The sequence below is a fragment of the Salvia miltiorrhiza genome, chromosome 4, assembly GCF_028751815.1.
Source record: "Salvia miltiorrhiza cultivar Shanhuang (shh) chromosome 4, IMPLAD_Smil_shh, whole genome shotgun sequence".
NCBI classification, from domain to species: domain Eukaryota; kingdom Viridiplantae; phylum Streptophyta; class Magnoliopsida; order Lamiales; family Lamiaceae; genus Salvia; species Salvia miltiorrhiza.
The window spans coordinates 42,437,320-42,509,408 of NC_080390.1; the positions used below are offsets into that span (position 1 = coordinate 42,437,320).

The 72,089-nt window shown below is 36.8% G+C and overlaps 5 protein-coding genes across 5 annotated transcripts; 3 read left to right on the forward strand and 2 right to left on the reverse strand.

Annotated features, from left to right (window-relative positions):
- The first annotated feature begins 25,408 nt into the window (after nucleotides 1-25,408).
- LOC131021805 (protein SOSEKI 2) lies at nucleotides 25,409-27,621 on the forward strand. Its single transcript, XM_057951094.1, has 5 exons — nucleotides 25,409-25,889; nucleotides 25,981-26,050; nucleotides 26,119-26,231; nucleotides 26,335-27,016; nucleotides 27,301-27,621. Exons 1-5 carry the CDS (start codon nucleotides 25,700-25,702, stop codon nucleotides 27,422-27,424), a joined length of 1,179 nt encoding a protein of 392 aa, XP_057807077.1. The 5' UTR covers nucleotides 25,409-25,699; the 3' UTR covers nucleotides 27,425-27,621.
- A 9,074-nt stretch (nucleotides 27,622-36,695) lies between these two features.
- Nucleotides 36,696-38,155, forward strand: LOC131023464 (uncharacterized). Its single transcript, XM_057953004.1, has 2 exons — nucleotides 36,696-37,511; nucleotides 37,601-38,155. The coding sequence occupies exons 1-2, from the start codon at nucleotides 36,696-36,698 to the stop codon at nucleotides 38,153-38,155; spliced, it is 1,371 nt and encodes a 456-aa protein (XP_057808987.1).
- A 4,026-nt stretch (nucleotides 38,156-42,181) lies between these two features.
- LOC131021806 (major pollen allergen Lol p 11-like) lies at nucleotides 42,182-43,939 on the forward strand. The gene is made up of 2 exons (XM_057951095.1): nucleotides 42,182-42,468; nucleotides 43,397-43,939. The coding sequence occupies exons 1-2, from the start codon at nucleotides 42,318-42,320 to the stop codon at nucleotides 43,723-43,725; spliced, it is 480 nt and encodes a 159-aa protein (XP_057807078.1). The 5' UTR covers nucleotides 42,182-42,317; the 3' UTR covers nucleotides 43,726-43,939.
- A 604-nt stretch (nucleotides 43,940-44,543) lies between these two features.
- LOC131023465 (uncharacterized) lies at nucleotides 44,544-46,163 on the reverse strand. Its single transcript, XM_057953005.1, has 3 exons — nucleotides 46,103-46,163; nucleotides 44,846-45,751; nucleotides 44,544-44,746 (listed from the first exon to the last, which is right to left on the reverse strand). Exons 1-3 carry the CDS (start codon nucleotides 46,161-46,163, stop codon nucleotides 44,544-44,546), a joined length of 1,170 nt encoding a protein of 389 aa, XP_057808988.1.
- Nucleotides 46,164-53,261: 7,098 nt separating this feature from the next.
- On the reverse strand, nucleotides 53,262-57,658 carry LOC131021807 (acyl-coenzyme A oxidase 2, peroxisomal). Its single transcript, XM_057951096.1, has 7 exons — nucleotides 56,979-57,658; nucleotides 55,926-56,041; nucleotides 54,696-55,576; nucleotides 54,123-54,302; nucleotides 53,878-54,044; nucleotides 53,671-53,794; nucleotides 53,262-53,587 (listed from the first exon to the last, which is right to left on the reverse strand). The coding sequence occupies exons 1-7, from the start codon at nucleotides 57,437-57,439 to the stop codon at nucleotides 53,426-53,428; spliced, it is 2,091 nt and encodes a 696-aa protein (XP_057807079.1). The 5' UTR covers nucleotides 57,440-57,658; the 3' UTR covers nucleotides 53,262-53,425.
- Between the last annotated feature and the right edge of the window lie 14,431 nt (nucleotides 57,659-72,089).

A 72,089-nucleotide genomic window follows, 5' to 3' on the forward strand; every position in this document is an offset into this window, starting at 1 on the left:
TGGCGTGCTCAATATGGTCAAGTAAGTCGACCAGATGAAGAGTGGATGTCAGGTGTGCAAATGGTGGATTTGTGGGATTGGGCTTTCGCCGAACTTTGGTTCGAGGAACAAAAAAAGATGGAAAGACAGAGGTTTTCAGGCTTGTCGGCAGATTGAGGAAGCCCTCTAGCAAGCTTCACCCGTCAGTTCCTTCAGGTGGTGGCATACTGAAAACTGCACCAGTATGTGAAGCTCACCTTGATATGGTACGAGTGACTTCAGGTTTGCCTGTTGTTCCATACGAACCAACCATTGGGTTTAAATTGCTCAAGAATATCTTTGGCGAGACAGATACTCTTGAATGACCGGCGACTTCGCTATAACAGGGGACGGCGGCGGCGGCAGAGGTCATCTGTGTGAGAATGAGAGAGAGCGAGACAATGACGAGAACAAGAGAGAGTGAATGAAGGAGAGAGAGAGAGATGCACATACACGTGTCTTCTATAATTTGTTTTTTATTTTATTTTTTGTTCCACATGTACTTCCAACATGGCGCTTGGCCGGACACATCAAATACCGGTCGCCGGATTATTTTTGCGGGCCACAAATAAGGAAAAAATGAAACGATGGGTATTGTTTTGTAAATATGCTTAGGGTGGGATGTATTTGAGAAAACGTCCAAACGATGGGCCATAAACTGATATTTACCCTTAATTTTTTATACAATAATGAGGAGTTAGGAATGAGGTGGATTTAATTAATAATTTTATTTTATTTCTAATAATTAAATAATGTCATTTTATTTAATGATCGGATTTGTCGTCAATTTTAACTTGCCACATGTCAGCATCAATTTAGATATATGAATTGTGAGAAATTTCAAACAAAAGTAAAATATATGTATTTCAAAAAAAAATTTATTAAATTATATAAAAAAATATATATAAATGGTGCGGAAATCAAAACTTTTTATTCACTGAGATTACTTCTACCAAATTTGTAAATTCTTCTAGTGGTATTTTTTTTTATAAAAAAATTACTTTTTAATTTATTATAATTTATAATTTCTACATAGAAAATAAATGAAGTTACACCATCACACAAATCAAAACTTAAATCTAGCAATATCACGACTGACGAGATAGCTTTTTATAAATTGTAGTACATAATTTGGTATTAATTTGAGTTTGATGAGTGCTCATGCCTTCCGAACAATGGAAAACGGAAGACTAATAAAATTACAGATTAAACATTTCTCAAAAATCGAATTGAACCTTTAGAAATATAGAATTCCAGTACATGTTAATTTCTGGAAAATATACTTGCAGCAGTGGCATGAATTATCCGCTCTTTAAAAATATACGAAACGAATGCATATTAGTTATCTATCAAGGGTCATATTTTCCATTTCTTTAATTTATTATCTTGTCAAATGGTTGTTGAGAATTTCTTTATGTGTCGATTCAATGCACAAAATTTAAATTATATTCGTTCATCATTGAGAAATAGAGACAACTGAAGGAAAGTAACTACTCGTGGAACATGAGGCTTTAATGAATGTAGTTGAGGATCGACTTTAGATCATATAGTTTAACTATATAAGCAAAATAGATATAAATCTATATATATATAAAAGCTCAACCAGCAACATAAATAGTAAGTTATATTTTCCCGCCAAAATCACTTTACTAATTTTAGAATTAATTTTTTTTATTGTAATTTTTAGAAACTATATAGATAATTTTCTATATTATATATATATATATATATATATATATATATATATATATAGGGGAGGCCTAAAATAAGAGTATTTCTTAAGATATAAAATAAGAATAATTTTCAGCCCTTAGATCATCAAGATCTACGGTTGATTCATAATCCTGTTGGATAGATTTATGGTCCTGAGTTCGAATCCCAAAGATAGCAAAATATTATTTTTCACAATTCATACCTTTATACAGCGAATTCATACGTGTTCTACATAAAAGTCATACATTAAAAATTGCTCTTATTTCTTATTTTAAGATGTGCTCTCACGGTAGCCCACCCATATATATATATATATATATATATATATATATATATAGAAGCACAACCACTTTCAAAAATAGTAATTTATATTTTCCAACCAAAAATCACCTTACTATTTGTGGATATAATTTTTTATTTCTAATTTTTTTTATTCATTTTGTCTACTCTAGATTATATAGATATTTTTTTGTTATAATTTTTTTCTATTGATATAATTTATCACATTTTCATAGTTTTTTCAAAATAAAATGTATGCAATTTCATTAAATTTAAATGATGTGCTAATACAAAATTAAACTCTTCAATCTACTATATTTTTTATTTTTAAAGAAAAAATGATAATGGTTCTCCTATTAATGATTTTCCATTAAGTCATTTTCATAGTTTCTAGGTTGTATTATTATTTTATCTAAATACAAAATTTAAAATTAAACTATATATTCACTAAAAATAAAAAAGTGCATTAAATATAATATATTACCATTCACATACACACGCGCGCGCACAAACACACACACACACACACACACACACATATATATATATATATATATATATATATATTAGTACTGTATATATTTCAGTATAAATTTTGTATAAGTTATTTTTAATATAATGTGTATATATTATATCATCTTTAATTTTGACATGTATGGTTTTGATTTGGACGAAATTAAAATTCAGTGTATTTATGTCACAACTTTATATACTTGAAAAAAATACCAAAATTCACTAATAATTTGTGGATTTACAGTCAATTAACGCCTCAAAAAAATATGTTGTGAAATCCAAATCAGTAAAAAGTAATTAAAAGTTCCAAAAACCCTTTCAAGACTAATAGAAAATTTGAAAGAAAAATATCTATATATTTTGGTGGAAATTTGAAATAGATAATAATAATCATTAGATAAAAAGGTTTTGTCAAGATCTTAGTCAATTATTTGATAAGCCTCAAACTATAAAATGGTTTCATCTTCATTTTAATGCTGCTATCCTTATTACATCTATTTTATATAAAAATATAAATAATTTATAGAATTTTATTTTCTAAATATAATATTCTAAAAATATAATTTTTTTACTATTTTAATTAAATAGGTATCACCGTGCATCGCACGGGAATAATACTAGTTGTAGTATATAAAAGTATAAGAAAGGTCCAAAAACATATTCCACCCCCCCCCCCAAAAAAAAACGCTACATCATATTGAAGCAATTAATCTCCTAAGGTTAGACCCAAAAATAGGTCTAAGAGCATCCGCAGCACGCCTCTGAGACCGAGCCGGCAGACGAGGTACACCGCACGGGTGTAAGCGAAGTGCCGGGCACATTTGGGGGAGGAGTGGAGCACGTCCAATTTTTATTTTATTTTTTTAAATGAAAAATCATTTTTTTTTTCTTAAAAATTTGACCGTTTGTGATTTTTTTTTTAAATTTTGTACCGTTTGGGGGAGGGATAGGGTTAACGGATAGATTGTAGGCTTTTTTTTTTTTTCAATTTCCTTCCATATACCTCTATATATACTTCTCTTTTCTCCATTAAATTTACACAAGTACATTCCTCAAATTTCATTCACTTCTCCCTCAAATTTTCTCACTTCTTAAATGAAAATGAAAATTTTAGCGCCTCTTATAAAGCCAATGCACTGTGAGGGGTAGGCGCTAAGGTGGGGACCACCAATTAGCACCTCCCACTGGAGATCCTCTAAAGCTCTAAATCAAAAATCATTGCCCACTGTAAGACAATTTTCAATCCTTTGTACCTTGTTAAATGAATTCATAGTTGAGTTCAAATTCTTAAGAATTAAAATTTCATTTTGTTGGTCCCAAACAAGTAAATATTAATATATGAGGGTGAAAAATACTCGAAGGGCTTCTACTTCAATAGTCACGAGGTCAAAAACTCTGCATTGTCTTGTAAGTTGTTTTGAAAGTGATTTTGGGAGACGCCCTGATGTTGACCCTGTTTTAAAGGCAACTCTGAAGACGCGTTTGATTGTGGCTTTGTCATTATAATTCATGAGGAACTTTGGAAAATTATTGTCATATGTATCTTCTAGAAGGCCATACCAGTAAAAGTAGGTGTCGATGAATTTAAACTTGATAGATTTCCATATATTATTAAGATATCTAAACACCCATTTATCGCGACATGGTTCAAAATTCCAAGGACAACCTTATTCTTTCTTCTTGTGTCGTGCCTTTTATATCTACAATCCAATCTCATCTCTGCCTTGTGTGCAGCTCTTCGTTGGTCATTCATTGTTCCACGATTCTTTCTTTAGCTAACTTGCTCTTTCTTGCAACTTCTTCTTCAGCTGTAGTCTTAATGTTGTAGCTTGCTCCTGATACCATAGAGCCAAGAGGGCTTCATCTTCCGCAACAGAAATGGAAGCGCCGACCATGAGGGCGTCAGTAATATGGTCTGGCTTAGCTGTTGAGCAGTGAGCTGACTCTTCTTTCTCCGACAACTTTTTCCTCTTCATCTTCATCCATATGCTCTTTTGTATTTGGGATGTCCACTTTTTCAATAGCAACTCCTTCAACTTGCTCTTTCTCTTGCTCTTCATTCAAGAAATTGTTAGCGTGAGACTCGATCTCAGCCTTAACTTTTTCTTTCTCTTTCCTCTCTTCCCCGTTTTTGGCATCTTCGGCAGAGAGAGGTAGAGGTAACTGAGATTCTGGCTTAGCAAATTTTAAGTGTGGTCAAGAGTGTTTAGATTATCAGAGATGGTAAAGGCCTCAATTTCAAGGAATTGTGAATCACAAACCTCCAATTACTCATATTGAGCTCCGAGATGCTGCTATTGGGCTTAAACTGCTGCCTTTAGTGATGAAATTTTTCATTGTTGGTTTTTTGATGATTGCTTGGAGGAGTGGCGAAGTTTATCAATCTCATGAGAGATAAGCTCAATAAGAGCGATCATCTTTAGGCTATGTGTTTACCTTGATAGGTGAACCATCTCAATTGGAGAGCAAAGATATAGTACATTGTAAACTCCTAAGGAGGCAGTATGGTTCAAATTTATCCTCTGATATATAGATGTGATACCTAGCTAGTTTGTCGAAAGTATCATAGTTTTTAATAATTCGGGTGCAGTTACAAACTTTAAGGAATCACAAATCAACAAGCAAACACATGAAAATTGTGCTAAGAAAATCAATTGTTACAAAATCTAGCGGATATTATCATGAAAATTGTAACTCGGAAGATCATTGACAAGTGGATTGAAGCTCTTGGGTTATATGACCTCCCACTTATTGAAAATTTTAGTATAAGTGGGAGAAGTAGTAATTGTATATGTTGGGTCCCCTAAGGGTTGAAAGGACAGGTGTCTAGGAGGGGGGGGAATACACCTGTAGGCTATTTTTGAATCAATGTTACTTAAAACAAACACCTTTGTTCTGAAAGACAGTTTTACTAATTTGAACAAGAGGTGGCGACTGATACTGAAACAGAGGTTCAGTAGGGGACTTCAGTTAATCGAGCTGGTTAATTAACTTCAGTCCAATTAAGGCTTCAGTCATAAGTAAAACAGAATAGAGTTACTTATTTAACTGACTATCGAAAGATTGATCAATTAAACCTATAACTCTAGCAGCGGAATATTAAACTTTAGTGAAATAGCCTTGAAAGATTTTCTTCACAGAGAATCTCTTAGTTACTCTTTTCAGTTAGTCGGTATTATAGAAACAGATATATGCGCAAATACTGAATATAAAAGCAAGTAAGAACACAAGGGATTTTTACGTGGTTCGGAAAACAACGTTCCTACATCCACAGCTAGAAAACGATCTGACAATCACTCGCTTGTGCTTTCAGGTGCACAACAAATCTAAACAACTGAAACAATCGTTTCAGCACCAACACACTGGATTGGATTTCTCTTTCTCCTCTTAGTGCGATAGCACACACTAAGAACTCTGAGTCAGAACACTGGTCTGAACTCGCTCTAACTTCAAACACTTTACTCTAAACGAAGAGGGTTTGAACTTATCTTCCAACTAAGATTACTTGATAACAGGCTCTCGCGTAATCAAATTCTAGGCTTAGGATATGTATGAGATATATGCCTAGAAGGTTAAGAGAGTTTTGGTGATCAGATATTCCGATGACTTGAACTTTGATGACTCTCTTCTTCGATTCAATTTTTTGTGAATGGTTGAGCTTGAGTAGCAATTTCTGCAGAGCTTTGGCTATGTAATTGAATCGGTGAAGATTTGTGGTTGATCCTCAGCGCTATTTATAGGTGGAGTTCCGAATAATTCCATTGGAGAGAATGTCTTCAAAATTTCTGCCCTTGTGAGATGTTGTCACTTCATGGGCTGAGGTGGCAATCTTCGCAAGCTCATTCAAACTTGAATTTGAATCAGAGTAGTCTTGGAGCTTGTTACTTCTGCAGCTTTACACGAAAAGAGGAAGTTTGGTTCTTGCAAGGACGGTCATCAAATCCTCTGCATTTAATGCTCTGTACATGGCATTTAATGTTACGTGTCTGATACTCATTGGTTCAGTCGAGAGTAGAAAGGTTGTTAGCATTTTTACTTTGCTTTAGTTTTACGATGACATGAATCCTTTGAGTAGCTTCTGACTGGTACTTGCATTCAATCTTCAGTCAGGGAATGTCTCACGATGCTTCAGTCAGAATGACATCAGTTGCGCTGTCTTTTGTTTATCAGTCAGCAAGCCAAAATCCTATTCTAAGCACTTTGAACTCTAACACTTGTGTTGGGAACCTTGTGGAATATCCTAACCCTTGTTTTGATGATACCAAAATTCATAGGACTTAACTGTAATAGACTAGAATCGTTTTTGAACTCAAGTGTTAGAGTTCGTTTCTAGTTTAGCTTGCGGTGTCGAAGACTGAAGAACGAAGGACTGAAGACTGAAGACTGCAGATACCAGTTGAAGAATCAGTTGAAGACTGATTACTTAATGCGCGCAATGGACTGATACTAAAGTCAAGTATCAGTTGAATATTCCTCCTCGGACTGATCTTCCAACGTTCAGAGGAAGCCACGTACTCACAAAGTACAGCCGAATTAAATGCAGAGATCTCAGGATCTTATCTCTGCAGAGGTCATTCCTATCTGGTGGTTACTTTTCAGAGACGTCACATCTCCTGTCCATCAAAGAGAGCCGTTTCCATCCAGACAAGGAACCTCGAAGATTGAAGCCTCAGCCCAAATTCGAATTGCTCTCCAACGGAAGAAATCTTGAGGACGATTTACGCCAACGGATCTATTCAAGAGTTCTCCTACAAATAGCGCTCGAGGATCACTTCAACCTTCACCGATTCAACGACATAAGCTGAAGCTCTGCCGAAATTGCTACTCAGCCTTAAGCTTAACGGCGACCAAAACGGCGCCCACCGAGTTGGTCATCGATTTTCTATCTCGTTTTCATGCTTCGCTCTGGAGAAACGGCGGGCGCCGTTTTTAAGGGGTTTTTTAGCACAAAAACGGCGACCCACTCGGCGGGTCGCCGTTACTGGTGGTTTTGTGAGTTTTTTCGATTTTTAGAGTTCTTCTGGGTTCCAAACTCTGTTTTTTACCTTGACACTATATATAGGTCTTCTTTTGACCTATTGAGGGTACCCAACTTTAGTTTTTCAATTTAATAGCTTTAGATTATTATTGATTTCCAGTTTTTAGAGGTTGGATTGAATTTCTGCGAAGATTGAAGATTCAAGATTTTTCATTCAGTTTTTACAATTGCATTCTTTTTAATTATGTTTCTGTTTTATTTCATTATGTCTGGCTAGGTTTTTAATTTGATTCTAGGGTTTGTAAATAGTTAATTGAATTCATGTGATTAATTTGTTAATACCTATTTGCCTTCCGATTTATGATTCATAATTTTCGGTGCTTGAATTCTTGTGAATTATCCGGCCAATAGTTTGTATGTTTAACTATTCGGTTTAAGATCTAGCGGAGATAACTGTTTAGCAAATTCAGAAATGTAAGATATGATCTTAACCTTGAGACCTAGCGGAGATAGGTGGATCATAAAGAGCTATTCTTATGTGCTTTTGGGAGTTAGTAGATTTTCTTGAGACCTAGCGGAGATAGAGAATTTACTAATCTACGATCGTTGCTGCTCTAGCGAGAGTAATTGATTAATTAAGTGATCTCTCATCATAACTAGATTAAACTGGTTAATAGGATCAATAGATTGATTATGTGGATTTAGTTAATGAATTTACTACCCTAGGATCAGTCGTTTTCATTATTTGAATTTTTCTTCTTGAATTTTATTTGCTGCTATTTGAGTTTAGTTTTAGTTAAATCTTCTTCATATTATGTTTGTATGTCTACTGTGATAGTTTGTTTAGGGAGTAGCTAAGGTTATTTCGATTTTCAGTCCCTGTGGATACGATACTCGGTTACTGATTATTTGCTACAATTGCACCATGTTAGTTGCGGTATTTTGTTGCTAAGAAATTAGTGATCAACAACTAGCTTTTCTTATAACTCGTGTCGCCTCCCCTTAGGAAGATGTTTCATGGACGGAGGGAGTAATAAATATTAAGACACAACTGAGATAATTTAAGAATGAATTATTGGCTTAGGATGCAGTATATTACTTATCTTAGTTATTTATTTATGTTGGGACGATAACACTTATTGAGGGTTGTAATGAGATGTTACTATAAATGAACTAAGTATAATACTTGTATCAAATTGGTTACTAAACTTTGATTTGTTTCAAAATACATACTCTCTCCGTCCACGATGTCGTTTCCACTTTTGTAGATGGCACGGGTTTTAATAGAAATGGTGGATAGTAGTTGATTGTAGTGAGTATTGTTGTGAGGGAGTTTTTGTTTTTTTGAGATAAAAATGGAAACTTCATTAAGAGGAAGAAATGGAGTTAATTACATGAGGAAGCACCACCATAACGAGTGGGTGAAACACGACTAGAAAAAGCAAATTTTGATATGCTATCCGCCACAGCGTTACCTTCCTTTGGCGTCCAAGTAAAAGCACAGCACGAAACACTAGCAGAGGTGCCTAGATTTCACCGTGTAAGAGTTACATCTACCCAAAGGCCAGATAGGCTTAACCGAGGATCCTAGTGTAGGTCACAAGTGAGAGGAGATCTTCCAGAGATCATTCGGGGGAAGGATATCCATCCTTTTCTCTAAGTCCCAGGAGTAGGAGTCATCCATTAGAAATTCATGAAGTCTAGAGTTCACCCGGGCCTCCGGAACACGCGCTATGAAGAACTTGCCAGAACCATCAGGAAGCCAAGGGTCGACACCAATACGTATTATGTTGTTGTCGCCCACTCTCCAAGCAACTCTTTCCAATAAAATATTACATCCCACTAGTAAGTTTTTCCATGTAAAGGATGGGTTGTGAGCTTTACTAGCTAGGAGGATATCAGATCTTGGAAAATAACGAGCTTTGAGGGATCGAGCCAGAAGGGTATTAGTATTTAGAAGGATTCTCCACGCTTTCTTATCCAACATAGCTTGATTGAATAATCTTATATTTCTGAAGCCAAGACCGCCCTCAACCTTTGGTTGACAGTTTCTTCCAGCTTTTCCAATGCTATTGGAAAAAACTCCTAATTCTTTTGGCCCTAGAAAATACTCGCCACAATGTTATTCAACCTCTGGCAAACCTGCTCCGGTAATGTAAAAAAACTCATAAGGTAAGTAGGAATAGATTGGAGGACCGACTTGATGAGAACCATCTTGCCAGCCCCCGAAAGGTATCATCGTTTCCAATCCTTCGATTTTTTCCTCGTCCTATCCACCAACATTTGGAAGATTTCAGTTTTAGACCTACCCACAGTACTAGGGATACCTAGATACTTTCCTTGATTGGAGGTACAAGAAACCCCAATCTGACTAGGAAGCTCACGCCTCAAATTCTTAGGAATGTCGCCACTGAAGGAGATTGCTGACTTATGGAGATTCACTTTCTGACCTGAGACTCCTTCATAGCGCCATAGAATGTCTTTAGTCACCCCAATTTCCATAGTGCTTTCCTTCCCAAAAATGATACAGTCATCATGTGGCTCGCTTTCATTTGGAGGCTGGGGTAATCCAATTTTTATTCATTTATAATATTTTATTGTAGTCTGCATGCAAAGGAAAAAGAATTAAATTTACAAAATCTTAAAAGGTGTTTGATTTTAATGATAAGGCATGACTTATAAAATAATCTAACATAATCAACTGTTCGGTTTGCATGATTGAGCCTGTGATGGATATCTCAACCAACTCTACTCATCCAATTGAGTGATTATTTTGTAATATAAAATATGTTTGAAAATACTTAAATAAACAATCCATGTAGACATAATTGAAATAATAAAAGTGAAACTGAAATAATAACGATATATTAGTTGACGAGACAAGAGTTAGACTCTTTTTCCGTACGATAATAATGCTTCGATACAAGTGCTTGCGGTCCACAATATTTTTTTTCTGAGATACAACAGTTAAGTTGAACTCGAGATGTTGCACCACATGTCGATGTTCCGACGAACTACTAAATATTCGGGAAGGTGCCTGCAAGTGAATGGATGTGAGATGGTTCAGGCAAGTGGTTGCACTCAAACAGACGCGTGCGGTTTAGACTGAATGGGTGCGTCCCTTGACTCTGGGTTTAGTGTGTGCCACTTGTACGCTAACTGCCGCCAATTATGTGCCCCGTGGAGCAACCGCTGTCACCTTTGCAATGCATGTCCACTCTCTGTCATGTTACGCGTCCATGTCTGCACCACCACACCATGTCTGTTATGTGAGCCATGACCGAACCACCAGACCATCACCGAGCCATCTTCACGGGTCACTTTGCCAAAATTAAAGGCTTCTCAATGCTCATCGCGACGATGCACACGTACGAAGTGCGTCTTAAAGCATCCATTGTGACAAGTGCACGTGCTCGGACCCGAACTTTGATGGTACTACCTCGTAGGAAATTAAGCTAGCCATAAAATGGCTAACACAAAAGTCCCACTAGGATGCACTATAGTAGTGCACACTTGATTATCATCTTCTAAAGAGATAAGATTTATAAATGACTTTGGACTTCTGTATTTTTCTAATGTAGCATAAATTTTCCATATTTTTCAAGCACCAAACTTTGTGGATTAATTGCTCATTCATTACACTTTGAAGATGAACAATTAAATACATTAAATTTATATGTTCAAGACGTAGATTCTGAATCTATAATTATGTCTCAACAAATTTCAACAGATTGACCATAATTAATTATGATATAAACATCATTTATAACTCAAATTTCCAACATATTTATCATCTTAGAGTTGAGTGAATTATTTAATTATCCTCCAAACTTATTAATTTTATCTATCCTATCCACCAAGCTAAACATCCCTTTAGTATACTTGTCCCATGTGTATGATCCATTCAAAATTCAACTACACTAAAAGGGTGCATGATAGTTTAGAGGGAACGAGAATAGGCCAGTTCTGCGTTTTTGGGAGAACAAATTAATGAGAAAATTAAGAGGTGGGAAGGCAAGACAAAGAGTTAATTTAGATAGAGAAGATTATATGATATTTTAATTGCTACGTGGAATAAAATTATTAAAAATATTTTAATTAAAATTTAAATCATATAAATATAAATTTAGTGTTTATTTTGAAATTAATTAAAATTTGGTAACCAATTTAATACAAGTATCATAGTTTAAGTAACATTTTATAAAATTAACCGAACTAATTATCTCATTGAGATATCATATCTTCAATTATTATGATATAATGTATATCTATCTATCTATATATATATAGTCAACTTGTGAGACAACCATATTGAGTAATGAAACTCAATATTTGGCAACTCATCTATAACACACAATTTTGGCCATTTTTTTTTACGTTTTAGAACTATTTTGCCTTTAATTAGGTAGACTGGTTAGGGTTACGCGCACGGGTTGGGCTCGTGGGTTATTATTGTACAAATGACACTATTAATGCCAATTGTGTCATTAATTAGGTACACTTGACACAATTAGTGCCAATTGTGCCAAGAGAAAGGGCGTGACCGCAGAGAGAGGCGTGATCGCGCTGACAGTTGATACAAATGGCACTATTAGTGTCAATTGTGTCATTCATTAGGTACACTTGGTACAATTAGTGTCAATTGTACCTAGAGAAAGGGCGCGGCCGTGGTGAGAGACGCGGCTGTTGACTTTTCCCGCGCCCGTTGGGCAACGCGTTGTGAGCGAGAGCCGGCGAGGGAGAGAAGAAACGGTCGCTGGCAGTTGGTACAAATGACGCTATTAGTGCCAATTGTGTCATTCATTAGGTACACTTGGCACAATTAGTGTCAATTGTGCCAGCGGTCATCCAGCGGGGCAGTGAGCGAGGAAGAGAAGGGGGCGCGCAGGCAAGGGTATTTTGAACCGAAATTGTGAAAAATAGGCATACTTTGTGTTTTTCAGATTGGTGGCCAAAAATTGAGCTTTATTGCACAATATGGCTATATGAGTGCATATTCTCTCTCTCTCTCTCTTTCTATATATATATATATACTTTTATAGTTAGTTATTTATTACTCAGTCCTTTCACGAAAATTGTAGTCTTATTACTACTTGCGCACATCCACAAAATTGATCGTCTTTCCTTTTTATGAAAATTACCCTTTATATTTCAAAATCTTATTCACACTTAATATTTATAAAAAGCACAATCACTAAATACATTAATTTTAGTGGGTCTCTATTTTGATAGTTTCGTCCGTTTCTCTACTTTATACACACAACTATCTATCTATTAAAATTCATGCATCCAAATAGATGGGTATATTTTATACTCATTATAATTTTTATGAACAGATGAAATTCATCGAATTTCCGTAAAATATAGTTACGACTTAGTGACATACATATTATATGTTCACAATAAGTTTTACTGAATTGCTGCTTTCAACTTTTGTGATTGTTGTTGTTATTTATCTTTATTTTTTTTAAAGTAGTTGTTTATTGTTATTGTTGTTGTTCAATGCTGGTGCAATTATAATATCTCAAATGTTTTAACAGTAAAATGACGTCCTTTCACTTGTAAAACAATATAATTTCAATGGTACACATCGAACAAGGTTCACCGAAGAGATGGGAATTAGTAGTAATTGCTATTTTTAGAAAGAAAAAAATAATGTTATAGATGCTACATTTTGAAAAGTCTTATCGGAATTGACGAATTGTAGCTTTTAAATGTTGTGGTATTTAAGTCAATTAACCCTTTAAATCCCCCATCTTATGTAATTTGTTTGGTAAGAGCTATCCGCTTTCTAAGTTAATCGAATTTGACTGATCAAACTAGGGGTGAGCAAAACCGGACCAAAACCGACGGACCGGACCGAAACGATCGGTTTTTTCGGTCCGGGTCGGTTTTGGTCCATGTATTGGTCCGGTCCGGTCCTATTTTCTTGGACCGAAAATATTTTGGTTCGGTCCCCGTCCCGGGGAGGCCAAAACCGACGAAAATCGGACCGAACCGAATATATATATTTTAAATATATATTTAATATTTTTATTAATATTATTAATATTTATATTAATTTCTAATATTTTTATTAATATTTCTATTAATATATTAATATATTTATTAATTTTTAATATTTTTATTAATATTTTTATTAATTTTTAATGCTTTTATTAATATTTTTATTAATATTATTAATATTTTTATTAATTTTAAATATTTTAAAAATGGTCGGTTTTGGACCGAACCGGACCGAGAACCGATGGCGGTTTCGGTCCGGTCCTAAGGTTTCAATTGGTCCGGTTCGGTCCAAAAAATATTGAAAATTCGGTCCTCGATTTTGTCGGTTCGGTCCGGTCCGGACCTACTGCTCACCCCTAGATCAAACAGTTCTCCAGTTAACTAATCAATCAAATTTTGGATGCATAATGCATTAGTTGATCACATCGTTTAAGAGGGTAAGCACAAAATTTAAAAGATACTACACAACAAAAAGATTAGCACTTTTTAGATTCTTTTCTTATTCGACTGTCGCGAGTACAAAATTTTGTATTTCTCATATTGTAACTATGGTGATATTCTTTTTTTTTTTGGAGAGGAACTATGGTGATAATTCTTAAATTAGGACTATCACAACAATGAGATTCCAATCAACTCAAAAATAATTATTGATGTTTCCTAACAACTTAGCTTATTGCCATTATATTCTTGGCTATGTTAGTCCATGACTCCACGTTCGCTTGCTTTTGATCTATAAAAGATCTTTTGTAAGTGATGGGAATATTATGTAGATCGTATCTATTCTAGCCTTAGGGTCAGGGATGCCAATTTGCTTCATATCTCAAAGGATATATCTCTCGCATTTTACTTTAATAAAATAAAATTTGTAAGTTTATTTTGTATTCATATTTTATACGATTTATTCATATGAAAATTAATTTTTATATAAAATGCTAAAAATATACTCTATCTGTTTCGTATGCTCCCTTTTTTTTTTTGTCTGTCCCACAAAAATATGTACAACTCATTTTTGAACATGACGCTATCCCTAATGCCTTATATATTTATTATCGTTAATTTCAACACTTATTTATAACTTTACAAATATAGCTAACCATTGTTTCCTCATTCCACTCATAAATGTGAACCCCTTTCTCGACTCATATACAATCATTAGAATTCGTGTCGAACAAACTAAGCTATTTAAATGTTATTTAATTACAAATTAAACTCCCGTTACTAGCGTACAAAATCTCAATGATTTTATGCTATTAAACAAGCTAGATAACTTGATTTTTTACTTATGCAATATATAACAATTTAGATTTCAAATGTCTAATTAAAAGAAGAAAATTCGCTCATTAAATTTACAAAAGTTTTATTTGTAATGGGATCGGCCACACAGTACCCAATCTGCATATATATGGGCTTTATTTTAAACATCAGTCCATAGCCCAAAACCCAATTCCATGCGATTAATAGGGCAATTACTTTTGTGAAGTTAAAAATAAATAAACCATGACTAAGTAAGATGAGATAATCAAAACAGTTCAAATTAATCAATCAATCAACATAAATAATAAATTCACCTAAATTATATTTAGAATGATTCTCTTATTTACGTAAATTAATAAATTACAATAAATAATAAATTCACCTAAATTATTTTTAGAATGAATCAATCAATCACATAGTCTATATTTTTCTCATTATAATCCCTTATTTAAAAAAATATTAAATTTATTTATCAATTTACGATTTCATCCCTACAGTGCCAATCAATTTTTTAGTATGTATTAGCTATATCTTGCAGTCGCGGTGTCACATGATGCCCGTTTCACCCTCGCACGCCTGTTGTCATCGAAGGGCAAGCTATGGCAAGGATCAACGCGGACGTCGCGTGTGAACTCACGGGGTGTATGCTTGAGCGCACTCTGAAAAAAAGGCACAAACCTGGTTATGCCAATCTTAAGAAAAAAGGAATGTATTAAGCGAGGGACAAACATTTGAGAGTCAAACAAGCAAGTCGGGAGCTGATGTCGTTCCCCTGATGAGTCTTTGCAGGGCGAAACTAGTTGCTGCCTATGATTACCCCAAGTTTGGGGAAACTCCAAGGAGAATGGGGAAGTTGCAAGCATCATACGTGACAGTTGGTATCAGAGTAGACCGGCGAAGCAAGCCGTTTCGTATGGGGTGGAATGAGGCGCTCCCTGTCAGGCGGCCTTTGGACGAGCATGTCACTCAGTCCCTTCGAGAAGCCCTGGTGCCCGGAGCAAGGGTTTTGGTTGTACTCTACCTTATCTTCTTGGTGCGACCGCGTGGGCCGCCCGGTAAATAAGCGTCAATGCTCGACAAAGGATGAAGAGTCCACTATACCTAGTTTTCATCAGACGCAACGTCCACGAATCAAGTGGAGAAGGCTCTGGTACAAACTATCACGAACGATGCTTGCAACTTACTCATTCTCCTTGGGGTTTCCCCAGACTTGGGGAAATCTTAGGCAGCAATTAGTTTCGCCCTGCCAAGACTCATCAGGGGAATAACATCAGCTCCCGACTAGCTTTCCGACTTTTGGATGTCTGTCCATCGCTTAATATATTTCCTTTTTCTCAAGATTGGCGGAACCATTTTTTTTTTTTCCAGAGTGTGCTCAAGCATACGCCCCGTGAGTTCACGCGTGTCGTTCACGTTGATCCTCACCACAACTTGCCCATCGATATCGATGACAACAGGCGTAGGAAGGTGAAACGAGTGTCATGTGACAATGCGGCTACAATATTTAGCTAATATTTATTAAAAAATTGATTTGCACTATAGGGATGAAATCATAAATTGATAAATAATTTTAATATTTTTTTAATAAAAAATTATAATGAGAAAAATATATACTATGTAGAGAATCATTCTAAAAATGATTTAGGTAAAGTTATTAGTTATTTTGATTGATTGATTAATTAGATCAGTTTTAGTTAATAGACGCTTACATACACACTCGTACGACATAGAGTGTATTGATCTAATTTGGTATAAGTTAATGAACGCTTACACATTCTTACGACCAAGCATGTAAAGATAAACATCGACAACGATGATGCAAGGAGTGAGAGGCACCGACATCAAGGGTGAAAGACTAAGCAACGGTGGCAGGGGAGAAGTTTCACCCTTGAAAAGATAAATTGATTGGGGGAGAGGGATGAGAGGGTTAAGAAAAACTAGAGAGGAGTGGAGATATTTTTTTTAAAGGGGGTTGGAGAAGATGATGAAGGAGTGCACAGAGAGGGGAGTGTGGAAGGCGATTGGAGTTTTTTTTTTTTTTTTTTTTTTTTGTGTGAGTGGGAAAGATGATGAGTAGTTTTATTTTGTAGTATTTTTTATTCATTAAGGGTAAACATGTATTTTTTATATATATTTATAATGATAGGTATAATATGTTTTTGCCATATGAAATTGGATATTTCTCATTATTAACCTTATAAAAAATTACAAAAATACCCCTTTATTTTTGTAAAATCACATGGGGGCCAGTGCCCTTAGCTTCGTCAATGCTCCTCCCTCCGGATATATGTAAATTGTTATGTTGTTGATGTGGTTCGCCAATTGTGTTGTGTTGATTGGGAGATTGTTGGGCTAACATCTGAGGGAGGTCATGGCGAGGGCTGGGTTTGGCGGCAACGACCAATGTTAAAGCAAAATTATAAGGATTGGGAATTTGGAGAGTTGTGGAGCATAGCAACTGAATTAAGCTGGTCTACGGTAGGGAGTCTGTATCATGTAGTCCGGAGCTCTGTGCGTCGACCCACACCATTCCGCCCCATCAAGTTATATTACATAAAAAAGAAAAAAACTTTTATCAACAATAAATGATACTTTATTAATAACAAATGAAACATAAAACATGGTATAATATATATACTTTCTTAACAACAACTGATACTTTTTAAAATGCAAATGATACTTCGAAATGATAGTAATTTTTATAAGAGCTGAATGATACTTATAAGAGTATTTGTTTTAGATAAAAGTGTCATTTATTTTTAATAAAAGTATCATTTACGAAGTATAAATAGAACGGGACGCATCATCTATCAAATGAATAGCGGGTATGATAAGGTCATATTAGAGAGTGTATGGGAGTCCGCATGAGCTCAAGACATTTACTCTACATCTTTATCTTTATACTTTAGAGCTACAACTCACATACACCTAAATTCACATATATTATTTGACTCGAATCCTCGACCAACAAGTTAGAAAGAAAGTGTCTGGACAATTGAATTGTGTGGTTATCTTTTATTTTAATTAAAAATTGAAATTATAATTTCGAACACGGGAATAGATAAACAAATTTAATACACATTTGGGAAAAGGAAAAAAGAAAAGTAAACTATACTTTTTTGGACAACCAAATGAGCAAGACGAGTATATGTTTTCAATTTTTTCGAATTATTATCCACAAATATATTATTATTATTATTATTATTGTTATTATTATTATTATTATTAGTGAGCATAGTAAAAGATAAATTGGACTCTAGTAACTTGATTTATTGCAAATGTTTATTTCTGAATATAACAGAGTTAGGTTTAAGTGAGCTCGAAATTTTATTGCACAAAAGTATACTATTCCTTTCGTCCCATTTATAATGATATAATTTTTCTTTTAGTTTGTCTCATTTATAATAGTACTACTTTTTAAAAATAAAATATGGTCTCTATTCTCTACCTATTTTAAGCTCATTAAATAAGTGTTTCCTTCTCTTTACACTCTTAATATATTTTTCTTAATCTCTATGCCCAGAAAAATTATGCCATTATGAGTGAAACGGAGCAAGTATTATTTGTTGTATGGGTAAGGACCAACTCAAACTGAGATTGTAATGTTTACTTCAAGTATTACATAATTTGATGTGTTTTTTTCAACCAGGATTATCTAGTTACATAAATTTTGTTGGAATTTGTAAAAATACTACAGTCAACCTTAATTTCTACCAACAAAATAGAGGGGGAAAAAAGAGAAAAAGAGGAATATAAATAAATAAAGGGTGATTCTATTCATAGCCCTCATTTTACTCTTTATAGCCTCTTATTTAAAATAATAATTAGAAATTTACTATGTTATCCTACATGTTATAGCCCCCTAATTAACTAAAATACTCCATGTAATATAGCCCCCAGATAGTTGCGTCTGAAAAATGAGAAAATTGTGTTTTGGGAAATCAGTTTGAAGGATTCATCGGGCTTTGAATAAAGGCTTTGACAATTGAAAGCATCGCATCTAACATTTTGTGAATCAAAAGCTAAATACAAAATATAGGCTTTGAATATTAGATCTCCCTTCATTTTCAATGCTTGAAATAATAAATTAAAAAGCACGTTGATAATTGAAAGAGCAAAAAGGTAACTGCTAATAATTCAGATCTATATGGTCTCTTCTTGCCAAACATAAAAATGAGCTCTCATCTTTTCTATTCAATTTAATAGTATGTTTTTTTTTTTGGGTAAACCAGAGAGTTGTTTTTAGAGGAAATCAGTGTGAAGGCTTCCAACAAGAGAGCAGGTATATAACTCTGTCTTTCCACAGCAGCCACCCAGCCAGCAACCATTTTCTTCCAACAGAAAATTGTTATGGTTATCACTTTCTTTAGCTATGGAAGAAAAGCTCAGTCGCGCCTGCACAAGTATCAGTCGGATTAGAAGGTTGTGGCTGATGATGTCAAGGATTTTTTTTGAAAGGGGGGTTCCGTCAAAAATAATCAATTTGTTGTTTTTTCCATATGGTTATAATTTTGAGTTGGAGCCATATTGTTCTTTGCAGAGGAGTTATATACGTTTATTCTTTCAATTTTATATAAATATAATTGTTAATTTATTACAAATTTAATTTAATTTGGAGGCTATGAAGTGTAGGATAAAATGGTAAATTTCTAATTATTTTTAATTATTATTTTAAATAAGAGGCTATAAAGAGTAAAATGGGGGTTATGAATAGAATCACCCATAAATAAATTGTGATGCTGATGAATCAGGATTGGTGAGAAGTAGCTTCTAATTTGATAGGCCTGCCTTAGTTGGGCCTCTAAGCCCAATGCTGCAATAAATTCGGCAATTCAACTTTGACAGAAACTGCACAGGCAGACCGATTGGGTAATGCGGGGGGAGAGAGAGAGAGAGAGGAATTAAAATTTTGAAAACACGAAAAATAGACGAATAGATATGACGCTGTACAAACTGAGTCAGTGTATACACCAGGTTGTCGAAATTGGAAATCCATGGATGGGAAACAATGGTAAAACACAATTTAACCATGAAAAATCGCCAAACTTATTAGAAAATGATTAAGTTGCAGATCAACTATTTAGTTCTGACACTGATTTAATATGAGTTTTGATAAGGTGGTAAATGAATCAGATTATTCGTGAGTTATTTAAATACAATAATTTATACTTTACCATGATAAGTACTTAAATCTGGGTTGGCAAATTACATTTGGTGAGACACATCACTTCTACTATCTCCGAAAATGTAATTTACTCATGAAATGTAAATATATAGTAGTGAGGGAAAGAGTATTTCCCCAATCAAAAATCATGAGTGAGATTAAAGAAACGACCCTCAATGAAGTTAATTATTACGAGTGGATTTAGTATAAGGTAAAAGCAGATGCGAATGATTAAGAGTTGGGTGCAAATTAGTAGAATCCAAAGCCAAATAATGGATAATGATTAAAGATTTAATTAGGTTTCCAAATTTCCGCCAGTCAGTGCACCCACACACGTACGAAAATAAGCAAAAAATTGAAAAAGAAGAAAGTAAAAGAGAAAGGAAAGGGAAAAGTAAAGCTGTGTGTGTGGGGGACTACCCCTAATAATTACTATTTGTCAGTATTTTCATTAACCCGAGCACATTAAAAATTTCTATCGTGAAATGGAATTTGGATATCGAATTTCAGAAGTGATTGTGATTTGGCATAGTTAAGGTGAACGTTGACTTTTAAATTTTGTCCTTAGACTTCTGCTTTTTTCGTATTTTGTTTTATTAAATTGCATTTGATTTAAAATTAAAAAATTACGAAAGAAATGTCGGGAAAAGATTTAATTAGAGTGAAAATTTAAAATGTCATATTCCTTAAGTTATATGTGAAAAATGTCATCTTTTATAAATATAAGTATTTTATGCCCTATTATTTAAATACTCTTTGATTTGATGAATTTGTTTGGTTTTTTGTCAAAGTCTTATACATTTGACTGATTTGTTGATCGATTTGATAACTATTAGTCATAAAAGTCAACGATTTGACAGCTATCAGTCAAGAATATATATGATTGGTGGATGGCTAGATCATGTGTCCGTCCGGGCGGACACATGATTTTATCGGTCGGACACATGATTTGGGTGGGTGGACATATGATCTAACCGGTCATATGTACTCTTGACTGATAGCTGTCAAATTGTTGACTTTTATGATTGATAGCTGTCAAATCGATCAACAAATCGGTTAAATGTGTAAGACTTTCACAAAAAATCAAGCAAACCATCAACGTCAAAGGGCAAAATAGGTACTTCACATAATTAAGGCATAAAATGCTTAAGTTTATAAAGTATGACATTTTTCGTATACAACATAAGGAATAGTGCATTTTTGCCTATTAACACAAAGATTTATCCCATTAAGTCACATTGTCATAACTGATAAGCCATAACGTGGATAAATATAAGGAAAAAAAATACTCTACTTTTTTATTTACAATAAAAATAATTAATTAGTTTTACTGTTTTGTTCATATTATAATTATTTTTTCTTTCTATGCAATTTTTTAAAAATAAAAAAGTTTTGAATAAAAAATAGCTACAATGTGAAAGGAATAGTAAAATTAGTTAAATTTTTTATATTTTAAATTAAATTTTTTTAATGAATAATAATTTTTATCATTTAATCAATTTATGACATACTTTAACATGACTGCACGGTAGGGGTGAGCAAAAACCGAACCGATGCTGAAAATCGAACCGAACCGAACCGGATTGATGCGGTTCGGTCCCAAATCTATTGGTTCGGTTTCGGTTCGGTTTTGAAAAGTGAAAACCGAAAATTTTCGGTTTGGTGTCGGTTTTCATTTTTTGGTTCGGTTTTAAACCGAACCGAACCGATACATTAATATATAAATATTATTCTAATTATTTTACCTAAAAGTAAAACCCTAATGGCCTAATTCACAATTCAATCTCCCAGCCGCCAGCCCTTCTTCATCCCCCGCTCTGCTCTCTCCCTTCACTCCAATCACTCCAATTCTGCCCCCCTCCTCCGGCCGTCCGGCGAGCGTCGGCTCGTCGCCAACTCGCGTCAGTCGCCTGCTACAGCCCCCTGTCCTCCGCGACAACCCCCGCCCAGGCGCGACTCCATTCCAGCAGTCCTCGTCCCCTGCCCAGGCGCGACTCCAGTCCTCGTCCTTTGCCCAGGCGCGACTCCAGTCCACGTCCCCTGCCCAGGCGCGACAGCCCCCTGCCGACCGCCACTCGGCCCACTCCTCCCCGTCGCCAACAGGCAACAGCCTAGGCTTCTGGTGCGGCCTACCCTCCTCATTGTTCGGTTCGGTGAACCGAATCGAAACCGACGGTTTTACCGGTTCGGTTTTGGGCCCCCTATTGGTGCTGTTCGGTTTCAATTTTCACCATCGGTTCGGTTTTCGGTTTTGAGTTTTTGGTTCAGTTTTGCACCGAACCGAACCGATGCTCACCCCTACTACACGGATTGTTGATTGATCTTTAAAATTGGAGATGCATCTGCCAAAATGCCCAAAACTACGTCATACTCCCTCCATCCCATAAAAACATGCATCGTATATATTTTAAGATTTTTTTTTTTAAATATAGTGTGAATGAAGAAATGGTCTCACATTGATTGTGATGTTTAGTGGGAGAATTATTACTATAAATAGACTATGCATGTTTTTAAAATATAAAAACTCACTTTTCATTTTACTGTGTTTTATTGATAATGGTATATTTTATAAAAGAAAATAATTTTTTCTCATAAAAAGTTGTAGGCTCCATCACTTTTAATCATTTTTATTTTTAAATCACTCTATTTTTTAATAATTGTGCCAAAAAGTAATGAGTCAATTATCAAAATGAGAGGGCGTGAATATTTTTTCTATTTTTTAATAATCGTGCCCATAAGTAATAGTCAATTATCAAAATGAGAGGGGGTGAGTAACACAAGTAAGAGCATCCGCAATGAGCTTACTTGATAGCCTACTTGATAGTGGGGGACCACATTGAGTAAGTAGTGCTGCTTGGGGTTACTTGATAGCCTACTTGATAACATTAGTTTTGATTTTTATGTTTTTCATTTAAATTTAATTGCTCAAATTTAAATAACACAATTTATTTCAAATTTAAATTGCATTAATTTTAAAATTCTAAATATTACATAAAACTTTAATAAAATAAAAAAAATTTCTAAAAATTAACTACTCTGGTCCTAGAGGTCCGAAATGTACCCAAAGATGCTCCATCAAATCATTTCGGAGCTGAGCATGTAGATGTCTATCTCGGAGAATTGTATCCCTTCGCACATATTCCTCGAAGGACACCGGTGTTTGTCCAACACTCTCCGTCGAAGCACTGCTAGACGCCCCGTCATCATCTCTCCAGTTGAGAGCCGCTTCACCTTCGTGCTCCACAATCATGTTGTGGAGAATGATGCAACACAACATGATGTCCTTAAGGTGCTCTACGTACCAATTGCGCGCCGGACTTCGAATGATTCCCCACCGAGCTTGAAGGACTCCGAAGGCGCGTTTGACATCCTTCCGTGCCGATTCTTGCATCTTCTTGAACCTTGCCTCCTTCGGATTGGTTGCCATTGATGGACTCTTGACGAAGCAACGCCACTCCGGATATATGCCGTCACACAAGTAGTAGCCCATCCGGTATTCGCGCTGGTTGGCATGAAAGACCACCGGCGTCGCAGTTCCTCCTAACACGTCGGAGAAGAGAGGCGGCTGATTCAGCACATTGATGTCGTTGTTTGAACCAGCGACGCCGAAGAAGGCGTCCCAAATCCATAAATCGTGGGATGCAACGGCCTCCAATATCAAGGTGGGCTCTCCCTGATCCCCGCGTGTGTAGGCTCGTGCCACGCCTTTGGGCAGTTCTTCCACGCCCAATACATGCAGTCTAAGCTCCCGAGCATCCCGGAAAAATCATGTCGCGCCTCGTGCATATGAAGGAGGCGTTGGACGTTAGTTGGCGTTGGACGGCGCAGGTAATAGGATCCAAAAGCCCGGATGACCGCCTTGCAGAACTTCTTGGGGCATACACGCCCGGTTGAGTCGGTCACTTTGAGATACTCATCGAAAACATCCGCACTAACCCCGGTGGCTAATTGGCGGATAGCCGACGTGCATTTCTGTAAAGGAGAAAGAGAGTCTCAACCGATTGCATCAGTGCTCATATGGAAGAAAATATCTTCACCTTGAACAGCCTCGACGATGCGCAAGAACAGCTCCTTCTACATGCGAAAACGATGCCGAAAAAAAGTAGGGTCGTACGTTGGATTGTCGATGAAGTAGTCTTGCATAAGACGTACATGAGCCTCTTCACGATCACGGTGGACGTATGATCAGGGACGTATGATCAGGGACGTTTGACACGCGCAGTTCCTCCTAACACGTCGGAGAAGAGAGGCGACTGATTCAGCACATTGATGTCGTTGTTTGAACCAGCGACGCCGAAGAAGGCGTCCCAAATCCATAAATCGTGGGATGCAACGGCCTCCAATATCAAGGTGGGCTCTCCCTGATCCCCGCGTGTGTAGGCTCGTGCCACGCCTTTGGGCAGTTCTTCCACGCCCAATACATGCAGTCTAAGCTCCCGAGCATCCCGAAAAAATCGTGTCGCGCCTCGTGCATATGAAGGAGGCGTTGGACGTCAGTTGGCGTTGGACGGCGCAGGTAATAGGATCCAAAAGCCCGGATGACCGCCTTGCAGAACTTCTTGGGGCATACACGCCCGGTTGAGTCGGTCACTTTGAGATACTCATCGAAAACATCCGCACTAACCCCGGTGGCTAATTGGCGGATAGCCGACGTGCATTTCTGTAAAGGAGAAAGAGAGTCTCGACCGATTGCATCAGTGCTCATATGGAAGAAAATATCTTCACCTTGAACAGCCTCGACGATGCGCAAGAACAGCTCCTTCTACATGCGAAAACGATGCCGAAAAAAAGTAGGGTCGTACGTTGGATTGTCGATGAAGTAGTCTTGCATAAGACGTACATGAGCCTCTTCACGATCACGGTGGACGTATGATCAGGGACGTTTGACACGCGCCGGCTCTGGCGCCGGTGGGGAGCAGTATGATTGAAGCACTTGTTTCTGCAACTCTACCAACTCCATGAACCTTTTAGCTACTTCGTCGGAATCAGGCGAAGAATCATGTTCGGGTGACGATATTTTTGGAAGAACAAAGATGATATTTTGCAAGAAAAATTGAAGGATGAAAGAAGAAGTGAGTTATGATGAATGAGGGAGGGAGAAGTATTATTTATAGAGAGAAAAGAAGAGAAAAAAAAATAAAAAATAAAAAAAGGGGCCAAACGGCTAAAAGAACCGTTGGAAAAAAAATCAAAATTGACGTTAAAAAAGCCGTTGGAATTTTTTTTAATTGAGGCGCGTGCACAGCCGCTCAAGTGCTACACGAGCACTCGAGTACCCCCGCAATACCCCTACACCATGGCAACGCTCTACTCGAGCAAGCCATCGAGTAGAGCGTTGCGGATGCTCTAATAATTTAAATCTATAGGGAGAAGGAAAATATTTAGTATTGTTTGGACAAAAAAAAAGGGTAGTATGTGAGCAACAGCAACTTATCAGTAGGTTAAAAGGCGGAGTTGACGACAATATAAAAAAGTGAAAACTGAGCAGCATTAATAAACCTGTTGCGTGGAGCAGATCGCTTTCATGTCTGAATTCGGCTAAAAAAGCTGTCTCTTAAATTTCTTCCTACAAAAGATTTGCTTTTAGCTTTTTCCCACAACTACACAAGTCAGAGCACAGCATTCCACCCCCACACCCAACCTCTCTCTCTCTCTCTTTCTCTAGATTGCAAAGAATTTTCTGTAGATCCTCATATCTTTGGTCTAGGTCTACGCATCTTCTTTTCTTCTAAGCTGTCACCATTATTCTAGAGAGAGAGAGTGGTTTATGAGCAATGGAGGTAGGGAGGAGAATTCGGAGAGAAATGAGTCCGGAGAGGGCTAAAATGTGTGGTCCAACAAGAGTGATAAAGCCCACTTTCAAGAAAGTTCAAGTTGTTTACTATCTCTCTACAAACGGCCATCTTCACCACCCACATTATATCGAAGTTTCTCATCTTGCTCACCAACACCTTCGGTTGAAAGGTTTTTCCTCTGCATAAATCTTAGCTTACATTTCATCTATTTGCATATCATTTTGTCCATATTTTTAGACAACTAATACATTATAATCTAGATGTTTTGGACCGCCTCAAAGTCCTGAGAGGTAAAGGCATGCCTTCCCTTTACTCCTGGTCCTGCAAGAGGTAATTATCACGTTACCAAACCAATTTTCCTTGTCGAAAATCATACTCACGCACACACTTATTTATAGGAGCTTCAAGAATGGGTATGTGTGGAATGATTTAGGACATAATGATGTCATTTATCCATCAGAAGGAGGTGAATATGTACTCAAAGGATCTGAATTACTTGTCGACTGCACCGGTAATGATTAACTACATATTTATATACTCTTCTATCGTTTCGAGTTCGTGCTATCTTGATGGTTGTTAAGTTGAATTCCAAATTACTTTGGCATGAACCACAGAGAAGCTGCAGCAGCTACAATTCGGCAATGTCCAACAATTCCAACACCAGGAATCCAATTTATACCCTTCGAAACGCGGAATCTCAGCGGCAGCGTCGAAGCAGCAGATGGAGGAGCAAGAAATGATGAACGTCGACGAAGAGGAATACGAGGAGAAGGCGACGTGTTCGAGAGGCGTCTCCACGGACGAGATCGAACAAGATAGCAAACACAAGCACAAGAACAGCCCCCACACGGAGCTGAACATGGACACCAACTCCCTCTCGTCGCCGCCGTCCACGACCTCCTCCACGCCCTCCGACAACCCCAACAACGAGGGCTCGAAGAGGTTCGAGGACGTCGGGAACGAGCCCATGCTCAGCAGAAACTCCATGCTCTTCAACCTCATCGCCTGCGGGGGCTCGGCCTCCTTCAGAAAGGCCGCCGCTCCCCCGCCGCCGCCGCCGTGCACGGCTGGCAGAAAGAGCTGCAGCCTGCATAAGGGGGTGGTGTGCAAGGCGGCCAAGATGGCCACGGAGGAGGAGCGCCTCATGATCAGCTACATGTCGGAGAATCCCAGGTTCGGCAACTCACAGGCGGAGGACAAGGAGTACTTCAGTGGCAGCATTGTCGACTCTATTACAAATGATTCTGCTGCTAATCAACCTGTGCTCAACAAATCATCTTCCTACAATCAAGACAGGTCACAAATTAATACTCCATATATTATCTAACCGTTGCATGTTGTTGCACTCTACATAAACATTAATATCATTCACTAACTTAACTATGTTACGAGATAAAATTGAAAATCACGATTTTGGTGGTATGATTGTAATTTTGTCGGTACCGCCTACCAAGTTGAGACTCGTTTGTAAGTTCGTTGGTATTTGGTTGAGTTTGAATAAGTGAAAATGATGGTAACACGAGAGTTGTCGTTACTTTGAAGTGAATTGTATTGATCCAGTTGTGCGGGGAATTGAATAGGTGCGCCAAGGCAGGGCTGGGAGGAGAAGAAGCAGAGGAACAAGTGAAGAAGGAGAAGGGACTGCTGAGGGGGAAATGCATTCCAAGAAAAAAGAAGTCATCTTCCAAACACCCCAAAAATTGACCATTAATTATTGTCGTTGGGTTTTATGATGAGTTTTAATGTAGAAGTTATGAAGTTGATGACTAAGTGGTTGGGTTTTTATCTATGGACATAAACTTGTAGTTGTATATGATCTTATTTAAGGATTTGTGCTCAGGTTTATTTCTTTGCTAGCTATATATAAATCTGATTCGTACGTATATATATGTAGCATTTTTTTTTAACTTTTTGTAATGATTTATTTGATGTTTGCTTTAATCTATATACTATATGTGAGTTGTGGCGCTATATAATGTACACACCAATTTACACATGGACGGGGGCGAATTCAGGATTTGAGGTTAGAGTATTTATTAATCTACGACGTCTGAATACATTTACATGGGGGTTCGGGGGCTGCAGCCCCGGAAGCAATTTTTTTTAGCATTCCGTAAACTTCATTTTCATGCATTTTTTTAACAATTACTTAATATAATAGATAATTATTTGCAATTCAATTAATTCAACATCAAGTAGATTGAAGCATACAAAAATATACTTTTATGCATTCTTTTAAAAAAAATACTATTTCATTTTCTAAACAAATAAACTAACTTTCATTGTTAATAATTAGTAATTTTACTTTTAACTTTAGAATGACTCAAATTCAACATTAAAAATTAAATAAGAAAAAAGAATAGGATAAAAATAACATAAATGTAACCAATCAATGTACAATGTCAAATAATTAATATGGATAGTTTGATATACTATAAATAATGTATTATATTTTTTCTTCTGTTTCTTATTTATATACATATATATAGATATATAAAATAAAATATATATCTATATTTTAAAAAAAATTTAAAAAAAACTCAAAAATTGGGAGGGGGCTTCAGCCTCCCCTGAATCCGCCACTGCACACGGACGTGATAAATAATCCAATTTTGTGTGAGATCTTAATGACTTTCATATAGTATATACACACTAGAGTGGGATCGGTTCCTTAAAAACAAAATTTTAATGAGGCGTCTGATCCGATGGACGTGATAGATAAAATTGATAGGATTGAAATGATGATTAAATAATTCATCCAATTGATTAGATATGGTGGATGTGATAAATAAGATTGATAGTAGGATTGAAATGATGATTAAATAATTCATCCAATTGAATGATTTGACAGTGGTGGATTTAGAGAAGGGCGGTCGGGGTACTGTTGTACTCTCAATTTTATTTTATTTTTACTAGTAATATTATGCATTAAGGGGTTAAATATACTTCTTCCGTCCACTTATTCATGACTTAGGAGAGGAAAACACGGATTTTAAGAAAAAAGTTTATTGTTTATTACTCCATTCGTCCACTAATTCAAGGCCTACTTTCCTTTTTGGTCCGTCCACCAACTCAAGCCCTATCTATTTTTAGAAAGTTTTTATTCATATTTTGGTGGGTCCCAATAAACAATACATTTTTTATCCACTCAACTAATAAATATACATTTTGTGGGTCCCTTTCTCCACTCAACCAATAAATAATATATTTTGTGGGTCCCTTTCTCCACTCAATTAATAAAAATACATTTTTTCTTAAAATCTGTGTTTTGCCTATTAGGTCTTGAATTAGTGGACGAGGGGAGTAGTTGAGTGGAGAAAGGGACTCATAAAGTGTATTGTTTATTAGTTGAGTGAAGAATTTTAATTTTCTTATAGAATTCTTGTATTTGTGTATTGAAAATAGGAATGACAAGTGAAATACCTAAATAAAAAAAAAATCAAAAGGAATGACAACTTGATATATTAACGGAAGATATAAAAAGAGATGATGAGTATCAAAATTTGGATGATATTAGTTCTCTTTCGATGAAGCTTGTTGAAAAAACGAGACATGTGACTTATCCTTTAGTGTTTTTGCTAATTAAGTTGGTATTGATTTTTTCGGTTGCCACCTCAAGTGTGGACCGGGCTTCATCAGAGCAGTCAATACATTCTTCTGTGGCTGTGAAGCCTGCTCTGGAGTTCCTATGGCGCCAAACCAGCATTTCTGAATGATTTTAGCCAGTAAGTTGTGACCTGGCTTGTAAAGCGCGATCTTCATGGTCCCCTCAGTGGGAGTATCTTACTCAAGCATTGCATCATTTAAAGTCTTGTTTGCCTCCTCGTCAGAGATGGTGGAGGGCTTTAGACCATTGTTCGGTAGGGCGAACAACTCCCGAACAAATTTTGAAACATTGTTTTGGACTTCTTCTTACTCCTTGAAGTTCGGAGTGGTGAAAACAAGAACTTTGGTGATGAGATCACCGGAGTCGTTGAATTGCAGTTCTTGGTAGAACTGTTTGATTGGAGTCGTCAGAAGGAAAGGGGCTTCAGTAGTGGCGAAGGTGAGCCACTGGTGCCTTGACAAGATTTCATCGACCTCCATGTACCCTATTTTTTATTGGAAGGAGGGTACATCCAAAGATTGTTCATAGCGCACTTGTTTCCCGCTGCAATCAATGGATTCCATTGTGTCTGTGATTCTGAAAGAAAAGATCAAACAAGATTTCTCACAAATGGTTGTTGTGGAGTGTAGAGTTAGATTGCAGATGAGAGAGAAGAAAATGGTTAAGTGTGAAAGAAAGTTAATCTTATGGTGACGTGAGCGATCATGAGAGATGAATAGTTACTTTAGGGCTTTAAAAAGACACCGGCAGTTGAAATCCGTACGCCAAAGTGTATTTAATGATATTTGAAATCCGCATTAAATGTCTGTCAGTGGAATTCCTTATAATAAGGGATTTATGCAATAAAGTGTACTTTATTTAGTCACTAGAAAAGGAAAGACTGAAACTGATTTTTGAAAAAGGCGGGACAAAATTAAAACAATTTTAATATACAACTTAAAAAACTTGTCCACCAAGGACATTTCAGTTCCAGTTTCCCAACAATCAGTTAAAACATTTAAAGTAACTTATCAGTTAGAAAAAGTGATTTTTATCAAAATGAAGGTTCATAACTGATTTAACTAATATATTGTATTTAATGCATAAATTAAAAGTATTTAATGGAGTGACTGCCTTACTCCCTCTATTTCTGTTTTTCTGTGGCGTCTACTTTTTGGTCGTCTTCTTGTTGATTCTCGTTTCCATTCACGAGGCATTTCTCTCGCATCCATGTGTCTTTGTTGTGTGTCCCCTCAGTTTGAGTCTTGTTTGCATGTCTTTCTGTGGAGTGAGGCTGCCTTAATTGTCTGGGCTCATTTTGACTCTTGGTTTTTTGTTGTGTACACACCACCTCACACGAGCACTGATATTGCACGTAGACTAGGCCACTGGCGGCGCGCCTTCCCCAGTGCGGACAAGAGACATATCTCATTTGTGGTTTCTTGTTTGGTTATGTGGTTTCTCTAGACGGAAATGAATAGTCGTAAGCACAAGGCTACTCATTTCCATGCTTCTCATGTGATTTCGTAGGTTGTTCGACAGCTACGGCTTCTTGTTGCGGCGGGGAAACTCACTGTTTCTCATTGGCAAGGTTGTGCCCCCCGGTTGATTTCATGCCTTCAGCCCCTCTCGTGAGGCAGACTCTTCGGTTCACTTTAGTGCACTAGCTCCCTCCGGAGTCTCCATGGGTGAAGCTGAACACTGATGGTTCATTCGATTCACAGACACAGCAAGGTGCTGGTGGAAGAGTGGTTCAAGATCATACTGGAGCTCTCTTTATTACTTTCTGTACCCCCTGTAATGCTATTTCTAGTTTTGATGTTGTGTTAGCCTCCCTGCTCGAGGGTTTTAGGCTGGCTATCACCTTCTCTACTCCTATCTGGGTTGAGATGGATGCGGCGGCGATCGTCTTGCTTATGTTTACCGGACATCACGGTCATGCTAGTATCCATCACACTGCTACCTGGATTCGTATGATTTCTCAGCATCGATAGGTTCGTTTCACTCATATCCATCGCGAGGAAAACTGGCCAGCTGATTTTATGGCGATAAAATGACATCAAGCTCAGACGTACGTTGACTACTTTTGATTGTTTTTCTGCACCTCGTCATTTTCTTGCTCTAGTTTGGATGGATCAGCTTGGCTATCCTAGCTTTAGGTTCAGATTTAATGATGATAGCTAGTCTGTTTTGGTTTGTTTCCTTTTTCATTTGGTTTTCTTTATCTTCTGGATGTAGCCATTCTTTGGCTACATCCTGTTATGTTTCTGGTCTGTTTACTTTCGATTTTTCCTTGTTGTTTCTTATGGGCGTTGTCACTTTTAGGCACCATCATGTATGGGATACTGGTTGATGGTTTATCTATAGGTTGGGGGTCTGCCTAACCCCTCACCCTCTAGGTGTCTTTGCTTAAAAAAAAGAGATCGGAATTAAGATGTCCTCCTTTGCCTTTAAGCGAGCAAAACATCTCGAAAATTTATCATTCGTGTCGATCTCTTCAACCTCTACCACCTTATTAGAAATACTCCACAAAGTTGTAGAAACCTTACAATTCAACATGAGATTGTACGCTCTTGTCAAGAAAGAGCAATGGTTAAGTTACGTTGAACATTTGATGGTTGGACGGTGAAATCACAAAGAGTGGTCCATCAAAGTGCCAAGGTTGTTTATGAAGCACCCAATCCTAATTTTTACTACTCTCAAAATTGAACAACAAGATATTCTTCTTCCATTATCGAGATGTGAGTATTTTTGAAGATTTCCACGATTTTCTCATGACTTTCATAAGATGAAAACCATTAAGATGTTTCTGAGTAATAAGTATTCCCACCAAACAATTTAAATGAGTGTTCCCCTACCAGTTATTTGAATAACATCAGTTTCACGATCCGTTTTGTCCTCTTCAACCGAGCCATACCCATTATCCCATGATGATCCTCCTTGCTCCATACAACAAATAGAACCCAAATGAGAAATAAACAAACACTACAGGAAATAGATGAAGCAATCAGAACAAACAAATACCAAAAATCAAACCCTAGGCCAGACAAAAGACAACAAAAAACAAAATCCTAGGCGAAGCAAAGGACATAGAAAAAACGCAACTCAATGACAAAGGAAAAATATAAAAACAAAATGAGGAAATAATGGTAGTGGACACGATTGTGACCGAACATTGAAGAGAAAACAGACAAAAAAGACTTTTTGATTCACAAACCAATCATCCGACAAAAATAGGAAAAACCCTAAACGAGACTCAAAGAGAACACAACCCTAAAAAGATAGGAAACTGGTAGCAAGTATTTAATAATTATGTCGTGGACATCCTTTGTTTCTACACAAGGTTGACTTTTATTGCTTATTCACATTTCAAACCAATGGTTTGCTGCAACATAAATTTACTTTAGTGATCGTTTTGTTGTCGAGGTGAGATTTATCAAATTTTTAGTATTTTTTATTTGAATATTTAGATTTAATATTGATATTGTAGGTAAAGTCTTCTTATCTTGCTGATAGTGATGCTACACCATCTTCCATATGGGAAATCAAATAGAAGATAAACCAGTACATGACATTATTCTTTATTTTTAAAACATATCTTTTAATCTCTACATAGTTATATGTGTTTCGTAGCAATCTAACTTAACTAAGGATGGTTGAGCCGGAGGACCCATGATTAGGGATGGGGATTAAGGAATCGGAAAAAGAAAGAGGCATTGTTGAACACTAATCTCACTCAAACTCAAGAAAGCTTAATAAACTCATTAACAGAGATGCAATCAATAAAGTGGTATCAAACTACCCTACTTTGTCAAAGTATCTATCAAGACTACCCATCTTCAAAAATGTCTAAACTCCATATCCTTTTCAATTTTTAACTAATACTTTTAGGAGTCATGTGTGATAGAACTGACAAAATTAAAGTAATTGTCACATACTTTTGACTCAATTTTGAATGGTACACAATAAATTCGTAACTCCCAACAAGATAAAATGATGTTTGTCGTCTACCCCCTCTCAGCACATTAAACTCCTCTCAACGAATTGTCCCTTGGCATGAACTCCCATCTTCTCTTTCTCAGTGTATTCTCACATCTCTTTTTCATCAGCCTATGAGCTCATAAACTTCCCCACTTTTTCTTAGCATAGAAGAATTCACGACGTAAATCCTCTCACCGTAAAACTAAGCGAGGCCACTGGAGCAACCTCTTTCTCCTCCATAGATGCGTACAAAGAATGTTTGTACAAGACGTGGTTAGTTATGCACAATTATGATTATGCACTCGCCATTTATATATGCATTCGGTATTTAAATTTATGCGCTCAGATGAAAAATGCACTTCGACTTAGATTATGCACTGTAGAATTATGATAATGCGCTCAGTGTGTCCTCTTTGCGACTCTGAGTTTGTCAATATCACTTTATTCTTTCGCGTTTCATTCGATAATTTCGATCAGCTCTGCAACTCATCGAGCGATCTTCTCTAAATTATCCCTACCTTATCCAGATTACATCACAATCCTAGACATCACTCCCCACCCAGAGGATAGACAATTTTTCGATGAAAGACGACTATGCTCCCGAAACCCTAGGCAACTAGAGTTTAGAGGATTTTTTTACCTCATTTTACACTTGGCGACAGGAGATGGGTGAAACCGAAACGGGGACGTCTCCGAGTTGATGTGGATGCAAGCTATATTCCTGAGGTAGGATGTTTTGGCATGGGAGTGATAGTTCGAGATCATACCGGGCGAATCAAGTTGGCGATGGCAAAAAAAACAGCACCGAGATCTGGCTCGCTTATGGTAGAAATGATGGCGGTGGTCTGTGGCATAACAATGTGTATGGAATATCATTTGTCTCCGTTTGAGGTGTACACAGATTCATGCCTTGCTGCGCGCCTCTTAACGGATCCGGATGAGGACGAGGATCTTATCCCGAATGATATTCGGGTGTTTTTTGAGGCTGTGAGATCACACCTCCTTATTGGGATTTTCCACTCTTATAGAGACGCCAACTTGGCTGCTCATAGTTTGGCTCGTTTTGGTAATAGTTGTGCGCATCCTCATCTTTGGGTGGAGGACTTTCCGCAATAATTGCTTGATATTGTAAGTGAAGACATTGCTTAACCTTTAATATCATTTCCCTTTCAAAAAAAAAAATATTATTTTATTTGATAATCTATTATTTTAAAAAATCTATTAATTACTTTTATTAGATAATTTATTGAATGGATATATTTATCTATAAGCCTTATCAATAGCTACAAATATATATCACATAGATTAAGTGTAATATCTAATAAATTAATATATTCTTATAAATATATAATATACAAAATAACTTTAAAATAAAATATGTAATAGGGGTAAAATAGATAATCCACAAGTTGTGCCTTAGAATGTCTTAGGCTCTTTTTCTATTAGTATAGATATAGATGTAGGATGTGTTTGCTTTTTATCCCTCTAAATGGGGGGATAACATAAATTTATGCCTTTAAATGTCTCTTTTCTTATCACACATTAAACACAAAAGAGAAGTTCACCATTTTTCCTTCTTTATTTTCACTTCAATGAGGGATAATATTATCACACCAAAATAGAGGGATAATATTATCACACCAAAATAAAGAAGAAAAAATGGTGAACTTCTCTTCTGTGTAAAATGTGAAATAAAAAATGAGACATTTATAGACATAAATTTTTATTATTCCTTATTTTCCCATCTATCAAAGTGAACGCACACGTAGTGTTAATTTAAAGTTACTCAACAATTATGTATTGGAGTAGATCGATCTGATATGCGCCACAACATGTGGCATGCACGTGGTCCCGTCTCATGAATCATGGTGCCACTAAATTCTTAATTTTTTCTCCAAATTGCACGCAAAAAAGGACATTAATTACAAAGTTAATGGGTTACTCAATTAGATTTTAATCATCAACCATCTCTCAATATATAAGTTAAAAGCTGCATTCTTTGGATCTGTATTAATGCATATGTTCATATCGTAGACTCTACACCTAATGTAATAGAATTGACAAAAACTTGGATTCATGGGAACTGATTAGTGATTAATTAATGTTATAAACAAATTTAACGTTTATACCGTCGGAACATATACAGAAAAGTTCAGAGCAATGTAATTAGTGTTATCATTATTCCTGATTTGTTTTACTTTGGCAATGAGTAGAAATAAGATTAGGGAATATGGTTGAATATTTTTTGTTAATAGTTCAAGCAACTAGAAATGTATTTAAAATTAGATCGATAAGAATAATGGATATTTCTGTTTTACAAGTTTTAATATTAGGCTCCTCATTTACTCCCTCCGTCCACGAATCTTGACACGTTTGGTTTCAGCACGGAAATTAAGGAATTGTATATTACTAGTATTTTAAGTGCGTAGGTAATAAAATATAAAAGTGATAAAGTATGAAAGAGAATGTAATAAAGTGATAAAGTAGGAGAGATAATGTAATTAGAGCATCCGCAATGAGGTTACATGATAGCCTACATGATTTTTTTAGTTTTGATTTTTATGCTTTTCATTTTAATTTAATTGCTCAAATTTAAATAACACATTTTACTAATAATTAAAATTGCATTACAATAAAAATCCTAAAAATTACAACAAAAAAAGACATAATTTAAAACTACATAAAAATTAAATTTAATTTCAAACGGTCATGGACCGCAAATCGAGGCGATCAAAGCTGATTTTAAATTTCAAATTTCGAATTTTTGTATTTTTTTTCGGCGCGTGTTGCGGGCTATCGTGTATACACTATCTATCATGTAATACACGAGTAAGGTTAGGCTGCAACGCCTTACATGATCTCAGTCTTACACGAGTAGGCTGGATCGTGTAAGGCGTTATCAATGCTCTTAAGACCCTTTATTTTTGGACTAATTATTACTCCCTCCGTCCACCAAAAAGAGTCCCATTTGGGGTTCGGCACGGGTTTTAAGAAAGTTGTTAAAGTAGGTGTAAGAGGAGAGAGAAGTAAATTTATAGGGGTAGTGCTAATATGACTTTTAAAGTTCTTTAATCCTTAATTAACTTTTGATGGCAATAATTTAACTTTAATTAAAAACTTGAATTAATTACATAAATTAAATCATTTTAAATTGATTACAGTTGTTAATTTAACTTTTTAATTTGTTTACTGAAATCAACAAATGAACAGCAAATGGAACGAAATAAAAATGGGCTGAACAAAACTGCACAGATTCCAATGCCACTAATTTCATTTCCCTCTAAAATTTCAGATTAACTTCACAAATTGGAGCCAAATTAGCGTCAGCAATTTTCCTCCACTAAATCTATAAATACAAGAGCTGCTCCAACAATTCACAAAAGCTGAAACCTAAACTAAATAGACACAATGGCAGACAAACGAAAAAAGGCCAACTTGACAGAAATTGAGAGAAACAACGTTGCACAATGGCTTCTCCAAAACAGCAAGGAATTCAAGCTTCGGTACGGCGCGAAGAAAGAGGCAGCAGCTATGTTCAACATCGATGTGAGGACGGTTTGGCGACTGTGGACAGCAGCACGCGCACAAAAAATGATGGGAAGACCTGTACAACTCGTTTCAATGAAGAAGGGATCAACACATAGCGATAAAAAGGTAATCGACGTGGAAAAAGTAAAGCAACTATCCGTTCTAGAAAGATCAACTATAAGGAAAATGGCAAACAAGCTTGAAGTTAGTAAAAGCTTGGTTGGTGTTTGGATAAAGGAGAAAAAGATTAGAGCACATACCAATGCAATTAAACCTCTTCTAACACAGCAAAATAGATTAAGTAGGCTCACTTGGAGCCTTAGTCAATTAAGTGCAATTAGTGCAAATGGAAGAATCAAATTTCAGCCTATGTATAACACAATACACATAGATGAAAAATGGTTTTATTTAACCAAAACATCGGATAGATACTACCTGCTGCCAGATGAGATAGAGCCTTATAGAGCATGCAAATCTAAGAGATTTATTGAGAAAATCATGTTCATTTGTGTTGTTTCAAGGCCACAATATGACAATGAAGGTAAAATGATTTTTGATGGTAAGTTTGGGATATTCCCATTCACTACGGTGGTGCCGGCAGTTAGGAACAGCAAAAACAGAATGAGAGGCACGATGGAAACAAAGCCGATCCAAGCAATCACAAAGGAAGTGAGCAAAGATGTTTTCATCAACCAAGTGAGTTTTTAGACTATGTTTTTAACTATCAGAATGCATTACATGCTTCATCATTTAGCATATTCAGTTACTTACCATTCAATTTTCAGATTATTCCAACAATTAAGGCCAAGTGGCCTCGTGGTGCAAGTAGGCATATAATTATACAACAAGACAATGCGAAGCCCCACATTAAGGGTTCAGACCCTGACTTTGTAGCTGCTGCCACATTAGATGGATTTAACATCCAACTGATATGCCAACCACCGAACTCGCCGGATACAAATGTGAATGATCTAGGGTTTTTCAGAGCAATTCAGTCCCTACAAGATGACAAGTTGGCTCATTGTGTAGATGATTTGCTCAAGAACGTGAAAGATGCATTTGAAGAGCTTGAGCCACACAAGTTAAACAACGTTTTCCTCACACTACAGGGTTGCTACCATGAAATCATTAAATGCAGGGGCAACAACAACTACAAGATTCCACATATCAATAAGGAAAGACTCTCAAGACTTGGAGTTCTCCCAGAATGTTTGGAGGTAGAAGAACAGCTTGTAAGAGACTGTTTGGAAGAGTTAAGACAACAGCAAACTGAACAAGGCACAATCTACAACCTTGATCAACTAGTCGAGGGACTGCAGCAGGTTGTTTTAAATGATTAGCAAGTAATGTTGACAATTTTTTGTGCTAGAATGTTTACAAAGTCAAACTCTGCATATATGTTTGTAAACACTTTTGTAATGTCTCAGCTTTTGAAAACATGATTTTTTTGCATCATCGACATTAATTCAGCCCTGAATTCAACCTCCAAAACTAGGAAATTCATAGTGGTGGCTAGAACTACAGGAGCTGCACCCTCAGACATTATGAAATTATTGTCATCACAGGGTAATTTTTTTCCACCAACATAAGCCAACATAACAACAGAGGGGAACCTCCTAAACTAGGGAAAACCTAGTGGTGGCTACAACCTCCTAATGCTTCATCATTTAGAAAGTTTTCAGCTGCATATATGTTTGTAATAGGGCAGGCAAGGCATCAAAAGCAAACTGGCAGACAAGAAATAATGAATGCAAGGCATCACCAGCCACCAAACACCACCATATAGGGAATCAGAGGCATCACCAGCCATCAAACACCAACAAACACCAACAAATAAGGCATCACCAGCCACCACCAACCCAAAAGCAAATTAGGAACAGAATCACCTGATTAGATTAGGTTTAAGGCCTCCGGGCAGTACCGAGAAAGCAATCGAAGGTACCAAATCCTTCTTTCATTGCTCCAGCCCCTCCAATTATCAAAAGGTTCCGGCTCCACCGCATCAAAGGCCCGACCTTCTTCATCCTGGATGAAGCCATCCACGGCCCGATCTTGGGGTGTTTCCGGCACTACCGCATCAAAGGGCCGGCCTTCTTCATCTTGGATGAGGCCATCGACGGGCAGATCTTGGGGTGTTTCCGGCACCACCGTATCAAAGGGCCGGCCTTCTTCATCTTGGATGAAGCCATCGACGGGCAGATCTTGGGGTGTTTCCGGCACCACCGTATCAAAGAGCCGGCCTTCTTCATCCTGGATGAAGCCATCGACGGGCAGATCTTGGGGTGGCTCCGACGCCTCCATTAAGACCGTTTCCGGCACCACAGTGTCCGACTCCAAAGCCCAAGACGGAAAGGACAAAGCTTCAAAGTGGGTCGCCGTCAAAATGTCTGAAAACGTCGGAGAAGACTCCGTCATTGGCGCCGTATCACCGAAAACCAAAGGGGGGAACAACAAATCGGGTGATTCTTCGGTAGAATCACCGGTGGTTCCGAGATCCATCGGAGATGGTAACAGATCCACCGGTGGTTTGTTCTTGATCCATAAATCAGGGGTGGGGCGACGAGAAATTGGAGGCCGAAGGGGAAATCGGCGAGGAAACAACAAATCGACTGACGCCGAAGGAGAAATCAGCGAGGAAACAACAAATCGGCGAGAACAAAAATAAGGGTTTTCAGGGAGAGAAATGATGCGGCGCTGATGAACTTAGGGTTTGAAGGTGAATGGATTTTTAACATAAGTGGCAGAATACAATATTGGGGGGTGGGATGATTTAATTTTCGTTCAGGCTACATTAATATTGGGGGGGTTGGTTTTAATTTGACACATTTTTAGAGGTTAATTAAGAGTGTTTAATTAGGTATGACTTTTTAATTAAAGGAGTTTAAATTAGATTTGTGGTGGGCCCAACAATGGCAATTAAAGTGAATTGTGATGCAACATAAGGGTAAATTGGTCAAAATAGTGAAACATGACTCTTTTTCATGGACAAAAAAAAGAGGGGAATCAGGACTCTTTTTCGTGGACGGAGGGAGTACCTTATTTGGAAATGTGTTAAGATTCGTAGGACGACCTAAAAAAGAATACGTGTCAAGATTCGTGGGACGGAGGGAATAATAATTTACGTATGTTTTTAGATAGGGCCGATGACTTTTTAGCAGAGGCAAAATTTTGGTCATAAGAGCACTCCCAGCAGATCACCTAAATGCATCACTAACTCTAAATTTAGGCTAAAACAATTGAAAATGAGATAAAAAATGCATTCAGCAGATCCCCTAAATTAGATGGGGCCCACAAAAAATTTTACACCTACCTAAATTCAATCTTAAATTTACACCCACCCTAAATTTATTTTAAGCTTATAATTAGTAGGGCCCACACATAATTATTATTTTTATGTAGAAAATAGGAGATCTGGTGTATGCATTTATAAAATCGAGATCATAAAATTAAATAGGGAAGCTTTAGGGAGAAATATAAGAGCATAATTTTGGGATTTCTGCTGGGAGTGCTCTAAGGTCACTAGTTAATCGGATAACGCGGTTTAAATTAAAACAAAATAAATAAATTAAAATATTTTAGGAAATAAAGTAATTTCAAAAGTTACTATAAGTAGAATGTAATTATACAATTTTTAGGCCAAATATATACAGTTAAAATAAGGTAAAAAAGCATGATATAATTTTTTGGTTTAAAAATGCATGATTTATTTGAAACATATTTTTCAAAGTTAGCTCTTTTCTCCTTTTCAAAATCATTATATCTTCATTAATCACAGTCACCCGGATTATAGAAACTTCTTCCAGTTCCAAAACTGATAACATCTGCATGAAAATATAATCAAAATGAATGAAGTAATTATATTCATTAATCACACGATCATCTGTTCATGATCACCTATTTCCAAAAGAGAAAAAGAAAATCCATTCATGATCACCACCGGGTATTTCATGTTTCACAAATACCTGTGTGCAAAAAATGAATTTAAATTCATAAATTTTGGTCAAATTTCATTTTTTCTCACTATCTTTGAACTTACGATTTAAAATCATGAACTATTAATATTTTCAAAATTTCCCATGAGTCGCAATTCCGGTAAAAATAGGACACACATGACGTTGGATTTTGCCAACGTGGACTCACCAAAGATAACTAAAACGATGTAAAGTATTTTAATAGGAACAACGTCGTTTCTTGAGTGTCATTTCCCCAAACACTCAAGTCAGGTGGACGACGGTGGGGAGATGGCGGATTTTAGGGTTCATGTCTTCAGACCCTTGAGTCAGGCGGACGGCGGCGGAAATGTGACAACCTTACCTCCGCTGTCCTGCCAAGAGTGAGACGAAGGCCTGCAGCGGTCTCAATGCTTAGATTGTCGCTGAAGTTCAGAGAGGAGAGGGTGGACGATAGCCTCACTATGGTCGACCGAACACAAGAGGGGGGAAAGAGGGGTTGCAAATTGGAGATCTAGGGTTTGGGGAAAATAAAGTGGCATTGTCGTTTGAAAAGAAGCACTGGCGGTCACGAGTGGGTGCGTTTTTGTGTTATATAGTGAGAAATAGAGGAAATGTGAGCAGTGTTGGAGGCGACGCTCATCACTAGAAAGGTAGAGGCGGCGCCGTCTGAGTCTGAAATGACGACGTCTCGTCTTATTTGACAATGATCACCATGGGCGGATCTACATGAGAGTTGCACTGGGCTCCAGCCCAGTGCAAGCCCAAAATTTTGTCTTATATATATATATATATATATATATTAAATATATTTAGCCTAATATCTATATAGTTCAGTCTTAGCCCAGTCTAGCTTTCAGAAAAAGATAAATATACCTTTCAATATACTAATAAAAATAAATTTATTCTTGTAGAAGTTAGATTAATTTTTTTAAAACATATAGCGGTAGTTTTTTATATGCTTTCATTGTGTATGTTATTGAATCAATAGAAAGAGAATAATTATTTATTATAGTAGGTGAGAATAAACCCCACTTAATACCTTCAAGGTCAGCCTCCAATCGGCAAATTCTGGATTCGCCCCTGATGATCACACGTTGATGTCATGTTTTAAGTGATTTATGTCATGTTGGAAAATTTTCGGTGTCTAATTTCGTTGGAAATGCGATTTATGGAAAAATTTGAAAAAAAAATAAAATTGATAGCTCATGATTTTTAATCGTAAGTCCAAAAATTGTGAAAGAAAACAAAATTTGATCAAAGTTTATAAATTTAGAGATAATTAACTCAAATTTTAATAACAATAAGCTTAATTAAATAGAGGGGTTAATGGATTAATCCAAAATAGCTTATAGCTGCTCGGCTGTCCACCCGGTCTCCGCGTAATGAATGGAGGACTGCGGCGGTTTAGTTGGGCATACAAGTGGGACCCACCCCCCACCGAAATCAAAGAGACAGAGAGAAATTAGCGTGAGACGCGCTTTCGATTTTACTTTCCATGTGACGCCACCCCATTATAATTCACTCTCCCAGCTTTCCCATTCAAACTAAAATGGCGAAATTCTTGCTTCTCCTCCTTGCTGCTTTTGTTGCGTCCGCTTCTGCCGCCCATTTCGCTAGCGACTCATTTCTTCTGCAGGGTTGTGTTTACTGCGACACCTGCCGCTGCGGCTACGAGACTTCAGCCTCCAAATACCTTGCTAGTAAGTAGTAACCACCTCTCTCACACACATATACAGCTTCTATTATGTTTTCTAGATCTACATTTTCCTAGATCTTGAAACTATGTGCTCTGCAGATGAACCTAGGTTAACTACATTGGCGATCTACTGTATATTTTACGAATTTTATATGTCTGTGTGTGTGATTCTGTGTTGTAAGTAGCAGATCCACTATGCAGTTTGATAAACAAAAGTGTGGTAGTTTATGAAATACAAGTATTGCGTCGATCTTGGTAGAATGAAGAAATTGAATTCAACTTTGGAGTAAAGAAACCCTAGTTTTCGATTTTCTTTTGGTGTCGGACAGTTATGGACACATGTTAGTAATTATGCACCTAATTAACGACATTAAGGCAATTTTTGGTTTTTGGGAGAGTAGAATTTGCTACTCATCATTGTAGCCCAACTGTTTGACAAAATGCTTGACTGGATAATGGCCTAATCAAAGCAATTGACAGCCTATACGGTTAGCTTTGCATAAAAACAGCCACGAACTGTTAGCGGTGTTTTGATAAGATGCATGATTGAGTATTTTTATCCTTAAGAGTAGTATTTCTCCAATCACACTCTTTCAATGGTATAAGAATCAAGCAAAACCAGCTTAGATGATAGAAATAATCAAGGGCTTTGGGAGATTCCAAAGTCTTAATCCATCAAAGTAAACAAAGGATTAACCTTACTATTTTTATCTATCAAGGCTAATCCTCCAAAGTAAATGACCCTTCTTCATAGAATCTTTCTTGGAAACCATCAGATATAGCTGTTTTTCATTCTTGACCTCGTCATAATTAGAATGTAATCGATTGCTCAATCCCTTGCCTGTGTATCCTGATGGATTGAACAATTTGGAGCTTGTTTGATAATTTAATCCATCAAATATTCAATGAATGAGTCCGATTTCTGCTGGCAGATGCTGTTGTGAGAGTGGAATGCAGAAGCAGGGGAAAAAACTCCGAACTTACGTACACTAAGGAGGGCGTGACGGACTCAGCTGGAAAATACAAGATCCTAGTGGAGAGCGACCGAGCAGATGACTTCTGCGATGCAGTGCTTGTGAAGAGCCCAGATCCCGAATGCAGCACCCCTGATGCAGGCCGTGACCGTGCTCGTGTTATCCTCACCAACAACAACGGCATGAGCTCACGTACTCGCTTTGCCAACGCCCTAGGGTTTGTCAAGAGAACGCCCCTGGCTAGCTGCCCTCAGATCCTTCAGCAGTACCAGGAATCTGAGGAGTAAGAAACAACTTGGTTTTATATTTTCAGCATTATATGATATGTTAAAATCTGACAATATGTATGGTAATTATGTCTGTTTGTCTTCTCATACTTAATTTAGTAGTATATGTGGTCACTGGATTTTGTGGCTTCTGCAGAATTACTATGGATTTGTTTATTGATGTCATGTTCGTTAGTTCTTCCCACATTTGAATTGAATGCTTAATTTTCCTTTATGTGCCAAGATGCTTGGATTGTTTGTTTAGCAATGTGTAGTTGAACAATGTGCAATGTAAAATGATCAAATGTTAAATCGTTAATAGATTAGATTTTGCTCCTTGCTTCTATTGAATATTTCTATTTTTGTTTAGTGTTGAGGTGATTGATAACATTGCTTGAATTTAGCGCATGAAGATTTTCTAATAATAGCGCATTGTAGCTTTGCTTTCAAACCATGAAATGTATATTGAAATTCAAACATCACTTGATAATCGTCGTATTTGGGGCTCAATAAATATTGTTGTTGTTGGAGGTCACTTATTCCATTCCACACAACAATCTTCAGTCACACGTGCACTTGCGCGTACAATCATAAGAGCATCAACAACTGTGCACCCATAGTGACTACTATTGCACCCAGTCTAACAATGGTATTACACCCGTCCGGATTCAATAGATTTTAATTTCATTTTCTCTTTGCTTTTATTCTTTTTTCAATTTAAAATAAACTTCAATTTTAACAACATAAAATTCATTCTATTAAAAATCCAAACATTACAAATAAAAAAAAACAACAAATATTTAAAACATCCAATTTTCGAAAAATTTAAAGCCGTCGAACTACGGGTCAACTGGACCAAAGCGTGCCCATAGATGCTCAACCAAATCATTGAGGAGGCGAGCATGCAATCGTGCATCCTTCAAGCTTGCATTCCGTGCCAAATAGGCGGCGAACTCCGGTGGTGCTCCGGAATTGAATTGTGTTTGAGGAGGAGAACTTGGTCCCTCGCCACCGTCACCGTCAAAATTACTTGCATTTCCACCTTCATCCTCAATGATCATGTTGTGCAATATGATGCATGCAAACATAATCGAACTCATTTGCTCCGCCTTCCACAAACGCGACGGTCCTCTGATTATACCCCACCGAGCCTGAAGAACACCGAAAGCTCGTTCCACATCCTTCCTTGCAGCTTCTTGCATCACCTTGAACCTCCGCTTCTTCTCATCGTTCGGAAACTGGAAGCTCTTCACGAACACCGGCCAGTCCGGATAGATGCCGTCTGTTAAGTAGTATCCTCGAGTGTGGTGAGAATTGTTGGCGAGGAAGTGCACAGCCGCTTCATGCCCCGCTAAAACATCGTTGAATAGCGTGGACTGGTGGAGCACGTTTATGTCGTTGTTGGACCCAGCGACTCCAAAGAATGCATGCCAGATCCACAAATCTTGTGAAGCAACGGCCTCTGATATAATTGTTGGCTCGCCTTGATCCCCTCGAGTGTAGGCGCCGTGCCAAGCCACGGGGCAATTCTTCCATCCCCAATGCATGCAGTCTAGGCTCCCCAACATTCCCGGGAACCCATGGCGGGCTTCGTGCATTGTAGTGATGCGTTGCACATCGGCAGCTGTTGGCCGCCTCAAATACGTGCCGCCAAAGATACGAACGACGGCCTTGCAGAATTTCTTCAAGCATTCCAACGCCGTCATCTCTCCTATACGGAGATATTCGTCACAACAATCAGCAGCAGTTCCGTATGCCAATTGTCGAACAGCGGCAGTGCACTTCTGGATCGGGGAGAAGCTTAAGCGGCCAATAGCATCCGGACGTTGTTGGAAGTAAGGATCGACTTCTAGCGCATTGACAATGCGTAGAAACAACTCCCGGCTCATGCGAAATCGACGGCGAAAGAATTGTGGCCCATAAACAGGATCAACAAAAAAATAATCGCGATGGAGGCGCTCGGCTCCACCTTCACGGTCACGACGAACCACTATCCGCTTCTTCCTCGGGCGTGGTGGAGGTGGATCGAAACGATATGAACTTGCCACTGTCATAAAATTCACAGCACATCTTATAAAAAATAAATCGGGGGCTTGAGTAGGATCGGGAAGAGGAGGAAGTTGTGCGGGATCAACATGAACTTCTTCGTCGGATGAAGAATTTGAGGAATAATAATTGTTGGAAGAATTGGTGGATGGAGACATTTTCTTTAAGAATTGAAGAGAAAATGAGTAGTTTGATATAGTGTTTGTGATTGAGGAAGGGGATATGTGATTATATATAGGTGAAAAAGAAAAAAAAAATATTAAAATTGGCCAAATTCGACCGTTGAGAAGGCAACGGTCATTTGACCGTTTTTTTTTTTTTTAATTACGGAAATGGGGCGCGTGTAGCACACCCATCTCCTTCGCAGCAGGAGCGTTCCATCGCTCCACCTCCATTGCACCCGGGTGCGGCATCGGTTGCGGGTGCGATAGATCGGGATCGATCCCGGCTTCGCACCCGCCGATGTTGATGCTCTAATACAAAGGATGAACATCATTTTTATCATATTCTTTCATCGTTTTTAATCTACTCTCATAAAGAGTATGTGTTCTACGTATGATCGATGTTACTTTATTTCGTAAAAATAAATAATATAAATATGTGTATTATATTTAAATTTTAAATTAGTAGTTTGGTCTATTTGATTCTATAATTATAGTAATACTTTTTAAAAATAATTCTCATATAAATTATTAAATTTTATGATCTAATACAGTATTTCTTTGGTTTCTATTTAAGTAAGTTTAAAAAATTAAAATAACAAATTAATATGTTCTCCATCCACAATAAGTATGGTCTTTTGCTATTTTTGTTTGTCCACAATAAGTGTGATCTTTTCATTTTATAATATCTACTTTATTAATTAACCAACAATTCAACTTTGATGAGACGCTTTCTCTACTTTATATACATATTTTAATATAATCTTAAAATTCATACCCACACTTATCGTAGATGTAATTTTTAAGAGAATTTTAATATATTTGTGAATGGTCTTGTTAATATTTTAAATTAATAATTGTTCAAAATTAGCAATTATGAATATTATGGTAACTTGTTAAAATTTGAACATATTGTTATATCATCTTAAGTTTGATTATTAATTACGATCACCAATAATATCAAGCACAATGAATTGATAGATACATGTATTTATTTAATTTAAATATAATCTCTTATTTGTTTATACTCATTATAACTTGATTTAAATTTATATTTCCTCCCTTCATCCATAAAAGAGTCTATTTTTGTCATTTTGGACGTTCACAAAATTTAGTCAATTTTTATTTTTGAAAACTTTATATCACATGGTGGGTCACTTTTTCCACTCACAATACAATTAATTATCATTATTAAAATTATTTTTTAGCTGAAACCACTTCTCCACTCACAATATACTCAAACCATTTTTATTACAACATGTGTCGTCCAATTCTAGGACTATTTTTTGTGGACGGAAGGAGTAATTTCTAAAATGAAGAAAATACTTTATAAATTTAAAAATTATTAATTTATCGATATATTAATATCTCTAAATAAATAAAATCCTTAGGTCCATTTTTTTTTTGTTTCATTTATCTATTTAGTAATTAGATTGATAGATTCTATGGGATATTTATTTGTTTCAAGATTCTAAAAAGAGGTCAAGATATATATCAAATAGATTTTAGATAAGGTAACATAATTAATTAATATATTTTTATAATAATTTAATATATAATAAATTACTATATTCTTCTAAACATATAATACTCCATCCCATCCAATATATAGGTCGTTCTGAGTATTTGCACACAAATTAATATGGGTCAATTGCTGAAAAATCCATAAACTTTCACACTTTTAGGTTTTTTCTCATGACTAAAAAATTCTACCTGACAATCCATGAATTGAATAATTAATGGAAATTTTCCCCCATCCAAATTTTTCGATCAACTTCATTGTGACGCGGATCCTATGTGTTCTTGAGTTCTTCCATAATTCAAGTGTCGCTCTTGTAGATATTACATGTATATTTTTTTAAATTATATCTGATAAATATATTTTGAAGTAAATTGTAAACCCTAATTTTCCCATTATCTCTGCCCTAATTGTACGAAAGGAAGCTCTGCAGCTCTCTCTCAAAATCACGCCTCTTCTCCAATGTAACTTTTTTCAACTTAACATTGACCAAGCTCAGTAAATATTCCATAGTTCTTGGGCTCTTGAATTCGAACTTGAGCTCCAAGAACAATTCATATTCCACTGTAATTGAGCCAAAATCTAGCAAGGAATCTTAATTTTCACCTTTAATTTTTCTCGGAAGAACAGTCTTCGTGGATGAAGTAGACTAAAACACCTTAAACCCTAAATTATACCTAAATTCAAATTCATTTACTTAAAACACAGAAACAGCGTCGTTTTATTTAAAGTGACACAACATCGATTGGTGTTATCGGACGACATAGCCACGTTGGCTTTCCGACTGCCATCTAAGACTTAATTGGTAGGGGGGATGTGAACAGTGAAAATTCCCTTTAATTATTCAATTCATAGATTGTCAGATAGAATTTTTTAATCATGGAAAAAAACCTAAAAATCTAAAAGTTTATGAAATTTCCGATAATTAACCCAATTAATAAATATAATTTTTGCCCAAACCAACTTCAATATGTGAAAAGTTGAAATGAGAATAGATACAATTAATGACATTAGAAGGCTCGAAATGAGATATACAAATAGCAGTATATACAATTAATGAGAGAGATGACTTAATAGGGATAGCATTGATGTAATATTCTAAAATGTCAAATGAAAGTTTTTTTTCTTTATACACCCAAAAAAAGAAAAAAACATACTCACACACTCAGCCTTCTAGGTTACTTGAACCCTCAACCTATTGATTGGAAGATAAGCGTCTTGCCAATAGACTGCGCTTCATCGTCAATGTCAAATGAAAGTTAAATAATATAAAAGGTCAAAACGACTTATATATTGGATGGGAGGGAGTATAAAATTTACATAATTACCCATAAAATCAAATACTCCCTCTGTCCCGCTATTCATATCTCATTTTCCTTTTTGGGTTGTCCCACCAATAATGTCTCGTTTCTATTTTAAGAAATAATAAGGGCATAATTAAAATAAATTAAGCCACTAATTGTTCAACTAATAAACTCTTAATTGATTTTCAGATTCAAGGGACCCTAATTCATTTTCCCTCTCTCTCTCTCTGCGCTGAGTCTCCACCGCCCGCCGCCTGCTCGTCGCCGGAAGAAGCCTTCTCCTCCCTCTGGCCTTCCCTCGCGTCGCCCAATTTTCCCCTTTTCCCACTCGATTTCACTTTTTCTTCTGGTTTGTGTTTGTTTGTGGGAAAAGATTCTGGGCGGTTACGTTTTGTTGACGGTGGGCGTTGTATATAACACTGGAGGGTTTTCTCGTTTTAGCATACCAAGATTTTAGAGAGAGAGAGAGAATGGAAGGTGGAAAGCAATCGGGATCTTCACTTGCCTCTGATCTTTTTTGGGGCCAAGTTTTCGCCGCCTCCAAAGGTGATTTCATTTCTGCATTCTCACACCTCTAATTTCCTTCGATTGTTTGTTTTGGTTTGGTCTTGTGCTTTTGCATTACATGACGACATTTTGTTGATTCAAGGTCAAATATGAATTGTGGTATGTGTAGGTTGTGGGAGGGGAGTGGCACTACTATTCCAAAGGCAGATAGAAATGGTGAAGAGCAAAAGGCGAAGGAGCAGCAACCCAATTTTTGAAATTTCGCCCAATTTCTGAAAATTTATGTTCATTTAAGAATTTTAGTTTTTCATAATTTCAATTTCTCATTTTCAGAATTTTAATTATTTAGCAAATTTTCATTTTCGTTAGAATCATCTAACATTAACAATCCCTTAATCACAAACTTAAACATGTGGACCACACTCTTTATTCTACTTACTTCATTCTCCTTAATCTCCGTGCCGAAAAGAAACGGGACATGAATAGCGGGACGAAGGAGTATTATATAAAAGAGCGATATAACGACTATTTTTCCCACCAAAATTTCTTTCTTCCCACTTTTCTTTTTTTGTTTAGATTCTTTTATAAAAAGAGTAATATAAAAGAGTAAACTTAGATTAATAAAAAGATATTCAACATGGATGTTAAATTAAAGATAACGAAATGATCTTTAATTTGATATAAAAATTATAAAAAATAAATTTGAAATGAATAAGTTATTATCAATTAAAGTTATAATTTTTTTTCTGTCTCATCTTTTATCTCTCCTTTCTCTTTTTTTTTTTTTTTTTTTTTATTATAGGGTTCTTTCTCTTTCATTCATTTTTCATATTTTCTATTTATTTTTTAGTATAACAATTTAAAGCAATTAAAAAGATGAAACTTATATTTATTCATTTTAGAACTCTTTAAGATAAACATAACTTTTTAAAGTGAATTTTATATTAATATAAATTTATATATATATATATATATGTATATATATATGTTAAAATAGATTTTCAAATACGATTTAGATTTATTAAATTTTCAGTATGTTTTATATGGATTTTTATATTTATTTATATTAACATATTTGTTATTATTATTTCTTAATTAAATTTAATATTAGATTGACAATTACTTATCTATTAAGCAAAAAAATGATTAATCGAAAAATTATTAATTGGAGAATCATTATTGATTCTCTTTAAAATATAAAATAAAAGTAATTTAATTTTGTTGTAGCACGTCTATTCAAATTTACTTAAATCATATACTCCACATTTTATTTTTGAAAATGATGACACGTTCAACCCTTTATTTTTTTTTGCTAACCTAATGATAAAAAATATTTGTCAGTAAAATATATAAATAAAATTTTTGATGCATTTAAAAATAATTGTTGTTATGTTTATTCAAATTACAGGGCATGTATGCACTTATGACTCGCCGATGAAACCATTTTTCAGATAAAAATTTTCTTATTAAAATCGAAACCCCAACTAAAATAATGCAACATCATTATTCAATATTTTAAAATTAAACTTAATAAATTGACAATTGTTATTATGAAAATGAATCATGTGTTTTCACAAAATCAATTCTTTGGATGTTGTATAGGAACTTTATTTTAGAATTTGTATTTAAACAAAATGACCACATAAATATGATTAAATATGCAGTCCAAAAATATACTATTAAACTATATGCAAATAAATAGTTTTGAACATCTTAGAATATTATATGATATATAATGATACTCATTATCGTTTATACTTACTTTTGATGGTCAATTTATATATTTATACACATTATCAATGAAAATCAATTAATTGGTAATTGATAATACAAAATTGAAAATTTATATATTTTTAAATTCATGTTTTTTTTTTTTGAAATTATGCCGTGGATAATTTTAATTTTTTATGTAGATTTATATTTACATTTATTTATAGTTAAATTAGTGTTAATAGGCAAAAATGCCCTCTTTAAATTATATATATATTTAATATGCATATTTATTTATTTAAAATATTGTTCAGTTTCAATACTGATCGTGCATCGCACGAATGAGCGTGTGCTAGTAGAGATGTAATAGGCAATCTATAGTTTATGCTCAAGGCACTTTTTATATTAGTGTAGATATATCTTAATGTTCAAATATATACAATGTGTCATTCACACTATAAATCTATTAAATTAAGGGTTAATAGTTGGAAAATACACCAACTATCACGAGATTTACATATTACACATCACCTTTAAAATTAGCTCGAGAATACATCACTTTTTAATTTAGTTGTAAATTGCACACGCGTTGACCACCACCTTGATCGGTGTTGATGTGGTTCCTGGAATTTTCAGACGTGGACTCACCGGCATTCAAAACAACATTGTTTTGAGTGAGTATAAATTAAAAAAAAAAAAAAAACAAAAAGCGAAAAATCCCTAAATATGCACCTTCTTCTCGTCTGCACCTTCTTCTTGCAATTTCTGATCATTTTAGGCGAAGAGCTCGGCGTAGGCGGCCTTGGCGGTAGAGATGGTGGCGAAGAGCTTGGCGACGAAGGCTTCCATGGCAGCGCGGGTCTTGCAGTCCTCCTTGACTCTTGAAAATGTCTTGAACGGTGTCTTGAGCCGGATTTAAGAAGAAAAATGGGGTTTTTGGTGCGGAAACCTCAGATCCAAAGAGAGTTGTCCTCGCTGCTTCTTCAGGAGCGGCGACAAGCCACCGTGGCTATTGCCATAAATTGAGGACGGAGCCGTCCTTGGAAGTGCACTGCCCACCACGGCGGCGCCTGCTGAAACAGAAGAATGACGGCGACGACGATTTTGAGGAAGAGGACGCAGTGGTGACCGGAGGAAGAAGCGGCGCCCCTTATCTGCCGGATCTCAGAAGGGGCGGAGCGGTGTAGCCCAACGGCGCGAGGAGATGACGCCTTGGTGTTTCGAAGCCAAATGGCGGTAGATCCAGGCGATGGTTGTGGGTTGCTGACAGAGGCGGCAACTGGAAAACCCTTGACAGGCTAAGGTTCAGTTCGACTGAAAGGGAAGGCTAAAGCTCAGCCTTTTAATCGGAAGGGGAGGCCGATGATGTCTCGTCGGATTCTGGAAATGGTTACGGCGGCGCGGCAGACCCCTAGAGCAGGAAGAAGGCGATGGAATTTTCTGGGATTTCAGGATTTTTCTTTTTTCTTTTTTTAGGAAATTCTTCAAAATATCAAAACGACGTCGTTTTGCCCACGTGGCTTGCCATCGTGTAAAAAAAGCCACGAGTAATGCCATGTAATGTTAATACAGTCCACGTCATCGTCAGTCAAACTTAAGAGCTGTCAAAATTTTCATCGTGTGCAATTTACAACTAAATTAAAAGGTGATGTACTATGGAGCTAATTTTAAAGGTGATGTGCAATATGCAAATCTTGTGATAGTTCGTGTATTTTCTGACTATTAACCCTTAAATTAAATATTTATCTACTCAATTATATTTTTTAATTTTTATACTTTTAAAAGATATAAAGGATTATTTAGTAAAATAAAATAATTTTATTTTATTCTTAGATTTTATTTCTTGCTATAATAATAGGAATGGAATCAAACAAGAAATCACAATTTCATTTTTTTTATATTCCTTTTGGATACCAAGAAACATAGAAATCACCTGAAGTTTGTCATTATTTACTCTTCATTTCTTTCCTACGATTCCATTTCATTCCTCCCTCGTTCCATTCGATTGTACCGATCACCTCTTTATATGTTTTCAAATGAATAATAATATTTTAAACTCTATTCTTCTAGCATTTTGGAATAAACACTCTTAACGTATTCATAATTATGATGCAGTATTCATACTATTTATTTTTCTAAAACATACCACATGAAATTTCTGTTTTGCAATTGCGAACTTATCTGACAAGCCAGAAATCCATGTGAATAACGACATGGAAGATAACAAAACCAAAATTGTGTGGCATAAGCATCATACAATTGTTTCCGAATTATAAAAAAGAAAAAGGTCGGAATGAAACATAATACAAATATAAGAATCAATTGTTGTATTGCAATTTGCAAATATATTATATTAATATAATTTGCTTCCCAAACATTCACCACATGAGATGAAAAAGAGTGAAACTATGAAAATTACAATTCTCCCTTTGATTGCAAAGCATTTTGGATGTTTGTTTATAAATGGAGGTGTTTTAGAAACCAGCGTATTGTGTGTAAACGGAATAAGCATCTTCAGCAGCCTGCATCCCAATAGGGGCCCGCGTGACATAATCTGGAAGATCGAAGGCATCTACCACTTCCTTTGCTATATTCTTCACTTGGAAGCACAAGTATTCTGTCAACTTATGTATCGCCTGCACCAACCAACCTCCATTTCTTTATTCAAATCACATAAAAAAACACATTTTTAACTTCACTCAAGGGAGCAGTCATCTACCTTAGCTTTGTTAGGAGCAACATAGTCCACATTGCGGTAAGTCCCAATATCTTTCCAAATCCGATCCATAGCATATAAATCACATAGAAGTTTCAGAGCAGCCCGAGATTTTTCGTCAGGACACCTGAATTGGAAGCTCAAAATCTTGTGAGCTAATAATTCTAGTCAGGAAAGTCTCAACTACAAAGATAGCGAGATATGAAATACCTTCGCACAGCATCAATGAATTTCGCAAGGATGACAGATTCTATATGAGACTCTGCAAGCGTCAAAAGGTGATTTAAACATCTATTCCAAGCACCAAAGCTCCCAAGTGTTTTCGAGTGCTTCTGGAGACGAACAGCTACACTTTGAAGTAACCGAGAAGTACGGTACTGCAAAACAAGTGAGTTCATCAATGAGAAGAACTTATAAATGGTCTGTCAGATTAAAACTGTCACAACAATATCTACCCTGAAGGCGTCCAACTGAAACTTGGGATCTCGAAGATGGTCTTGACCTTCCCATCTAGCTGTAACTGGGTTGGGTTGTGACAGGTAGAAGTTCATGGAGTCCCTCAGGTAGTTCCATGTGACAGCAAGCGTCCCGCCTTGAAACTTCTCCTTATACTGCTTCAAGAGGTAGCCTGCAACCTGCATCAAAACATGATTATCCTATAGACGTTCCCAATAACTGATAGAAGCTGAGTTACCAGCTAAAAATTTCAATTATTTATGTTGCTGAATTCCTAAACAGATCGGATGCAGGAACTACTCATGTTAATGTCAGACCAGTACCACCAACAACATATCAGTTCAACGTATATCCAACTTGCCAATTGCCTGAATGACCACTCCAACCCGGAATTATTGCTCTTCATCCATATAGCTGAGCATTAAGTAGTCGTCGTTGTTGTTCTTATTGTTACTAATATTATTATTATTATTAGTTGTTGAAGAGTCCTTAAGTAACAAAAGATAGATAACTACCAAGCAGAGAAAATTAGTAAAAAGAGAAACAATTGGATTGCTTGTTGTATACAAAACCTGCTGCAGGAGGACAGTGTTGTCCCCTTCAAATGTCTGAAAAATGTCATGATCGTTCCTCAAGCTGCCAAATCTGTTCACAGCCGCATATCCATGACCACCACAAGCTTCTCTGCAGATGCTCAATGATTTTGCAGTGTATGATGTAACATATGCCTTAAGCCCTGCTGAAAGAGCATGAACATCCCCCACCAACTCTTCATCATGAGTTTTCTTCATCTCAGCATATTTGGCCACCAAATGTGATGTAGCGAAATGGAAAGCATAAGTTGAAGCCAACATTGGCATCAGCTTATGCTGCTGAGATTGGTAATCTAGTATACTGATCTCAGGTTGCTTTGGAGGACCAAATTGCTGCCGCAACAGAGAATATCTGACGGCTATTATGACAGCAATCTTCAGGACGCCAACAGAAGAATAGGCAAGACCTACCCTTCCTCCTACAAGCTCACCTAGTGTGGCAGCAAATCTTTTGTTAATAGAAGGTAAGCTGCTTGTGTACTTCCCATCTCTTCCAACATCTCCAAATCGATTAAGCAGATTCTCTCGTGGAATTCTTACTGATCGGAACCTCAGTGCTCCATTATCTACTCCATTTAGTCCAACTTTATGGCCACAATCATGTATTTGAACGCCAGGTAGCGGCTTGTTAGTCTTCATATCCCTAATTGGAACAATAAATGCATGAACCCCCATATCAGAAACACCTTTTGTATCATGAGTAGGCAACATCAGCTTCGCAAAAACTGTTGCAAATTTTCCATGAACTGCAGCATTACCAATCCACCATTTAATGGCCCCATCATTGGGTGTGTCTATGACAAATTCATCATTCATAGGATCAAAAGTAGCAACAGTCTGTATGCCTTGAACATTTGAACCTGTAGACAACATTCCATATCACGAGAACAATAAACAAGGTGTTGACAAATAATAGTGGAAGGACAGAAAGGCAGGCTAGTAACATGACAATGATAGAACCATAAATGGTCCTACACTATCATCTGACAATATAAGTAATAAAACTATGGTGTAGCATGAATAGAAGAGACTTGCAGTCCTTATGACATCTTAATCTTTCCAGATTATCATTCACCTCATGATCACAAACATCAGAAGCTGATAACCATGAAGATATGATGAATAATGGACAAATCCTATAGCTTTATACAAATATTATACGATTTGATAATTGAGTGAAGTAATTAACAATCTTCAAATAAAACCTACCATGATGAAGTTCTGTCATCGCAAAGCACCCTGGATACTCTACACTGTCTATGCCTTCAAAGTACTTATCTATGTGCTTTTTGGTTCCCAAGTTGACCACTGAGCCTCCCCAAAGGCTGCAGGGAATAACAAATAAAAGTCAAATTATATATGTAAAAGGTATTTGTACATCAACGCATTCTTAACCATACAAAAAACTAAAAGCCACTGGAGCAACTAATAAGGTAAACCACCACTCCCCAAAATTGAAATTGAGAAAAAATGTGTGCAGTGCGGTGTGTTGGCCTAGTGGTAGGAGGTTAATGCCCAAGACTTTCAGGTCCTGGGTTCGAGTCCTTCGTCACACGGTCTTTAAATTTCTTTATTTACTTATGTAATTTATCAAAAAAAAAAAAGAAATTGAGAAAAAACCAGAATTTCTTCCTTGAGCAGTTCCTACAAAGGAACCTCGTAGCATTGAAAACAGATAAAAGCATCTCAAATTGCATAAGTTAAAATAGATAAAAAAAAAATACATACTCTTGATGATCTAATGGTTTTACAAAACAATGAAAATGTATTTGCAAGTTCTTCATTTTGATGGACAATGAAAGTATCCATCTGTGCTCTCAATATATCAATCTTCATCGTTGTCAGTGCAGTTCACAAGTAGACATGACCAATATGTAACTGCCGAATGAATTTTACATTCACATGTAGGTATCATGGCAAATCATAAATACTTCCTAACTTCCATTAAATAGATAAAGGTCACACTCATGAACCAAATATCATTTTATCTATCAATCAAATTAAGATCCAAAGTCTAGATTAGATATCATATTCTAAGTATTTCATTATATTGCAATAACGAACAATATCCCCTAAAATCCCGTAAATAAAGAAATAAATCAACAATGAGAAACTAGGCAAAACTCACAAGTTCATTACAACAACTATAAAAATCCACCTTTTGGGCAAAACAAAGTTCAATGACAGCACATAATTCAAACTACTCAATACAGCAACCAAACCAAATCACAAGCAGTATCCACATGAGGCCAAACAAATCACCTGAATTGCACGCCCATCTTAATCCCTAACGACATGTCGACGCTCCCCACCGCCTCCAGAATCGCAAAATACCTAGCCGGATCATCCACAACATACCTAAACGGCCTGATGCCCGCTTCAGTGACCAGCCCCATCAGTTGCCGCATGCAAAGCTCCCGATGGTCGTCCTTGGATATCTCAATCGGCGTCTGCAGCTCCGGCCGCGAATTGAAGTAATCGTATACCCCCTGCTGCACGTCTCTGTATTTCCCCCTCATGTACTTGGACAATTGCTCCGTGTTCACATCTATCTTAGCTCTCCCTGCGCACGGCGCCAGCGCCATCTCCGCCTCCGCTCCATCAAACCCTCCTGGCGGCGGATTGAGGTGCGAGGACAGACGCTCGATTCGCCGCGTGGCGGCGGTGCTGTCCTCGACAATTTCAGCTGTAGGATCGGTTGAATTTGGTTGGCGTGACTCCATTTTTGTGGAATTGAAGTGCTTGAGTAAGAAGATGAGGCGATCAAGTATTTTAGGATGGTTTATACGGAAGGAAGGTTAGGTGGTGGCTTGCTTTGGGAACGACACGTGGATTGATATGATTGGGTCGCTAGATCAGGCGCTAGTTTAATAGTTTTGGCGCGCCTTTCAACAAAACTGCGATAGGGATGGGGCGTTGGATATTTGGATCAGATTAGCATTATTTTGTTATTGTTTTATTACAAAAGTGATTGCATTTTTTCATGTCAAATACCCCTTCCTCCCATAATCCCATTGTTTATGGCACATATTTTTTCTATACGGATATTAAGAAAAATAAAATTAAAAGATTAACAATGTGTTTAAGAATTTATTCATCACCGTTGAAGACAAGATATGCCCAATTAATTAAACAAAATCTAAACAAAATTTTCTCAATGGCACATATTTTTTCTATACGGATATTAAGAAAAATAAAATTAAAAGATTAACAATGTGTTTAAGAATTTATTCATCACCGTTGAAGACAAGATATGCCCAATTAATTAAACAAAATCTAAACAAAATTTTCTATCCTCCTGCATAATTAATTAACAACAGTTTACTAAATAAAATTGATGTTCATCACAATTTATACTACCTCGTTTATTGAAGAATGGATGGGTAGAATTTTTTCGAGAAATCAAAACAGTTGTCAACACAAGAAATCAACAACAATTGTCAACAATCAAAACAAAAATCGAAACAGAAATCAAAACTCAGTTATTGAAGACAAGATCTTCATCTACCCTTATAACTACATATCCCAATAACAAAAATCGAAAATCCAGAAACTAGGGTGGAGGCGGAAAGGGGTGTTGGAATAAATGGCTTAATTAGTCCATAATTACTTTGTAATTAATGGAATTAAATGGCATATTTGGAATCTATATTTTGAGTAGATTAATTTGGTATATTTACTTGTTCAAATCTATTAAGAATTGAATGAGTAATTAAATGCCAAAAGATAGCCATTGAAAATAGAAATGTGGAGTGTCATCCCACATTGGAAAAATAAGGAAGTTGAAAGCTATTTATAAAGTGCTCTCCACCATAAAGGAACAATCAAGTGTGCTTCTCTATGGTGGACCATATGGTGCACCCAAGTGGGTTTTGACTTAGCCTTTTAAGGCTAAAACTCAAATTCCTACGAGGAAGGTGCGAGGCCGAGCACGTGCACGTCGCACTTGTCGCAATGGGCGCTTTGTAGGCAGCTCGTTTGCGTCGTCGCGAGGAGCTTTGAGGAGCCTTTAGTTTTGACAAATGAAACGGTGGCTCGTGTGACGTGGCACCGCGTGACGGATAAGGACTCTGGGTGGATGAGGTTGTTGACGTGGCAGCGGTTGGATTAGACTGGTAAGGTGGGGGTGGTTGGCTCGCACCCCTTTGACCGAACCAATGCGATGGTTCGGACCATTGCTTGGTTCGAACAGACACCCCCTGGCAGACACCTCTTCATAGCACCATTCCTTCTCCTATAAATACAGCCCTGCAGAATGAGATTAAATACACCAAAAATTAATTCAGATAATTATTTTACTCATTCTCTCTTCTAGTTCATACTCAAGTCCCGAGTATTCAGTAGTTCGCTGGAAGTTCGAGTTCTAGTAGTTCCTAGTACAAGGTCTCGTACTCATTAAAACCGTTGTATCTTAGGGACATTTGCCATCGAACCGTGTGTACTGTGCGGGGCAATTTTGTCTTACGGAGAAAAAGTCCAACTCTTGCCTCGGTTCCTACATTCTCGTCGTTATTCTGTCCACATTTCTACACCCGTCAATAACAATCGTAAGACAAAATTCTGTGTAGAAGATGACGACACCACCCAACAACAATGCTCCACCAGTTCCGACCAACATTCCACATGCTCCAGCACCTGCTGCTGCCGAAAAGTCGGAAAAATTCGCAGGTTCTGAGTTTAAACGTTGGCAGTCTAAGATGCTTTTTTATCTTACTACATTGAATATGGCTCGTTTTGTGAATGAATCTCCTCCAACTATGGGAGAAGACGATACTGATTTGCAATTGCGGATCGCATATGATGCATGGCATCATAGTGACTTTCTATGTCATAACTATATACTGAACGGGCTAGACAACACTCTCTATAATGTCTACTCTAGCGCCAAGACGTCCAAGGAACTATGGGACTCCTTGGAGACGAAGTACAAGGCAGAAGATGCCGGCTTAAAGAAATTTATAGTCGGTCGTTTTCTAGACTTCAAAATGGTTGATAGCAAAACTGTTGTGGAGCAAGTGCAAGAATTTTAACTCATCTTGCACGACATTCTTGCCGAAGGTATGGAACTGTCTGAATCTTTTCAGGTGGCCGCGGTGATAGAGAAATTACCACCACACTGGAAGGACTTCAAGAACTATCTCAAGCACAAACGCAAGGAGATGGGACTTGAAGACTTGATCGTTCGCTTGAGAATCGAAGAGGACAATAGAATCTCCGAAAACAAGACGAACAAAACTTCCATGGAGGCAAAAGCAAATCTAGCCGAGTCTAGCAACAAGAAGAAACGCAAGTTCAAAGGCAAAAATCCAGACTCAAAAGGTCAAAAGAGGATCAAAGGAGATTGCTTCAACTGCGGCAAACCCGGTCACATGGCAAAAGATTGTCGCAAACCGAAGAAAGACAAGCACAATGGTCACCATCAAGCCCACGTGACGGAGACAAAGTCTGTGCCCCTCGACTTAGGCGAACTTGACTTGTGTGCCGTCGTAAACGAGTTCAATATGGTCGGCAGTCCAAGAGGATGGTGGATCGACACCGGTGCTACCCGGCATATCTGCGCCGACAAAACAATGTTCTCCTCGTATGAAGCTCTTTCCGGTGACAGAAAACTGTAGATGGGCAATTCTGCCGCATCCTCTATCATCAGAGTTGGAACCATTGTGCTCAAGATGACGTCGGAACTCAAGGTAACCCTACAGAAGGTGCGGGGCAATTTTATCTTACGGAGAAAGAGTCCAACTCTTGCCTCGGTTCCTACATTCTCGTCGTTATTCTGTCTACATTTCTACACCCGTCCATAACAAGGGGCATAGGTGTAGGCGGCGAGGGTAGAGGCGGAATGGCGGTGCTACGGTGGCGGATCGACGGAAGACCGTGCCGCTGCTGCGTCTCCTGGCAGCGAGGGTGGAGGCGGACCACGCTCTTGCTGCGTCTCCTAGCGGTGGGGCTGAATATGTCGTCGTCGACGACAGAGGAGGCGCGGTGGAGAAAGGAGTAGTGATAGCGCCGAAAAATTTGAAGAAAAAGGGGAGGCGGAAAGGCAGATGGTGGGAGAGAATATAGTGTGGGAGAGAGCGAGAGAGAAGAAGATAATGAGTTTTTGATTAAGGTTAGGACATAAATTAACTTTATACTCCATCTTATTCTATATGTATGTCGTCCTAAGCATGGACACATATATTAAGAAAAAAAATTCAATTTAACCTTAATTATTGATAGTTTAATTACCTTGAATTTTACAATTATCAGCTTTTCTTTTTTGAGACAATATCTGATAGTGACGAGCTCATTTTTCGCGCTCTTTTTGTGTGTCGTTTATGTCTAGATCAAGTCTTGTTTTCGTGTGTTTTGTGTCTTTTGTGTTTGAGAGGACGACACACTTTGAGCAATAAGATAGGTGGACAGGATCTTGGGCAAAGCAGACTGCATTCCGGAAAAGACAAAAGACTTGAGATCATTCATGGGCACAACAGTCGTACTTCTTTTGTCCAGACCAAGTACCGTGCAGGATCCAATTGCGTTCTGGGGAAAAGCGTCAAGCCAAACTTTAAGCAGTAACTTAGCAGAGACTTGATGCAGACTTTGAGCCAAAAGCTGGTGTTCAAGGGCAAAGCGACAAAAACTGGTGTTTAGGGGCAAAGCAGCAAGTCAGAGTTCGAGCGAAAATTGAGCAGAAATATGATGCTGACTTTGGGGGAAACCTGGCGTACAAGGGCAAAGCGTGTACCCATCAACATAAGGAAAGAAGAAGGAGAATATCCTCTTACCTTATATAGGGGGATCCAACCTGATTTACTTACGAAAGTATGGGATGCATATCTGATTGGGCTAAGCACATATGGAAACAAATCTAAGCAAACTTGGCTGCGCCCAGAAAACCTAGCCGCCGTGCCCAGAAACCCTAGCTGCTTCGCCTAGAAACCCTAATCTCGATGGACCTGGTCCAAGGCCCACTATCATTCTCTATATAAAGATGCATACCTCTACACCAAAAGAAGTCTGGAGATGATCTTACACTTTTGACACTTTGTACACTTTACAATCATCACAATGTAATCACTAGAGTAGTTTGGATAGGCCTTAGTTTAGTTTGTTTTTGTCTTGTTTTCATTTGCTCTGCCCAAAGTTGGTTTTGGGCAAAGATTGCTTTTCGTATTGACCTTCAATGTTAAATCAAAGTATTTTATTTTCTGTTAGATCCTTTGTCTTTGTTTATTTATTTATGTCTAGTTAAGTTTTCTTCCTGGTTTGGGCTAAATCGAAATTAGGTATAAGGTAATTAATTCGTGAGTTCTAATCTGGGCAAAGTACATGTGCATGTGTGTTCTCGAAGCATTAGGATTGATCTTTATATAACTTGGGCAAACTCTAAACTTTATTCGGCCGATAATGTTCTGGGCAAGACTATGTTGCAAACAATACACGGGCATAAGCTTGGAGAAATCCTACTCCGTATCGTGTGGCTGATGTGGGTGGTGGTAGTATGCCTCTAGGCATATACATGTGACCAATTGGGTCTATTTTTCGGTAATCTGGGCATACCCGCAGAACTACAGTTTGATGTGGTGAATCTACCAGGACAGAGGGAGGAAGGGTGTATACTTTCACCCAATACGAAGGGCGCAGATGAGGGCTAGGCGAGATTGTGCACGTGACACCGTGACAATTGGGACACATTTCACTAATCAAACGGTCCATAACTAATGATACATGGGCACAACGAATATCCTTGAAACTATGAGCGATGTTTTTGCCCAAACCTAATGAGATTGTGTCCAGACTAGGTTATCTTTTTTTTATGTTTTTCTTTGTTTTATTTTAGTTTCTTATTCCTGGGCAAAGTCTTCTGTCCCCAACGCTCTAACCAAAGTGACTGATTGTGACCGTGACAAGAGAGAAGAATACACCAACTCCCGTGGGATCGATCATGTACTTACAACTAGCAAAACCTAGTTGTGGTCATAGAAAAATTATAAATTTATTTGCGCGGAGAGTCTACAACGACAATAGGCTACTCCGTCAAATAGTAAGAGAAAAGAGAAGAAAAACACTTCATCTTCTCCACCAGACTTCTACTGAGAAAATACATTTGTAAAAATTTGATTTGGAGCTAAAAGTTCACGAGTTATTTTTTTTTCGCTAAAAAAAAGACGACTCATATACATGTTCTACAAATTCGTGAGGCAAAATACATTGAGAAAATACATTTGTAAAAATATCCTTGAAATTTGAATTTTTTTTCTCCACCAAAAAATTTAAAATTTGCACTCATATACATGTTCTACAAATTTGGTAAATTTGGAGCCATGGTTTCGTGTCTCCAGATATGGCTTCAAAGTTCTTGATCGATTTGAACCAACCTTCTCCTATAATCGATCCTGAAATACATAACGAAATGGAAGAACTTCCAATTTACATGACGCATACTTCGTCGGGAAGCTTCATAATTGAACTAAATAAAGACAATGATGAGACTGGGTATCCTGTTATAGAACTCAACTTACATGAACTAGGGAAAGATGACGATGGAGCGTATTCCGATTCATCAGAGGAGGAGATAGTTGCTGATCAAAATAGGAGTAAATATGCAATGACAATTACAGATGGCGAAATAGCAGGAATCGTAGATGATCAATAAACAGTCCAAAGATATGGTTTTCTTGCTACCTTATGTTGTATCTGCAACAAATTGAAATAGAAAATAAATTTGAGTTGGTTTATGGATTTTCCTGTTGCAAGTTCTTGTAGTTTCGTTTATTTGGTCTCTATCCAGTTTTATTGTTTTTTGGATTTGGTATATTCGCCATTTTGATTTATTCACATTTTTCTCCCATGGAAAGCATCAACACGAGATTTTTGATTGCTAATTCAGTGATAGGAAATTTATATAATTGTTGATATAGAATTGCACATAGTTTTTGCTTTTCTTTACCCCAACCATGTGCTATGTTTGATAAAAAAAATACTCCATTTACTTATTTGTTAGTGAAGCTTACATGTATATTACTATGCAATTTCTTGATATTGGCTCAAATTCACAGAATGGAACGATGTCATCGGCATGCATGTATACCTCAAAAGGCTTACCAAAGATGTCAAAGTCAAATGGCACAAAAAATCCTTCACCAATCGTCAAGTGCTTATCAACATATCTACACAACACTTTCAAGTATGTATGCAAAGAATCAAAAAACTTCACCTTCATTTCATTAACTACTTCGTGTCTTGCTGCTTTTGGGGGCGGAGAAGTGAACTCCAACAATCTTGCAACACCCTATATAATTACAAAATTTGCATAGTGTAATTTATAATGAAAAATTGTTGATTATATGGGAAAAAAATTAAATAGCAAACCTTTACTGCATCAACTTTGTCAATCAACACCATTTCATCAACGTTATTTTTGTCATTGTTAGTTTCTTTATCCATTCACAAACATGGTTGCTTAATAGAACAACTTCATTTTCCTTTTGTATCTTTATCTTTCTCTTTTTCTCTTTCATGTTGAGAAACTCTTTCTTGTAGGTTTTTTTTTACCTTGTTAGCATACTCTTCAATCACCTTATGCATTTCTGTATTCTTCATCTCATCTTTTCTCATGGGATTCCAATTGTGTGGACATGGGACAAATAGTCGGCACAAAATTCCACTGCCTCTTCAGCAATATAGCATTCAACAATGCATCATTCCGGTCAATTACGATTACGCACATAGCCTTTTAGGATTGTCATATATCTTTCAAATGGATACATCCATCTATACCAAACTAGCCCACATAATTCCACTTCTCGCACAAGATGAACGACTAAATGAATCACTATATCAAAAAATGATGGAGGAAATTTATTTTCAAGCAAACACAAAGTCGTCACAATATCTCTTTGAATTGCGCCCAACTTTGACATATCAATAACTTTCTCACATATAGCATTGAAGAAGAAACACAACCGTGTTATGGTATACCTCACATGTTTTGGTAAGACACCGCGGATTGCAACAAGATGCAAATGCTGCATTAAAGTGTGGCAATCATATGAGACTTCATGCCAACCAAATTTCAAATCCTTCATGTTCACCAAGCTTGCTACATTAGACGAATACCCTATAGGCACTTTCATTCCATGCAACGATTTGCACATTTGTCTTTTCTCTTCCTTACTTAATGTATAACATGCAACAGGCAAATATGTTAAGTCTCCAACCTCCTTGGGTGCGAACTCAGTTCATACCCCCATTTTAATGAGATCCAATCTCGCTGCTTTTCCATTCTTTGTCTTCCCTGAAATGTTAAGTAATGTGTCAATTACAGTCTCACACACATTTTTCTCAATATGTATCTGACGAGCCTAAGTTTTATGCTGTTTTTCTTTGTTGTGTTTAGGCCTAGATCGAGTCATTTGTGTGTGTTTTGTGTCTGGGAGGACACTTGTTTGGACAGGGCCTCATGGAACTATAATGGGCAAGATAGAGAAAATCTAATGAGATCTAGGAAGACACCTCAACGATCAAGTCTAACGAAGCCTGCAGGTTGGATGCAATCTAAATATCGAGAGTCACATATGCTGACCTGCTAGGCAAGATGTTAATCAAGTAGTTAGTACCGCTTAGAGGAGGAGTTCTATCGAGTCCTGGGCATTTGGAGCAGGTTCCGAGAGAGAATGTTGCAACCAAGGCTATCTCTCGCTGACCAAGAGGTTGGCCCGACTTACGCTCGGAAACCAACATCTACTACGAGAGGTGTCGAGGGCACGAGAAAGGGCAGGATGAAGACATGAAAGGTGAACAGGGAAGGATATCCATCATGACCAGGCGTCCAGAGCACGATGCTAATGTGGCAGATCCGGTGCACGAAGATAAGGCGCGAGAATAATCCTTTTCTCATGCGCGAAGTGGATGTGCTTGAAGCTTCGGATATGCACAGATTAAGGGCAGAGATCTTCTGAAGCCCTAGCTGCGTGTTGATCTTCAGCCCACGCCTGGATTCTTATAAATACATGTTCCTATTTCATTTTCCAGGGCGTAGCAGGGCGGATTTTGTGGTGTAAGGAGTAGGGCGAGTACCAAAAATAATATTTTCTTTTCTGCATTTTAGTAGTTAAAGTCCCGTTTAGATAAGACGTTTAGTTTATGCTTTATGTTGGCAGCATAGCATCCTGCCTATTTTTCCCGTATTAGTAAGTTTACTTTATTTTATTTCCATGCCTTATTTATCTTTTGTTTTTGCAACTTACTTTATGTCTAGCTAAGTTTATCGATCTAGACAAGGCATAGATGATGTGGATATGAGCTAATAAACTCGTGAGGTCTAGCTAATTGTGTGCTTAAGTATTTGCATGTTCTGTTTCCGAAGTGTTGAGCATTATAACCAAGTGTATAAATCGACTTGATGAGTTAACAGGCCATTAATTAATTGAGTAGACTTAGATCACCAATAAATCAAGATTATAGGGTGTGTACGATCACTGTGTATCTTGAGAGTATTTGCGAGCACGAGAGGTTGAAGTAGACTTCGGTCAGCCTAAGTTCAATATTAGGTCTATCTAGGGCTAATTGCTTCTCAGTTTAATTACATGCTCTGAGATGTCCTATTGCATGGTTAGATCGAGATGGTTTAATGGTATAGGGTGTCCCTTACCTTGAACACACTTAAGGATATATTTTCTTAGACAAAGAATTAAAGTGCACGTGACAAGTGAGAATGGGGGCACAAGCCATTGGTAAGTTATTACCGGCAGGCACAATATTGTAATGAACATCTTGACCAAGGAGCAAGTGTAAGAGATTATCCACAGATTTAACGTCTTGACCAGATTACCTTTTATTACTAATATTTCTGTTTAGTGTTTTCAATTTATTTTTGTTATTTCGAGTCAAGTTGAGTTTAGTCCCGAGAGGTGTCTCGTGACCAGGACGATAGTCCACCCCACCATTTTTACAAGGGATGTGCCAAACTCTTGTTGACCATCAAAACCTTCTTTTGTCTTCTATATGGATGATGTACGGGTAGAAATCTTTTATGTCCTGTATATACAATTTTTCTACTATATTCTAACATAGTAGAATACGTTTTCCCTCCACATATTAGACATGCTTGATATCCATGCACAGAGCATCCTGATAAGTTTCCATAAGCATGAAAATCATTAATTGTCCATAAAAGAACAGCTTTGAGAAGAAAACTTTCTTTTCGATGTGCATCATATGCTTCGATGCCTATATCCCATAACTTTTTCAAATCATCAATCAAAGGTGATAAGTAGACATCAATGTCATTTCCAGGTTGTTGACCAGATATTAATAAAGTCAACATCATGAACCTACTCTTCATGTACAACCAAGGTGGTAGATTGTACATCACTAGTAACACTGGCCAACAACTATATGAAGAGCTCATTTGACTGTGTGGATTAATACCATCGCAGGTAATGCTAATCTTAAACTTCGTGTTTCTGAAGCAAATCCTGGCCATTCTTTATTCACTAATTTCCAAGCAGGTGAATCAATTGGATGTCGTAGATACCCATCATCACGTCTTTTATCAGCATGCCACGGTAACTCCTTCGTTATTTCTTTATTTCGAAACATTCTAAAAAATCGTGGGATTGACGAAAAATACCACAATACCTTTGCAGGAACACCAACATTTAACTTATCTCATTTTCCAATCTTCTTCCATCTTGACAACCACATGTAAAGCATTGGTCATAATTCTCCCATATATTTCTATATAGAATGCAATCATTTGGGCAAGCATGAAATTTCTCATAACTCATGCTCAATGTGGCTAAGCTTTTCTTTGCATAGTATAATGACATAGGTAACTCGTTGCCATCAGGAAACATTTCCCTTAATAAATCTAACAAGTCATTAAAGCTGACATCGCTCCACCCATACTTTGCCTTTAAATTGTACAGCTTCACGATTGGCGATAACTTCGTGAACTTCTTAACTTCATAAATTGATTGGGATTATCTTGATAAGTCTCATATGCATTGCGTACCATATCAATAGGACCCTCTTTATCTTCATCTAAAAAACCTCCCTACGTGTTATCTTTTTCGTTGACTTGGCTTGAAAGTATGGATTTTTTTTCCCATGAAATACTCATATTTGGTATGTTAGATCTATACCATGTGAACACAAGTGTTCTCTTACCACAAACACATCTTTTGTGTATATATTACCACATTTCACACAAGGACAAAGAATTTTGCTCGAGTCTTTGGCACTTTGCAAGGCGAATTGAATGAAAGATTCTACCCCATCCTTATATTCACGTGACAATCTATTCATTGACATCCATGATTTGTCCATCCTGCAATAATTTGTAAAAGTTCTAAAGTAGTAGACTGATTAGGTAATGTTCATCAAGTAGGATTTTTTTAAAGCATTAGAAAAGATGCATTTTGATGAGGAATAATATGTACAGAGTAGGGAAAGAATACAAATCAGAGGAATCGACCCCACTGGCGGGACGAATATGGCAGAAGAGATACACTCATCAGAGAAGTCACCATCATCAGAGAAGTCCTCCACGCCAGAGAAGTCATCCACGTCAGAGAAGTCCTCCACGCCAGAGAAGTCATCCACGTCAGAGAAGTCCTCCACGCCAGGGAAGTCATCCGTGCCAGAGAGATCGCCTCTTTCAGAAGGATCGCCAAAGACGCGGAGGATTTTCCCGCGTGAAGATGAAATTCCTGATATACCCTTCAATCACGTCAAACGCATGCACTAGCATCGATTTTACCTTTTTACCCTCAATTGTAATCTATAAATAGGCCTCGTGCTCGTGTATTACATTTTTTACGCTATCATTTGCTCTTGAATACTACAGTTATATTTTGCTCTCGTGCTCGATTCTCCGATTGTTACTTCATCCTTTCCGATCAACTTTACTAGGTATAGTTTACGCCTTTCATTCCGTAGTTTAGGTGTTGGTTTCGTTGGCACCACATTTTCTTCCTTCAAATCATGCTATGATGCACACATACTCATTAAATCATAACATTTAAGCATAGGACATATAATTATGACTACAACATAAATGTCTCAACGCTTAGTCAAATTTAGCCAAATATTTTTTACTAAATTTATTTTCAACAGACTGACTTTGGGTGACCATAACTCTCCTCTAGGACCTATTTTGAAGTGGTGGGTGTTCTAAACTTCTTGACATGATTTCTACAAGCTCACAAAATTTCATCTAAAAAGACAAGTGGTATGTGAGATATGACTCTCCAAAGTTGCCTACTTCACATTTTCCCAACACTCAGCCAAATTTTTTTCAATAAATTTATGTTCAATAGACTGACTTTGGGTGACTATAACTCTGGGCTACAAGGGCCCTATACTGAAACAATGGGTTTTCTGGACTCCATGACATGATTTCTACAATCTCACAAAATATCAGGTTAAAAGGACATGTGGTTCGTGAGATATCACTCTCCAAAGTTGCCTACTTCACATTGTCCCAACACAGCCAAGTTTTTTTCAATAATTTTATGTTCAACAGACTGATTTTGGGTGACCGTGACTCTCCTCTACAGAGGCCCTATACTTAAACGATGGGTGTTCTGGACTCTTGATATGATTTTTACAAGCTCACAAAATTTCAAGTAAAAAGGACAAGTGGTTCGTGAGATATGACTCTCCAAAGTTGCCTACTTCACACTGTCCCAACACTTAGCCAAATTTTTTGAATTTTCTAGGTTGACAGCTTTGGTGGCTGAACTTTGAGGGCTTGTATCTCTTGACTCAAAACTCCTGTGGGGGGACGTGCCATACCATTCTGAAAACCTTGGAATGGGGGCTTCACATTCAATCTAAACTCACTCAAAAATATGGTGTGTCCTCGGAGTTATAGAGGTTCAAAAACACTTAGCAAAAGAAGAGATATTTATTAATTTCTTGAAACTAATTTGTAACAAAACACATATTCATGGACAATGGTTATAGAAATAATAAACCAAAATATGAACGTTGATACGTAAAGAAGAATGTTCAACATATTGGGGGAAGGTCATATAACAATTGAATAAGAACGTTCAACCAGGGACGGATCCAGAATTTTTGTGTTACGGGGGCACAAAATTTGCATATTCAGAAAACCAATTAGAATTGAAACGCCTTGATTTTTTTCCGAAGGTTGTAAAAGGAAAATTATGCTTCAATGGTTGACAAGCACCCCTCGATATGTATGCCCTTCGAACTTCATCTCGAATATTTGGATTATAATCCAAAATCTGAATTCTTAATCCCGGATCTGTAGGAAGATCTTTTGCATCAAAACTGTCCCTACTTGATTTGGCACTATCATTATTTTTTCCAGTAATGAATGGTGGTTCCAATGCTCTTTTATAAAATCTTTCCATGTAAACCTAAATCAAAATCATGTAATTTAATAAATTAAAATTAAAATAAAATTTTCGAAAGAAGCAATTAAAATAAAACTTTCGAAATAAACAATCAGAAATCAGATTAAGATATATTACAAATTTATCTATGATTATTTTATGATACCTGCTGTTAAGATAAAATCGAAACTTCAATATGACTATATGAGATTAGGATGAAAAGAGGAGGGAGAGAGCAATTTGTTGGGGACTTGTGGCGGCGCCGACTGCACCTTGATCCTTTGATTTCTTTATTTGACTTTAGTCTTTGAGTAATGAGCAGAATGCGTAATTTGTTTGAGGGTTTGGGATTGGGGATACTAATTAAAAAAGGAAAAAATGAGTGGGGATGGGGCACTTGTGATGTGTTGGGTTGGGCTTTGGGGAATGAAAATAAGTATATACTCCAATATATACATTATACATATATAATTAGTAAAAAAAATTGTGGGGGCACGTGCCCCCATGGTCATCAACGTGCGTCCGTCTCTGCGTTCAACACTAAGAGCACAAAATACTATCAACTGAATAGAAGAAAAAGCCACTTGCAAATCTTGGCGACAAGAATGGAGGTGCGGCAGCTAGAATGGAGGCACGACGGCGAGGAAAATAGTAGCTACTACTCGTCAACGGTGGTTGAAAGAATGAGGTGTTGTACGGTCTTGACTTGGGTGAGAGAAAGAGGCACGGTAGTGAGAATGTTGCGTCTTCCTTTTGCGACAGCGGTAGGGTTTGTGTAGAGGATAGGGCAGCAAAGAGAACATAATCTTATAGTAAGAGAAAGCAGTTACGTACGTACATCGGGACTTTCATATGGTTTCAAACTCTTTTTTCTTAATTGTATCAACACCTTTTGTGTATAATAACAATTCTTGTCAAAGAAAGTACATAATCTATTATAGCACAGCTGGAAAAGGCCCTCAAATCATTGTACCGGTCACAAGTTCAATTCTTGTTTTCCTTTATTTATTTATTGTTTATTTTTTACATAAAATAGTCTTATATTTATTTATTAATTGCTAAACTATGAAAATTCATTTAATTTTTGGATAATTCAATTAATAATATTAATAAAAAATGTATTGTTTGAAATAATATCTTTAAAAAAAGGGAAAATTGCACCTAAATACACAAATTTTGCCAAAAATTCATATTTGACGCGAAGTTAGGATTTTACATTTTAATACACCAACTTTCGTTGTTGTCCAAATTTGACACGACTTAATTCTTAAAAATTCAAAAAATAACCTTTTTTTGTAAATAATTATACAAAGACCCACTTATGTTATAATTTGGGATATTTAAACCAAAACAAGATATTTCTTTATTATGTTTTCTTCTAAACCATTTTAGGCGCGGATCAAAGATTAAAAGAAAACATCATAAGGAAATATCTTGTTTTGGTTTAAATGTCTCAAATAATAACATAAGTGAGTCTTTGTGTAATTATTTACAAAAAGGGGTTGTTTTTTGAATTTTTAAGAATTAAGTCGTGTCAAATTTGGACAACAACGAAAGTTGGTGTATTAAAATGTAAAATCCTAACTTCGCGTCAAATATGAATTTTTGGCAAAGTTTGTGTATTTTCATGCAATTATCCCTTAAAAAAAATTCTGTAATATTTTTTCAAATTTTTTTATTTAAAATCCTAAGATTAGAAATAGTGCTTTAATTATTTTTTCTATTTAAAGTTATAATATTATTTACGTTTAAATAAATTCTTTAGTTTTATTTATTTAAATGATAAAGCATTGTTTACAATTAAAAATAAAAATATTAATCATTTTCATTTTTTAAATAATAAGATATTTTGTTTTTTTTTGAAGTAAAACATTCTTATATTTATTTATTAAATGCTAAATTAAAACAAGTCATTTCATTTTGGATATTTCAATTAATAATAGGGTTAAAGTACAGATCAGCCCCTAAAGTAGACACCCCTAGAGCGTTGGGCTCCCCATACTCGACCCAAGCCCAAATA

Coding starts and splice junctions, on each gene's coding strand:
- LOC131021805 (XM_057951094.1), top strand. CDS start 25,700: ATGGAGGTAGGGAGGAGAATTCGGAGAGAAATGAGTCCGGAGAGGGCT. Junction 25,890..25,980: donor CCAACACCTTCGGTTGAAAG/GTTTTTCCTCTG, acceptor ATTATAATCTAG/ATGTTTTGGACCGCCTCAAA. Junction 26,051..26,118: donor TACTCCTGGTCCTGCAAGAG/GTAATTATCACG, acceptor ACTTATTTATAG/GAGCTTCAAGAATGGGTATG.
- LOC131023464 (XM_057953004.1), top strand. CDS start 36,696: ATGGCAGACAAACGAAAAAAGGCCAACTTGACAGAAATTGAGAGAAAC. Junction 37,512..37,600: donor AAGATGTTTTCATCAACCAA/GTGAGTTTTTAG, acceptor TTCAATTTTCAG/ATTATTCCAACAATTAAGGC.
- LOC131021806 (XM_057951095.1), top strand. CDS start 42,318: ATGGCGAAATTCTTGCTTCTCCTCCTTGCTGCTTTTGTTGCGTCCGCT. Junction 42,469..43,396: donor AGCCTCCAAATACCTTGCTA/GTAAGTAGTAAC, acceptor TTCTGCTGGCAG/ATGCTGTTGTGAGAGTGGAA.
- LOC131023465 (XM_057953005.1), bottom strand. CDS start 46,163: ATGCCGCACCCGGGTGCAATGGAGGTGGAGCGATGGAACGCTCCTGCT. Junction 45,752..46,102: donor TCCTGCTGCGAAGGAGATGG/GTGTGCTACACG, acceptor ATTTTATGACAG/TGGCAAGTTCATATCGTTTC. Junction 44,747..44,845: donor TGTTCTTCAGGCTCGGTGGG/GTATAATCAGAG, acceptor TTGAGGATGAAG/GTGGAAATGCAAGTAATTTT.
- LOC131021807 (XM_057951096.1), bottom strand. CDS start 57,439: ATGGAGTCACGCCAACCAAATTCAACCGATCCTACAGCTGAAATTGTC. Junction 56,042..56,978: donor AAGATGGGCGTGCAATTCAG/GTGATTTGTTTG, acceptor TATTCCCTGCAG/CCTTTGGGGAGGCTCAGTGG. Junction 54,303..54,695: donor ACACTGTCCTCCTGCAGCAG/GTTTTGTATACA, acceptor GTTTTGATGCAG/GTTGCAGGCTACCTCTTGAA.